This window comes from Triticum urartu, chromosome 7, assembly GCF_003073215.2.
Source record: "Triticum urartu cultivar G1812 chromosome 7, Tu2.1, whole genome shotgun sequence".
NCBI classification, from domain to species: domain Eukaryota; kingdom Viridiplantae; phylum Streptophyta; class Magnoliopsida; order Poales; family Poaceae; genus Triticum; species Triticum urartu.
In genome coordinates this window covers 213,216,197-213,287,995 of record NC_053028.1, presented here as the reverse complement: position 1 = coordinate 213,287,995, position 71,799 = coordinate 213,216,197, and the positions used below count along the sequence as shown (strand labels likewise).

At 43.4% G+C, this 71,799-nt stretch overlaps 4 protein-coding genes and 2 pseudogenes across 4 annotated transcripts; 1 reads left to right on the top strand and 5 right to left on the bottom strand.

Annotated features, from left to right (window-relative positions):
* Window positions 1-2,017: 2,017 nt before the first annotated feature.
* Window positions 2,018-3,214, bottom strand: LOC125524096 (ATP synthase subunit a-like). The gene has a single exon (XM_048689177.1). It carries the CDS (start codon window positions 3,079-3,081, stop codon window positions 2,179-2,181), a length of 903 nt encoding a protein of 300 aa, XP_048545134.1. The 5' UTR covers window positions 3,082-3,214; the 3' UTR covers window positions 2,018-2,178.
* Window positions 3,215-3,602: 388 nt separating this feature from the next.
* LOC125518688 lies at window positions 3,603-6,516 on the bottom strand. The gene is made up of 2 exons (XM_048683509.1): window positions 6,072-6,516; window positions 3,603-3,608 (listed from the first exon to the last, which is right to left on the bottom strand). Exons 1-2 carry the CDS (start codon window positions 6,375-6,377, stop codon window positions 3,603-3,605), a joined length of 312 nt encoding a protein of 103 aa, XP_048539466.1. The 5' UTR covers window positions 6,378-6,516.
* A 196-nt stretch (window positions 6,517-6,712) lies between these two features.
* LOC125518687 lies at window positions 6,713-7,290 on the top strand (annotated as a pseudogene).
* Window positions 7,291-29,869: 22,579 nt separating this feature from the next.
* Window positions 29,870-36,990, bottom strand: LOC125523560 (annotated as a pseudogene).
* A 79-nt stretch (window positions 36,991-37,069) lies between these two features.
* On the bottom strand, window positions 37,070-39,736 carry LOC125523559 (chlorophyll a-b binding protein 3C, chloroplastic). The gene has a single exon (XM_048688588.1). It carries the CDS (start codon window positions 39,398-39,400, stop codon window positions 38,918-38,920), a length of 483 nt encoding a protein of 160 aa, XP_048544545.1. The 5' UTR covers window positions 39,401-39,736; the 3' UTR covers window positions 37,070-38,917.
* A 10,347-nt stretch (window positions 39,737-50,083) lies between these two features.
* Window positions 50,084-56,773, bottom strand: LOC125525525 (alanine--tRNA ligase, chloroplastic/mitochondrial). The gene is made up of 11 exons (XM_048690533.1): window positions 56,248-56,773; window positions 55,400-55,578; window positions 54,551-54,629; window positions 53,985-54,119; window positions 53,729-53,878; window positions 53,536-53,646; window positions 52,540-53,454; window positions 51,738-52,010; window positions 51,416-51,625; window positions 50,769-50,923; window positions 50,084-50,620 (listed from the first exon to the last, which is right to left on the bottom strand). The coding sequence occupies exons 1-11, from the start codon at window positions 56,644-56,646 to the stop codon at window positions 50,284-50,286; spliced, it is 2,943 nt and encodes a 980-aa protein (XP_048546490.1). The 5' UTR covers window positions 56,647-56,773; the 3' UTR covers window positions 50,084-50,283.
* Between the last annotated feature and the right edge of the window lie 15,026 nt (window positions 56,774-71,799).

The following is a 71,799-nucleotide window of genomic DNA, read 5'->3' as shown; positions in this document are numbered from 1 at the left end:
GTCCATTCGTCGGGTGATCCCTTGCTCTCATGTTCGAGTGTTTGCTCATCGTTTAGGCCGGTGAGTTACATTTTTGCTCAATGTAGTCGCCTCTGGGGTTCTTCGCACCTGGGTAGTACCAGGACCCTTGTGCCCCGGACTGCACTGCCCGCCCTATGACCCAAAACTCAAAATGAGCTTTGCGACGAGACGTGGACATTCCTCATGCTGCGGTTCCCTCCGGTCCGTTCCCGGGTTGGGTTAGGGGAAGATCCGAGCGATTGCCTTCGCGGATCCAAACGTGCTCACAAGGCGCACAATAAGAATAAGACCAATAGAGACTTCATAAGGGACCATTTGAGCTACAGATCATAATGCTCCTAGAAAGGCATATTTCGAATATAGAGGACGTTCCCAACAATCCATGAGAATATCATACCCAACTATGAACCGTACGAGCACATCCTCTGTCACCCCCACCGCGCTTACGGCTCTATACCCCAACCCAACTTGCTCTGGACCTGGGTCCTCCCGCATCTCTTCCTCGGTAAGCGGACCGTGGAAGCTGGGGAGTATCCGCTTGGGACTGATAGAAAACAACATATCTTTTCCCTCCTGACCCCTATAAAAATCTAGTGGAAGTCCGGTCGCGTCGGAGACATCTTTATCTAATTTTGAGGCTTCGTCGTCCGGCTCCTCCAAAATTATGTTAGGATCGGCTGGCTCATCCTCATCATCCGAAAAGAAAACAGAGACAAAACAGATTTGTTTCAATGACATATCTAATCAGACTGAAATTGATGTCGAAGACACGATCATTCACATCAATTGAAGCAGGCAGGAAGGGCGCGGAAGCTACCGTTTAACGAATGCAATGCAAGCAAGGTAGCTTGCTTACTCTCCATCTAGCGTGCGTTGGCGGCAAGGAAGGAGGCATTGGAAAGACTAGACCATACACATTAATTAGTACAAGAAAGAGGCATTCAGGAAGCGAGTAGTCGCTTCTGGCGAAGCTTAACAAAGGCCGACTACTACATAGAGACAACTACTACCAGTCATGAGCGATAGTAAAGATGTCAGAGGCAGAAGCTGTCGCTTGACGGACGAAGCCGAGCCGATACGATAGGCGGGCGAAGTGAGCGAGACCAAGACGGGCCAGACGTGGAGTGGCGAAGGGGGCCTACTATACGTATACATGATTAGTAAGCGATTCAAGACATCGAACGAAAAATCAAGTGAACTAATGAACAATGTGATTGCTCAGACAAGTACCAAGGAGCAAGAAAACGTATGCGCTTTAGCAAGGGATGAGCGCGAAATCCGTTGCTTGTTCTTTCGGTAGCCTTCTTTCATTTCTGAATTTGCTTGCGAGCAGTCCTTGCATTAGTATGAGTTTGTTGACCGCGTAAGGGCGATCCATCTTGATGACAAATTCCACGATAACGAGAAATAGAAATTAATCGTTCGATGTCTGCTTGTTCTCCCCTCTTCAATTACCAATGAACAACATGATCTTGAGCTATCATTTGTTCAATTTGGTCGATCTGATACTTAGTTAACTCATTCATCTTGATGTTCCCACTGATACCTAATCGATAACGAAGTTGAATGGCTTTTTTCGGTCCAATTCCATCCATTTTTGTTGAGGAAATTCTGACTTGTTCATCGGGAAGTGATCTAGCTCCTGAGATATATGACATTCTTTATCCTTATCTTTTCCTGGTCTTCTCGGCTGGAATCTACAATCTACACCTCTCCAAACACAAACGCAATATCTTGAGTACCCGGAACCATGTTCAGTGCTGCAAAAGTGCAGCTGTATCCCCCTAGAATCTTCAGCTCCTCGTTTTTATTCAATTATCAAATGACTCATTTTGATGGATATTTGTAGCATCATTCAAGTAAATACAAATTGAGATCGTAGAAACATGAGCTTGTGATATAGATACACCTAATTCCAGACCGGTTAATGCTAGAATTATAAATAAGGGACCAAGATCTCCTATGAAATAGAAAATATTATTCAGAAATAGCATAGTCCAAGCAAACCCACTTAAAATCTTTACTAAACTATGACCGGCCATCATATTAGCAAATAAACGTATTCCTAAGCTTAATGCACGAAAACAATAAGAGATTAGCTCAAGGAGTACTAAGAAAGGTGCTAACGGCAGTGGGACTCCCATAGGTAATAAGAAGCTAAAAAAAATGAAGCCCATGTCTTTGAAATCCAATGATCGTAATGCCTATAAAAATGGAAAATGAAAGAGCCAAAGTAATGAGAAAATGACTTGTCACTGTGAAGCTAAAGGGTATCATACCCCGGGGATTATGAAATAACGAAAAAGTAAAAGTGACCGAGATGCGAGGGAAGAACTTTTGTTTCACATTTCCGGAAAGACCACCTATTTGTTCGTTTACCAGGTTCAGCACGAAATCATAAATAAGCTCGACCAAGGATTGCCATGCATTTGGCACTGACTTTCCACCTCCCTTTTTTGTAACAACAAAAATAAGAAAAACGACCAAAACGACAGTGAGCAGCATATACAAGACTGAAATTGTAAATGTAACATAAAAGTTGCCCACATGAAGATCAATTATTGGGTAAATGACAAATTGATCCAATGGGGTTTCCAAAAAAAGCTGATTCGAAGCACTTACAACGCTACCCAGCGGGGAGTCTTCGGCGCTCCATATTTCGTTATAAAAATTAACAAAGCCCGCGTTCCAAGTGAAGCTTTCGCGCCCCTTGAAATGTAAATCTGCGAAAGTCTCCCTTAGAGACGGAAAAGAATCCACGCCCAGAAACTGGTTACCAAACCAGGTAACATCGTATGCAGGTGGCAAAGCCAATTCTGCCTGCTGCATGTATGATTCTACCATTTTTGTGATTTCAAAAAGCAAAGCCTGTGTATTTCCGGGCGCAATTCCATACATTTTTAAAAGGAGGTTCATGTCTTTCAAGGTAGGTGCCTCCACCCCTTCCAAAAGCCGGTTCACAAGCTGCGGATCCAACGCAGGTTGGGAAAAATTAAAAATAAAAGAATGGACGTGAGAGACTCTTTGTGCTGTTTGTGTTATGAAATCGAATTTGTTCATCTCCAGGTAACTCCATCTTTTTCAGCTCTGCTCGCTCACTTTTGAAAGGAAAGGAGACTGATCTTGACGTCGGCGTTGGTTTTTCTAATGAAACGAATATTTTTTGGATTGAGATTTCAAATAAGCATTGCACAATGATCCGCATTAGGCGGGGAGCAGCAATGATACCACTGGCCAGGAATAAGTACCTATCCCTCTACTACTTATGATGTTTTTCGTTCAATTGAAATCCTGCGTCGAGCCGATGTTTCATTGATCGATACCGGGCACATCCATCACATCAACTATTTCACTTTTCATACGCATTTATTGACGGACCGGTAAACTAGACCCGAAAAACTCCTATTTTTAAAACGAAAGACCCATCACAAAATTATGGCGCAACGCTATGACGAGCGTTCTCACAGGCCGGCACCTCGATGCATCCGTCTCAAGAGTTGTACACCTTACATGTGCTTCACGCCACAATCTCTCACTTTCTGCTCCTCCATCTGTCTCCATCATATAATCGATCTCACCTCTCATGTCTGAGTGAAAAAACCATATTTGTTAGTATATATCAAAGCCGAGAGGACACGTTCCTCTCATGTCGAGATTAGTATTAGGGACCCTTAGTATTATTAACCGGTTACTATACGTACATGCAGTGAGACAATCAATCTATGCTCTCATTCACATTTCATTCTAGCACCGACGAATCCAGCCCTATCTATCCCTAGAAGCAAATGGACCCTAGAAGCAAATGGAGTAAGTCCGATGGAACACTCGGATTGGAAAAGATAATTATACTTATAGGCATGGATGAAAAAAACCCGGAAGTCTTGGCTGTATGACAAATGCTCAAATAATTGAGCTGCGTATTCAGATCCAAACGATCAAGAAAGGATCCCAGACTGCTCAAGATTATCTGCGCAGGATCAAATTCCAGTCTGATCAACTTGCAGCAGCAGGAGAACCTGTGACAGACAAAGATCTTGTCTTGTACACACTTGGTGGATTAGGCAGAGACAGCCACTGATCAGATTCAGCTGACCTCAGAGGGGACTGAGATGGTGGAGAATAGCCACCAAGGAGAGTGGCAGAAGACATCATATCCAAGGACCAAGAGAGCAGCAAATAAGATGAAATGTAAGTCACCAGTCAAAGCCATGAGGAAGAGCTCAAGGATTCAGGACACTGGGCTGACCATCCAGGAGAAGGCGACACAGAGGGTATCACAAAAGAATCTGGAAGGTAATCCCTCTTGCTCCAAAAAAGCTTTTGCTATCCTAAATGCTGTCCCTAATACATAATTATTATGAGATTGCTTCCAAAAAGTAATATGAAACTAAAAGGATCCAATGAAGAACCGGGGAATAGCTTATATCCAGTCCTTCTCTATGACTTGCCGAATAGACTTATTCGCAGCCATACACTGTCTTATTTAAAAGAGTCCCCTGTCTCGTGAACGATCGAACTTGGTAAACTTTGAAATAATCGTTTAGATAGCATTAGCCGCTTTTCTTCCTTTTCTCTGCCAGTCTTTCAAGTTCTCACCCTCCCAGAAAAGAAGGGAAAGTCTTCTTACTAGCTAGCTTTTATATCTCGCGAATAGGGAGTTAAGGAGTGTAACTATAACCTATTTGTCACAAAGTTCAATACTCTCTAGAGGAGGTAAATCAATGGATACGGGTACGCCTGGTTGAAGCAGCCCCTACACTTCTATGGGTTGTTCCAGCCTCTGCTAGTGGGTGGTTTTTCATTTCTACAACAGGTGCTTGGTTCAAAAAAAGCTTATGAGTTGAGTTCGTCCTCAGCTACGGATTGGGGGCAGCATTCTCAGATTACTTGACTTGCTGCTAGCTTAGAGGAGAGAAAAAAAATCCCGCTTTCATTTACCTTTAAGTCTGAGAGAAGGCTTTTTCTTTCTATTAAAAGATCACAAATCAGAGGGGTGATCAGTCCTCTTTCAATCCTTCATCTTCTTATGAGTAGCCGCCACAGGGGGTCCTCAGTCTGAATCCTCCACTAGCATTGGACCAACAGTCAGTCTAGCTCTCGCTCTTATCCAATTTCCTTATCCTTTCAGGGCAAGGTCGGAGTAGTAGGAAAATACAATTTCTTTTGTTGCATGCGGACCCGCTTGTGAGACTGAAGAAATTGAAGCTAAATGACAATCTTAACCTACTTGCTTACAGGATCCTTAAGAAACTGTGGACTTTTGCACCTTTCTGTCTAGCTTGAGTTATCTTTTAGTTCTCTCCCCTCGGCAAAGTGGATAGGAAAGAGTCTTGCTTCCATTCCACTAGCCAAGAATAAGGAGAGTGACTTTCTCTTTTGAACCTCTTAACTGACTTGAAAAAAAAAGTGGTACACCCCTCAGAGATATAGGGACCGCCATGCTCGTCCACTTTCTTGATAAATGACTCGATGCATTTTCTCTTCCTTGCCGCTGAGACTGAGACATATCAAAAAGATCTATTACTAAAAGGAGATTGGGATCATCCTGTGGTTACCGGATGATGGGAATAACTAAGGCATAAATTTGGAAATGAGCACGAAATGTCTATAAATGAATTTTCTCATTATTCGTTATTTCCGGGTCTTTTCATTGCATTCACTTACAACAAGAAACAACCACCAGCGTTTGGTGCAGCACTTGCATTTTGGTGCATTCTTCTTCCTTTCCTTGGTCTTTCGTTCCGTCATATTCCAAATAACTTATCTAATTACAATGTATTAACCGCTAATGCACCTTTTTTTATCAAATCTCAGGGACATAGTCTAATCATGAGGGTAGTATTTTATCATGGTGTTGGATCCCAAGTTTTTATGGATTCCTTTTTTGTTACCGGGGTCGACCCCAAAGCCATAATGTCTCAAAATGAAGAGGCTATAGAGAAACTTTGATTTTTTTCCTTTGTCTCGAACTTCCTGAAGAACTCCATTCTATCTCTCCAACAAAAAAGTCGGGCTGCGCCCCAGTTGTACACTCCCTTCGTTCGGACAACCCTTGTTGATTCTGAACTTCGTTGGAGAATGAGCTTTGCTCTTCTGGGCGCTGGGCGCTCCCGTGGTTCGCGAGAAGGAAAAAGGACTAATCTTTTGTTACATCTGGCACGAGATGAAAAAGAGAGAGCTTCGTCTATCGATGAACAGCAGATTGACGGAGCTCTTGGCATTGCTTTGTTTTTCTCTCCTTTCCTATCAGCGAGTTCCGAACCTTTTGTTCGAAATTTCTTCGTTCGTACCGAACCGCTTGCAGAATCAAATCCAGTTCCACAAGATCCTATATCAGCTATACATCCTCCTTGCATTTATGCCGGAGATGTCGCCAGTGCTATGGGCTTTGGGTTATGTAGATCAAAAATGATGAATGGGATTGTGGCACTCCACTCGCCGCCAATGCGGAAGGATGCCGCCGAAAAGAATGGAACGCTGCTTCGCTCTGCTGGATGCGTCAGATCCCATATAAGAAGCTCCCTCTTTACCCGATCATTCAAACATTTTGTGGGCGGCGCGCCTACTCTATTGTTGCGTAGCAATAGAAGCCTGCTCATGCTGCTTCGGCGGCGCTTTTTCGCCTTCTCTTCGCTCTGGACAGGAGCGCTAATGGACACGGGGAGGGAGCAGGCGAAACGTGTCGTTCGTAATGGAAAGAAAGACACCACTACTTCACCTCTTTGTTGGACCGCCGGCGCGAACATGATGGTCTCTGACCAGGACCAGGAACCAATTCAAATTTGGATCTTGACATGTCGGTTGTTTTTAACCGTAGGCATCTCGCCAGGAAGTTGGTGGGCTCATCATGAATTAGGTCGGGGTGGCTGGTGGTTTCGGGATCCCGTAGAAAATGCATCTTTTATGCCTCGGGTATTAGCCACAACTCGTATTAATTCAGTAATTCTACCCCTTCTTCATTCTTGGGCATCGCTTCTGAATATTTTGACTCTTCCATGCTGTGTCTTAGGAACCTTTTCAATACGGTCCAGATTGCTAGCTCCCGTTCATAGTTCCGCTACAGACGATACATGAGGAAGATTTTTATGGCGGTTCTTCCTTCTAATTACAGGCATATCTATGACTCTTTTTTACCAGATGAAGCAGGAGGCATCGGTCCGTAGAACCTATAAAAAAGAGATGGTTGTGGCGCGAAGTACTCTTGTGCACCTACGTCACTCGGCTTGCACACAACCCCGCCCCGTTATGTTATGTTATGGAAGAATTTAGCTTCTTGCTGGGCTGGTTATTCAGAGCCAGCAACTGGCTGCCGGATTGGGTGAGCCAAATTTCATAAAAGAAATACATTATTTATGAAATTGGGGTATCTACTGATACAAACAAGGTAGAGGGCATGACAGCTTGGCCAGAACCAGCCAATGTCAGAGAACTCCGAGGGTTGCAGGGGTTATTACAGGAGGTTTGTATTGGGGTATGGAGCTACCAGCAGGCCTTTAACTGAGTTGTTAAAGAAAGGTGTGGAGAAGAAGCCAGAAAAGCATTTCTCAAGCTCAAAAGTGCTAAGGTATGGTGATGCCTTTGAACGTTTACTGGGAGAGCGGCTCGAAAGAGTTGGACAGACTAGAAGCTTTGAAGTTTATGTTCTTTAAAAAGATAATAGCAACCTTGACTTACATCCGGTCAAGATCCCCGTGAAGGAATGCTGATTGAACATCGAGCTGATAAAGAGGGAGTACCATACCCAAGATACTCCATTAAAGGAAAGGTATGCTTGTTTGGTTTCTTTGGTCCGAGAACAAACACCACAAACTCTCGCAGTCGATGAGGAAACGTTAGTAAAACTACATTTCAGTAATCCATCTAGCCTTAACCTCTACGCAAGGAGATCTTACGTATAGACCCATGATTAGGTAACTACTTCTTCTTTTATTCGGAGTATCCAATGGAAAGTGGGCCTCTATCTACAGGTCATGGATACCTGGGCGCTAGAAAGGTTACCGAACCAGGGTTAAGTGAGGCCGTTCAAACTTCACGGCCTTCACTATCGGATGTATATGAGTAAAATCAGACAATACTATCACAACCTAGCGTTATCCAGATCTTTCATTTATCCAGGCGATTTTGGGAAGGACTCAGCATTCTCCCACAAAAGGCCAGGCCTTGAGTTTCTAGCCACTCATATAAGTCAGGGTGTCAATTTTTTTAGGTGACGTATCTTTCTCTCTGATGTTCTTCGTGGTCTCAAAGGATGATCAGTCGGATAGCGAAATTGGTAAATAAAAAGAAGAAGTTTACACGCCGGGTGCATACTTCAGTGCCACTAATTAGCGACTTTTTTTGCCCTTTACCTACACCATGTAGACCGGAGGATTACACAGAATCCCATTGGCGAGTTTCAGACAGCTAGGTTATTCAAGAAACTTGGAATACCAACTCCAATGCTTGGCTTGCTGAATCAGCATATGGATTACTTCATTGAATTTCTCGGCCCGAGCTCTTGTGATTGGTCCACTTGGCAGGTGGAGTGGATCCTTAGCAGGTTCATGTGTTCCTTGTTTACGTAGCTCTTCTGTTGGATCACGTAGCCCCTCCGTTGGATTACGTTTCTCTGCCCTTGGATTACTTGAGTCATTTCTGGGTTTACTTGGCTGCTCCGCAACATGTTGGTTACTTGATCCTTCGTTTTGTTTACTTGGGAGCCCAATACTTATTGGTTGGGAAAATTACCTTCCAAGGAAAATGATCCTCCCACTGGGACCGAAAAACCCATATATTCCCATGGGAATGGGTGGTGCTGAACAAGCAGGCAGGCCCAACGTTGTTTATCTTTACTGCAATCCTGGTTAGGTAAAAGGAATTCCGCAGCAGCGGGTACGTGATTAGTTACAACCAACGGAAAGACTTATTGAAATAATAGGGAATTTCCTCATCCAGTCTACTCCTAGGACTACATCATATGCTCCCAACTCCATGGCCAACAAATCAAACTTCAATCGATATCCTTGCATCTCCCACTGTACACCAGAACACATCCCATACAATCGGCCCGAAGAGCATCAATGAGCAGGCCTACTAAATAGGCATAGAGATACATTAGCCGAGTTTGCTTACAACAACTGCTATCACTCTAGCATCGGAATGGCACCTTTCGAAGCACTCTACGGGAACCTTTGTCGTACCCCGATTTGTTGGGGTTGGCACGTACCGACCGACGGGGCCACAGAAGATGAAGGAGAGTGCTGAGAAGATTCCACTTATTCTAGATTAAAAGCAGTTCAGGACCAGGTACGCCGACCACGATATTTGGAGTTTGCAGTAGGTGATCATGCTTGACTTCGGCTTGAACCTACAAAGGGTGTGATGCATTTTGAGTGAAGGATTAGGTATAGCTGACCGATACATCGGACCTTTCTTGGCCCATATCCCCCTAGCCCTTACTCCCTTGTTTCGGTGGTTGGTCTCTACCTTTTTCTGTCTCTTGGCTAGTTTGTCTTCCTCTTCTTTTTGAGGGTAACGTAGTAAAAATCCTTTATTTCAGGGGATTTCCCTTTTCTTTCCAAATGAATTTATGCTTAGTCTAAAATTGGTAAATACCAAATAATAATAATATATATATTATTATTTGAAATATGTACCAGTTTCCTGAAACTAACAAATAGAGTTATAGCTTTGATTGACTTACTAGCTTACGGGAACGCTTTGAATCTCAACTTACTTTGAACGAGTGCTTCCCACATAGATTGCTGGAAAGAGGAGTGAGCTAGGGCAGAACTTGAAGCATGGGAGAAGGAAAAAGAAGTATACAAGGGGTGCGTAGTTGGTATATGTACGGTATAGACCTTTCTTTGTGAATAGCTGGTTCAGTTACAAGGGTGTAATACAATGGTCTGCTTATAGGTTGAAAAAGCCTGTAGAGATAGCCTAGATAGCCAAGAAGATATACGTATTTCATAGAGCTAGCTAATAAAGAAGAAGAAAGTGCCAGAGCTAAGAGCTAATAGATTCCCAGTCTATGCATGGATAAAGGAATGATAAGAGCTATGAGCAGTTTATTAAACTACACTACGGCTAATATATATAAGGACAAATCAACTAGAAAAAACCGTTGCCAAAGAAACCATTTGTTTAAGCTTATTCGTTCGCGCTAGGCTAAAAAACTAGATAGAAGAACTAGAGGCCGCCAAGGTGTTCAACCATTAGCAGGTAGGATCCTTTGCTTACTACTTGAAGCAGAAACCTAGAAGAGGAATTCTTTCTATTCCAAAATCCATCTTCTTTCCGGTCCGCTTCATTCATTCCCTTACTAATAAATCCAATTCATCGCTAATGGCAAAACCAGCCTGTATGTACACCGCGCAACTAACCGTTGCTTGGTAGGTTCGATCAGCTCTTCTCACCTTTCCGTCGACATCTACTAAGGCTTCAGCTTAAGTGGGTTCAGCCGCCCCAAATCTGACTCGATCCAGGGTTATATATCATAAAGGGCTTCGACAAGGGGTTTGATTCGTTCTTTGAGCAAAAAGATAAGGTCGGAATACCGGAGTTCTTTCTTTGCTTCCAAGAACATAGATTCCTTCTTCAACCCAGGTCATGACCGAGGGCGGGTATCTCACTCGCATATCTAGAGCCCAACATCTCTCCTGAACAACACCTTCTGCAGACTCTACTGGTGGTATTTCCCGAGGCGAGGGTAAATATGTGCATTCATATCGGTCAGGAAACGACAATGACTCTTCTTCTTTCCGGGAAGCTATGGGCACCTCACAATTCTTATACGACATTAGTGGAAGCAAACATTCGTAGCATTCATTGTCACCGATCATTGACAAAAGAAGAAAAAGAAGCCATACGACAACTTAAGGAATCTTTAGATTTGGCGGCTATAGACTCAAAGGGCACAGACAGGCTGCTGGTACTTTTTTTAGCTAACTAAAGTCCAATTTCCTTTGCCGAAATAGGATGAAACGGATCAGCCGATTCAACTTAGCATTACCTGACTCGTAACTTCAAGCACAACCATCCATCTCAATCCAAAATCTCCGATCGTCTATGATCCAAACCCAAACTCTCCTCCGGTTTTGGATATATAGATAGTGCCTGCTCTCAAACCAACCAAGACAGCAGCAAGTTCCTATCGAGAACAAGACGACAGATCAATATGACCAATTTCTATAATATCTCGGGTGAATACGTGAAAAAGTGTTGCTTAGCTCAGTGAAATGGAATAAGGAAGAGAAAGTGTAGTGTGATAAGGGAAGATGCAAGTCAATTTTGAGGTTTTCAAGCAAGGGCTGAGATAGATATACAAACCAGAAGAATTCACATCAGAACCCTTTCCTGCTTCCCCTTTTTACCCATCGGACTCGACTCACATTTTGATCTCCTACGCTTGCTTTCACAGTCCCCCTACGAGCATCCGGAATCAATGAAGGAGTTCATTCAGCACCGAGCCGAGCGAGCGTAGATTCAATATGTTGATTGTACCGTACGAAGGATTTGCCTTATCACGAAAGCCACATTCGTTTCGTTTGAGGAAGTCACACGTCCTGTTCCCTATAAATAAGGAGATTCATTCTTTTTTTCAGAAATCCCCTCTTCTTCCTCCTCAAGCCCCTATCACAAGACCAAGTGGATCTCATCCTGCAGAAGATTCAGAGCGGATCTATCTAATGGCATGGCTGGCTGCCGGATTCCCTTTCACTTAAAGCCATTCCAACAATCTATTCGTCGTAAGCCCTTCTAGCAGCAATCCAAACGTCCCTCCATCTGCATCTCCCTAACAGTCTCTGCACGTGGATCTCTTCTACTAGTGATTCAATTGGGGCCAATCCTGCCGCATCCACTTCCTTCTATCAATTAGTGGAATCCCCAAAAGCGGAAGAAGTTCTTTGCGCTAAATACCTTCTTTGCAAGCCGTGGTCCCACAGTGGACCGAAATGGCCATCAGAAAGCAGATACTCCATCTTTGGAAAAGCTCGTTTGCACCTTGCATCGAATTAAACCACTCCTTTCACCGCGGATAAAGACTTGGTGGGTGGGGATGAGATGCTAAGGTAGGGTTCGGTCTGGATGAAACTATCTTTAACACGAGCTTCTTCCTTGTGCGAAGTACCAATTTATTGGAATTCAGCATTGCATATTCACTACCGAGATCTCTTATAAGTTTTGGGACCAGAATGAATTCTTCCTACAGACGCCGTAAAGGGTGCGGTTTATCAACCAAGCGTACAATGACCGAAATCAACAGCTCCATCATTTCTGAGAACTTCTCTCTCGCATAGAGGAGATCTTGGCACTACTTTATGTGTTCAATCCAGGGAGCCGCCCTCTTCTTCATATCTTGCTTGATATTGGTTTCATAATGAAAAGAGGAAGGAGTGTCTAAGCGATGTCGCTTCTCTGCTCTCAGCTCTTTGCTCGAGATGATGTGATCTGATCGATCAGTCTAGAATCTGTAACCAATTGGCTAAGTCGCTAAGTCATTGCGGACACTTGCCATCCTCTCATATCGAAAGACGAACAACGACTTCCGGGGTAAAACGGAGGGCTAAAACCTGAGCCTCTTTTTCCATCCCAGGGGGTAGCGATTTCAAGAGTACTTGGTTTAAAACTTCCAGTTTATTCAAGTAGTTTCACTCTATGAAAAATGCATGCAAAATGCATTCTATTGCTGATTCTCTGTCAGGCATTACACCTCTGTCCCAAGCTGTTCGTGTTAAGGTGGCCGATGGCGCTGAGTTAACTTCCTTGTTTCTTCTGCTTGATTTGATCTTTGCAAGTATCTGCTGATACCGCTCCATCACATCATCCAAGGAGCCCCACATTCCAGAGTGCAATGAATGCAACTCAGAAGCCATTCTTATATGTCTATGCCCCATATCTTGGATCCGGGTCTGCGTATGAATAGTATTCGTATCACAGCCGAGCAAGAGAATTGACTTACTCATTTCAAGCAGAAGTGGGGACTGAACCCAGTAGATACCTAGCAGCTAAAAGAGGTCCAAAGCACCGGATATGGCTCAAATAGTCCTTATAGAAATGATCTACGAACTATAAGCTTTCGATAAGAAAGATTAGTTACACAAGATATATTATTCTTTCTCACTTCCTCTAGAAACCAAAGGGAGAAGGAGTGGGAGTTGAAAGCGACAGAGATAAAGTACTAGCAGCTGAAGTCGTAGGTGGAAGCCTTTCTTTCTTCTTGCACATATTGAGCTTGGCGCTCCTTGATATCTCGGAATAGCTCCGAACCAGCGACCTTGAGCGGGTCTCCTCAAAACCACCGTAACTACCCGCTGCGAGCCATGGTCCTTGTATGCTAAGGCAGAGATTAATTAATTGCTGCCACAGCAGGCGCCTATCTGTAGACAAATTGGATCAATAAATATAAAAAAACTTGTCAAGCTTTGCAAGGTCCCCTTCTTAGAACAGCAGCAAGTCAGCACCAGGTCAAATTCTCCAATTACGGTAATATACCATAAACAATCATCCTTTAGGAGCTATATTATCCCTCTAGGGGAGCTAGTATAGTTGGCCATAAGGTCACACCCCTTCTTCATTCCATTTTCTATTTTAGAACTTCGGGTTTCAAAGACTTTTCCCACAATAGAGGCTTTGTTCTTTTTGAGCAGAAAGAATGAATCTAGTATGGACAGAATGGTATCTATCTTCTTAATATTCGTTTTCCAGGGGAATGAGCCAACCCACACAAGAGTGCCTACTAGCTTGTCACGAACGCAGAGGAAAAGAAGTAAGATACCCCCGCCCCCGAGCCGGGACCCCTTCTTCTTGTACCGCTAGTGGTCTTGGATGAAGAACCACAAGAGCAACCTGAGGTAGTCGAGGAGGAGCCACAAGAGCAAGATGGAGGTTAAAATGAGACAGGTGGTAATACTTCTTTGGAATTGCCGCTTGCACTACGCAGAGAGACTAGGACTAATGCTGGAAAGCCTCCGGTCCGATATGGCTATGATCATGACATTGCAAATTGAGTTTCAGACTCTTATGTCTCACCCGCACACAAAGCATTCATTGCATCTCTACAATCGGTGTCTATTCCAAAGGATTGGAAGGTTGCAAAGCTGGATCCCTGGTGGAAAGAAAGACGTAATGAAGGAGGAGCTTGGTGCACTTCAGAAGAACAAGACGTGGGATCTTCTTCCACTCCCAGTAGGAAAAAGAGCAGTTGGATGCAAATGGGTGTTCACCGTAAAACAAACTCCAGAGGGTAAGGTGGATAGATAGAAGGCAAGGCTAATTGCAAAAGGTTATAGGAAGACGGGAGATAGACTATGATGAGACCAAAGCAACAGTGGCGAAGATGGACACGGTGAGAACCTTAATCTCATGCGCAGTCAACTTACTTTGGGTGGCCTTTACATCAGCTAGATGTGAAGAATGCTTTTCTTCATGGTGGTTATTTACAAGAAGAGATCCATATGGACATTCCTCCAGGTTTTGGAACAAACAGACTGATGGGAAGGTGTGTAGGCTCAAGAAATCTTTGTATGGCTTGAAACAGTCGCCACGGGTGTGGACAGGTTCAGGAGAGTTGTTTGTGGCATGGGCTACTCTCAGTGTAATGGAGATCATACAGTACCGGCATAGACGAATCCATATCACCATTTTGGTGGTGTATGTGGATGATATTGTGATTACTGGAGATGATGTTGAAGAAATCCAATGTTTGAAGGCAAGACTAGGAGAAGCATTTGAGGTAAAGGATCTTGGACCTCTTCGATACTTCCTTCGGATTGAGATTGTTCGGTCGAAGAAGGGGGTAACATTAAGTATAGTGAACAGGTAGCTGATTGTTTTACTAAACGAGTAGGTCCTTGTGAGGGTTTAGCAATTTGTAACAAGATAGGCATGTTAGATATCTTTAGCCGGGGGAGTGTTGAGTATTGGGCTGGGCTGTATAGTGTGTGTTAGGCCCCATGGCCCATGTACCTTGTATGTATAGCAGCACATAGGAGCAATGGAAGAGATTGATGATCACTCATCAAATAATACCCATGAAACGAATCCAGACTCAGTGAGTGGTGAAGACCACTGACCCCAATAGGAATACGGAAGACCTAATTATTGAAGAGAATAGTATAATTAACAACTAAACCTAAAGGGATCCACTTGTCACAGAAGCAGTCTATAACTAATAGGAAGCGCCTATCTCTTACTTGATATCTGATTGATCTTGCAGAGCCGAATTGTTTGAACTTGATCGACCTTAAACGCTAGTTCAATTCCAGGACGACATCATATAATATACGTGAGGCTCAACCAATGATTTTGATTAGACACTTCTCCTTGTTGAATGAGAATGAAGGAAGAGTGCCGAACGACTAAAGCTAACAGCCAGCCCGGATACCTAAACTGAAGAGGATGTCCCACCATAGCAAGATATGATACAGACCAATTAACTGGTAAGCCAACCTTCCCCATTGCTTTTCTTTCAACTAACTAGAAAAATAAGGGGGCTCTTACGCGACTAGGCCGAGGAAACCTCCACTACTGGCTGAACTGAAACACATCATCCCATCCATTCCATCAAGTAAGTACGGGTCCCCAGTGACATATTAAAGAATGCCAACTTTCTCCCAACCGGTCTGTGAGAAGAAATGCCTAGATACTCGGTATGAGGAGAGCTCGGTAAGCAGGCAAAGAGCAGGGTTTGGTAGGCTGAGCCTCTTCTGGGGCAGGAAATTGGTCTATACCCATAGTTGCTTTTGTTTTTTCGTATGGCACTCTTAGGGTGATTTGCGAAGTTGTTGTTTCTGACTGTAGCCTGTTAGAAAAGAAGTGTGTCTGCATAGACCGCATCAAGATTAATCTATGTTATTTTTCATACGCATTTCATTTCACTGGGCTGCGGTTGGCCTTAGCTTTAGTAGCAGGGTTGGCGCTTTCTTTTCAATGAGGGAATGGCTGGCACTATCACCCATGGCACCTTCATCCTCAGCAAGAAGTGAGTAGTTGGCATTTCCGGTTTCCGAACAAATGGATACAAATTGACCTTCGGGGATACCTAGAAAGGAAAGGTAGGCTCTGGGTACTTCCTGGATAAAATGAAGTTGATGGAGCTCGGTTAGATAGTTCCGGTATTGCGAAGGAGGGCAACACATTGGGATCGTCCAATCCCTTATGATCGGTTGTCATATTGAATTGCAAATTCTCATATAGTAAGAGTTCCTTCGGTTTCCTACCTAGCACATTCTCTGTTGTCTACGCCAATATTTGACCTGCGAGTAGAGTGTGGCTGGCTACATACGGTCTACATACTCCTTCCCCGGTCCATTGCTCGGGTGTGATACAAATACTTCTTTGAAGTTGTAGGATGCGGGTCATCGATCTTCCTATCGGTCCAAAGGTTATGCGCCAGCTTGCGAAAGCAAAAGTAAGATTTGTTTGTCATATCACGATCGGAACTCACATGTAACTCTTCTTCTTGAGTAGGGGGAAAAGGACACCTATCACGCGGTCATGCCTTGAACGCAGTAAATAAATTAATAAGCTTCGAATAATAGCTACGCGAGTCTCCAATAGCGTCTTAAGCATTGTATTTCTTTGCTGGCATCGTAGTACGCAGATTTGAATCCTTTTTTCTATTTTACTACTTTTTTTTCGATCGACAAGGACGGAAAGAGGTTCTTTTCCCTAGTTCCTATATATCTAAAGCCTTACCGAGATGTCATGCAAGAACAAGAAGAAAGAGCCCGCCCCTGTTCTGTGGCGGATAGGCTGAGATGGAATCAGAGGGAGGAATGAACTTCAACTTTTCACCTTCCCCCGATCCCCCTTTACCCCCTTCCTGACCTTAGTAAATAGAAAGGCTAGGAATCAGTCTTCTCCTATGCCTACACTACTACAACCAAAAACCTACTTGAACGACAACAGATGCGGATGAACTCGCTTAGCTGCTCGCTCGGTGAAAGGCTTTCCTGGAAGAAAGTGGAAGACAAGGAACGTATCTCTCATCTTCCTTCTCACCTGGTAGAGGACGGGGATGAACTCCAAGGCCACAAGTTTGGAAAAAGAGTGAACTTTCTGATTACTGCAAAAAAGAAATCAAACCAGTTGGGTGATTCTTTAAAGAGCCTAAATCGAATCTGTACTATTGGTACAGAGCCATAAAGAATGGTCGTAACCATAGATCCATCATCTTCGAGGAGGAGGAAACATAAGTCCAATACGCGTTATGGAAGACTAGGGATTGCTAATCCGTCCACGCAGGAAGCCTTCTCCCTCTCAGGCTCAAGAGTCAAGATAGCCTGCCCTAAACAAGAAGCTGCTTTTTCTTTCAAGGATAAAGCTAACCAAAACAAGCTACGGATTGAGCGTACACACTTGGTAATTATTTCCTGCTACATCTGATGAATTCCACAAGTAAAGAAACAAGAGAAGCTAGCTAATAGTCCCTCTTCACTTCCAACTAGTGCTTTGCCTAAGATGAATGAGTAGTTTAAAGCTTGGATCCATGGATGGGAACATGAGGTGGGCTAGCTTCGGATCCACAACAGGTGGAGAGTACCGGGTGAATCATAGGAACGAGAGTCGCTTGTTTGACCCGATGGAAAGCTTTGAACGAATCCGGTGGAAGTGCCTCACTTGGTTGGGCTTCGATAGGTGGAAATGGGAATGGGATCGCCCGAGAAACCATTGGATCCAGGAAATTGATTCATTGTTCTGCCTCTCCCACTGGTGGTGGGTGGCAACCAAAGGACTTGAATCTAGCGTTTGTTCCGGTTGAGCTTTCATTCCTTCGAATAGACGGATAGCTCTTGGAGGAAGGGATGAGCTTTTAACGGAAGGACCTGGCCGATGCAATCGAGAGACTGAGAGGAACTGGACTTGGCAGAGGAATGCATAGAAATATCTGCCTTTGCCAGGAGAATCCAAACCTGCCTAATAGCCTATGAATGTGGAATCCCGTTCGTATTCTTCCTCAAAGCCATATTTGCCTTTATGTGATTTCAACCTATTGATCTTTACTGTGCATGGATATCTTTACTCATGATTCAACAGTTCACATCCCCAGCGAACTCCCTCACACCAACTGGCATTAAAGAGGAGCTGTGTAAAAAAAAGTGCCATAGCATATATTATTGCTTGCGCAAAGATCGGAATCATACCTCTAGCAGGCATTGTCTTTTGTTACCTAAACAGATGTCATTTCTACTTTACTGAAATAGAGACTTTCATTGATACTTGAACTATTGACCTGGCTAGCGCTAATGCTTTGCAAGGTAATTGGAGACTGGTCCGCTTGAAATCGCTAGAGTTGAGAAGGGTCTGCTAATCATGGTACAAATTATCTGTTTAGGTAGGTATACTACCGAAGCTGTTATGCCGACAACAGCTGAAATAGCGGAGGTGATTGCCGACACTATCTATCTATAGGAGAAGTAGCTAGATTGATTTCCTAACAGGAGAGTGACTTAGCGTAACAGCAAAACATTGAATTGGACCGCTTCGCCCCTTGGCGGATCTTCCTCCAAGAGAGTCAATGGGACTTGGTCTCGATGTCAACTAAAGAATTGACTGAGTCAGGTATTCCCTTATGAAGGGCTAATGCAGTCGATTTCTTCACATCTTCGGTCAATCGGACTTTTTTCTAGTCTTGCCTTCCTAAAAGGTAGTCCCATATCGGGTGAATGACCAGATCGAGATAAGTTGGCCTCCTTTGAATCTATCCGAATCCTGAATCTATCAATAGAAGGAGGACGATACTCAAAGACTTTCCACTTTCAGCCCTAAGAGGGAACAACTCTCAAACGTGATAAAAGCCCTATTTTCGGCACCTTCATGCTCCTTCTTGAAAAAATAGGGTCCAACCCTATAATCTAATCGTTGGGGTTTTGCTTCGTCTTTCTCCTTAGGGACAGACCTCGACTCACTACATGATGGAGTAGACCAAGGCGAAGAACTGATATAGATAGTCATATTGGCCTCTCGCACTGCCAGCCTTTTCTTTTGCTTTATTGATTCAAGGAATAGATCCCTGACGAAATTCCTTTAAAGAAGGACATCTCCTTCCCTGCCTGCTTCTTGGCCACAACCACAACTACGGCTAGTAGTATTCATAGGGTCCTTTGATCGCATTCTTTCCCGCTGAAGAGTCTGATCCATCTCCTATCCTTCTTGGGAAAGCTATGGTACTAATGGCTGGCCTAGCTGGCACTTTCTTTATGCTAATCAAACTAGAAGTTCTTTTAGTTGAATAGACGATGACTGGACACAACGGAACTCTTCCTCTCTCATAGGGTCACTGACTCAATTTCATTTCTTTAAGGGAGGGTTCTAGCTGAAGGGCGGTCCTTTTCATCTCTAACTCGAATGTTCGAGCTAATGTTTCCGGTAGTTGGAGTTGCGGGGAAGCTTCCCGGATGAAAAGAGATTGAATGAGAACTAGCAGAATATATGCATGGAGATTGACTTGGTGCGAAGGAAAATAGTAGATCTTCCATAGGCGCTTTTCGGACTACACGCCAGTCTTTTTCACCAAGAGCTTGTTCCGAAATGGAGAAGTACTTTGGAATGATTTTATTGGGATGCTAGTGAGTTAATGAGCACTCTTTGCATGGTTCCATCAACCCTTTTCTTGCGTGTTCTGAATCGACTTCTCATCTATAAAGAAGAGATGCCCCGTAGAAGACTCCAAGCCACCGAAGCTAACAAAAAGCTAAGGAGACCCATTTAGTTCTTTGTTCTTATGCCGACTAAAGCTAGCGGAGCCACAGCTTGAATCTCCCTAGAAATCCCCACTCTTAGCCCGACGGCTGGGTTTGTTAAGCATATTCGATTGGAAGCACGGGAGAACGCTCTTCTGCTTATATTATTACCAGTATTTGATATTGGGTTATTCATAGCATTACTATACCTTCCTTATTCATTGCGAGTTGGTTATTCGTCAGCCCGGCTTTCACTTGGAAAAATAGGAGATTTAGTTCCACGCTTTGATTGGTAGCAGAAGGGAGGGCGCGTTGCCAGCCTTCATTTTTCTTGGATATTAAACACTAAATGAAATGCAAATGCATATGAGAGAACTTCAAACTACTTTACTTATTTGCAACAGCAAGCTGAATAATAGAATAAATAAGCAAGGAAGGAAAGAAAGAATAGGGTTGTCGCTGATATGCTGTTTGGATTAGATGTCGCAATATCGGTTGTAGTATTTCCGCTCTTTCTATAAGCTAAGAGAGATGTCGCATAATCAGTTGTTCATGATCTTATAATTCATGGACCAAAGTCGCAAATCGCTTGTTCTCATTCAAGCATGAGTTCGTTCAAAGTCGGCAAGGGGAATCAGAGAAAGGGCTGTTTAGTCAACAATCATGACCATGGGAACATTTGTTCGCTTTCTAGGTACCCCCGGATCTACTAGTCATCGCCTTTGAGCTGGGAAAAGCATTTACCCTGAGTCGGCTATTCCTGATTCAGAAAGGAAAGGTATGTGGGTAGACATTGAGTTAGAGATTGAATGAAGGGGCATGCTAGAGAAAAGCAAGGAGAAGTAGCTAGTTGACTAACGCTTTTGAGCACGTACACTGGCGCTCTTTGATAGAGCATTATCTACAACCCTGAAGCGAACTATGAAAAAGAAATCTAGCAGTCTCTTCCAGCAATGAATTGTAGCAGGGCTTGGTCTCGAAAGGTATAGATACCACCAGAAGCTTGGAAAGAAGAAGGAATGTCGACCTACCGCTCCGTGGGCTTTGAACCTTGCTTTTCTGTAAAATTCTCAGACGCTATAGCTGTGTAAAAACAGTACTCGATTTCTCACTAGAAAAAACAACAGTCTTTATTGTTGTGTGCATATTAGTCACTGATTATAGCTTTGAATAGGACAAACTACTTTAGTAACTCTGGACTATTGCTTGAAACAAGCGTTGAAGCAATGGAAAGAAGCGAACGGTTAAGCTAATGCAGCAAGAAAAGGGATGCAGCAAGTGTCCAAAAATCGGATATGCCCGGTGAAAATTATAAACAAGGCTGAGGAAGGATTTCGTACTGCCACAATGCTCTTGATAGAAGGAAGCATGAATACCGAAGGCCTACCTAGTTGAAATAGGAACAGTTATGGAAGTCCTCGGCCAAACGAATATTTCACGGAAAGCCGACAAGGGATTTTCTTAATAACTGGGCGCTTTGATTCTTTGGAACAACTCGATGAATTTAGTAGATCTTTTTAGGAGGCCTTCGATGACCATAGATCGAACCTATCCCATTTTGACAGTACGATGGTTAGCTGTTCACGGATTAGCTGTACTGGAATGACAACACATATGAGAATCTGTACACGATACAGAATAATGACACGACACGCAATCTTATGACTATAGTATGGCCTTCATCTTTGACAGCAATCATGACAGGCCGCGGTATTAGCGTTAGAGAAAGGAAAGGACTTGAGGTCCGTCCACCTACAACTAATAAAGCTCCGCCTTTGGGGACTACTACAACAGATAGGCATTTGAAGGACCAAACCACCTACTGAGGACTTTGACACCCAGCCCTTAAGAAGCAGAATCTACAACTTTGGGATACGTATTTACAGACTGCAAAAGATAGATACAATGTTGTTACCCACCATGCATGCAAATCTTAGTTCTATGGACTACTAGTACCAGGAACGTCATCTACTACTGCGAAACTCTCGGGGGACGCTTTTCTAACTGGTTTAGCCTCTAGAGTGGGGAGGAAGAATACCCTCTAGACCAGGATAACTTACTAATTCAATTGACAAAGCGTCCTATTTGCTAGATTTCTAGTCGTTAGCTCTTAGTGAAGACGGATTGTTATCATCTGCGGGCGGCCCTCATTATTGAATTTATCCGCCTTCGATGCAACCAAATTCACTATTGACTTACGAGTTTATGCATGCTTCATTCCTATATCGGCATGTATTATCTGTAGGCTGGTTGTGAGACATCTTCCTCTTAGTGCTACAAATGGCTTCTTCCTTATTTCTTTATAGCTCTTTCACCTCTTTTAGAATCTTTGCAATGTTTAGTGCGGGGAACTCTACACTATTGTACTCAGATGCTATTCCTTCAAGAAAGTATCGGAAAGCAAAAAGGGACTCGTTCACCGTATCGCATCCAATACAGCTATGCCACAAGTTGACCTAACCAACTGGTAAACAAAACCCAAGTTAATGGATCGACCTAGGAATAGGATGAATAGAACCATTGAATCGTCACCCAATGGAGCAGAGAGCCTTCCTTTAAGAAAGAAATAACTCCCTACAACAACCGTGTTTCGAAACTCGATTCATTATCATACGATAAATTGCATGACAAGAACCTTCATTCCTACAGAGAGGTTGAAGCTAAGTTTCAAGACCTAGTACGGGCAAAGCGCAGTTCAAAACCGAAAGGATCAAAGAAAAGGGAATATCACGAAGGTAAGCACATTCTATTTTTCTTAATTGACAAAGCAAAGGGAGTTATCAACCCTTTTTCCGAAACCCTATAACGGCTAGTTCCCAATGCTCGGCTTCCTACCTCCTCTAACAAAATCAAAGGTAATATCCTCCGTTTTCCAAGAAGATAAGTTCTACGGCAAAGGATGTCAATGGAATAGTTTCGGCAAAGGCAAAGCCCGGGAGAAATCCAATAGCGTATGGCGATAATGTCATCCCCACCAAATCCTCATCTTCAAAGCATTTTCTTGCAAGGGCCTATCGCGAAAGAACTCAAGCCAATACTTTTTCATTTTCATGTAGTAGATTATAGGAAACATACGCACGAGATATTTACAGCCCTTCTTCGGCAAGGGTATCCGGTAATAGGAGGATGGTTCCTAATCTTTTGATCGGCAAAGGGTTCGATGCATTAGTTTTCGACTATGAACGAGTCAATCAGCTAGATCTACTTGCGGCAAATGGCACCTTCCTTTCCCAGCCAATGGTACGTAAGGCAATGGTTGTTATTGAAGTTCAGATCAGGGAATACCCTAGGTTTCGGCTTTTTCCACGGTTCCATAACGGTAGGTTTCGGCTCCTCGCTACATCCCTTCTGCTCCTACTAAGGACGCCGCTGAACCGATAGAATTTGCCGAGCGAGCACTACCATAACTTATGGTATCTGACCAGTGTGAAGCATTAGCCATCCAGGGAATGAAACTATGCGACTACCTGCGCTGTCACACAGCTCCATTTATCAAAGAAAGGGATAAGACTGCTGCCATTAAGGCAATGAAATTGACGAGGAAGAGTCAGGAGTTTGGCTGCGCCAAAGCAAAGGAACGGAGGGAAGCAGCCACCGCTGCACGGGTCCTGCACATTACCAAAACCAGGCAATGTAGTCAATGAACAAAAGTTTCGTTTACCACTGGGGTTCTTCATATGCACAGTCAGCTCAGGTAACGTCCAGAGGTGTTAATACAAAGCAAGAATTGGATTCTAAGTATTGCCATTTCGTGTTCAGAAGTCTGAAGCACATTATTTGCAGGAAGCAGCGAGGAAGAAAAGCGTACCGTATTGACGGTAGTGCAGAATGATCTCCGTCACGATATCATACGTATATCCAAGGCCATTTAGAATGTGCTTTGACTTCCCCAGGTTGTACAATAGCACTATTTTCTGGACCCAAGTTCGAAAGGATTAGGGCACTGGATTGAAGAATAGCTCAGTCCGATAGAAACTTAGGTTGGGCTAGCGGAGGGATGAGTGGAGCTTCTGTATGACATGTACTGGTGTTTCATTAGTCCCTTGATCGGGTACCCGAAGCTCGCTTTGAGGAAGCAGTGCCATTTGGTTCTTCCTTCTTTCACGTCCATCCGCGAATGATTTGAGAATTCCTTTTTATCACTGTCTAGGTAGAGGAAGTCATAAATCAAGTATCTAGTATTGTTATAAATATCGTATATAGTAGTTGCCAAACTCACAAGCATCACACACTTCGATCTACTTTATTGAATAACTTAGCCTAGATAGAACCGGACTCACAAGCTTTTAAATGAAAGGAAGCAATAATGGCATAATTTTCTGTCTCAAGACCTCTTGCAGCTTACAGCCAATGCAGCAGCACCTCCCTGGATCAACATACCAAGCACAGCATTACGCTTGCTCCAATCGCAGGTAATAAAAGAGAGACCTAGAACCTACCCGGGGAGCCCCTCGGCAGAGGTCCCCTATCGTTGTTGCAACAATTACACACAGAAGTTCGGATTTCACATTTGTGAGAAGAAAGGGTATGTGTTGGTTTTGAAAGGAGGTGGTGCAAGAACGTATTCTGAGCCTCAGTCAACACAACTTGTTTCGCCTTTTCCAAACAAATTCTTATCAAGGACTCCTTTATATAAACACCGTAGAATTAATATACCTTGCCTGTGGCCAGATGAATACATCGATAGATAAGAAGGGAAATGCATCATCTAGAAAGGCTTACTGAGGTTTAGGGACGTTTGTGTGATGGTGAGTAAGCGTATGATCCATCACACAAACCGTCACCCCTTGAAACGATTGTCCGAAAATGCAGTGGATATTATCTCAGGTATTTTGAAACATGACGTCGAGGCTTTTAGGTCATATCATGGTCAGGGCGCAACAGATCTTTTTTGAGAGTACTAACAAAGTTGACATAGTTTGATTAAAACTACCATTGCGGCTATGGGCCTTTACCATATATGGCCGAATGAGGTATCATGACGATAAGAGATGGAAGTTGTATACATTCCAACTAAAGGAAGAAGACGCATTCATTAGGCGGGCATACTATGGTGGGCATGTAGATGTGTACAAGCCTTACGGGGAGAATTTGTATTATTACGATGCCAATTCGTTATATCCGTATATAATGAAAACATGTAAAATGCCCGGCGGGAAGGGGGTGTGGCATGACAATTTCTGTAACAAGAAATTGGACGATTTGTTTGGCTTTATACAAGCGTTGGTGTATATACCTAAGCATGTAAAGCGTCCTTTTCTCCCATTTAGAGACCTTGATGGGAAGGCTCTGAAATTCGGAGTTGGGTACGTGTATGGTGTTACTTTAGTGAAGAATTAAAGCATGCTGTCAAATTAGGGTATGATGTTACGCCATGCTGTGGGTACTTGTTTGAGCCTATTGATAGTCCATTTGCGGAATTCATAGATGATATGTATTCAAGGAGATTAGATGCTAGAGATAAACAATTAGGAGCCAAAAGCTATATACACAAGTTGAGCATGAACAGTGTGTACGGTCGTTTGGGTATAAAGACCGAAAGCACTAAGGCTGTCCTTTGCTCTAAGGTTACAAGTCAAGTGTTTATGCATAAGAAAAAGGGTAAAGTGATCGATGTACTCGAACTGGGAGAGTATAATTTAATCACTTATAAAGAGGACGTATACGATGAGAGCGATGGATGGAAACCGCCGGTGAACACGTGTCCTCAGATATCAGCATGCATTACGAGTTACGCCCGTATATATATGGACCAATTTGTGTCACGGGATGACTGCCTCTATACGGACACAGACTCTGTAGTTTTAGAGAATCCTCTTCCCGAATCTATGATATCAGATAGAGAGCTTGGTAAGTTTAAGCTAGAACACGGCCTTATTAGGCGTGCGATTTTTACTACTCCTAAAAGCTACTTCTTGGAGGTCGAAGGGGGTAAAGATGTCAAAAAGTATAAGGGTGCACCGTCTGGTGTGGTTGAAAAAAGTCACTTCGTGAACTTGTTAAATAATGTTCACTCTGAATGGGTGATCAATTATGAAAAGAACTTTTCAGTGGATTGGAAAAATCTAGTCATACGGAAACGTATGAGCCAAATAACAATGAGATTGGGAGGGGCTAAAAGGGTACTCGTCTTTAAAAAGGGTGTGTGGGTCGACACAAAGCCATACGTATTTACGAGTGAAGACTTGTTCAAAATGTTGAAAGATCAGCCTACTAGCAGTCTAATATTACAGCTGTGGGAAGATAATAAAAGGCTGAAGGATGCGGCTGAACTAAGTAGGGTAATCCGAGAAGGATTGAATAAGGGTAAGACTTGCGAGGATGATCGTGTTGATGAGAGTGATTCTATAGAAGTGAAAGATCTGGGGGAAAAGAAGGGAACTAATAAGAAAGGAACTAATAAGAAAGGAACTAATAAGAAAGGAACTAATAAGAAAGGAAGTGATAAGAAGAATGGAAGTGATAAGAAGAAAGGAAGTAATAATGATTTGGAAGTGACAGATCCGGGGGAAAAGAAAGGAGCTAATAAGAAAGGGAGTGATAAGAAGAAAGGAGGTAATAACGATGTGCAATCTTCTAATAAGAAAGGAGGTCGATCTGCTAAGAATGATGGAAGTAGGAGTAGTAATAAGAAAGAGGGTGATAAATAAGCGTTGGATGATAAACATCCTTCAGATTCGGAACCTATCGAATCGTATATGAATTCATGATCATTGTTCGAAGCCCACTCACTGGTGAGATAATGGGATGTGAGTTTGGGGAGTAGATCCGGATAGTTATCCAACCCTGTTTCCATTCCATTTGTATGTTAGAATGGTGATGGCTGCAGGTTGCCTCCTCACTGGATTGGATAAGAGTTTCGATTTGGAGGTGGTTGCATTTAGGTTTGCTATAGGTTGGATGCCTTCGAATAAACGCAATAGATTCCCTACCTCACAACATAGGGTATTTGCTTCATATAACAGTAGTAGATGTTATGGATCCTATAACAGGTGGGTTTACTGCTTTCAGTGTTGGCACTGGGTTTCCATGGCCTAAAACGAGGGTTACAATATGAGCTAGGGATTACTATCACATGCGTGGTACTATCTCAACATTAGTGTAGGTTGGTCACCAACTATACCACCTCTAGAATACACTGGAGCCTAGTAGTAGTCGTACTCTGTTTGCTAATTGCAGCACCCGTCTATCAACGGAACATTGAGAAATTCATTCTCTTTTCATTTCATATACGTCTATTCATTTGGCAGAACATGCTTCTTAGGTGCTATATGTAGGTCGTGGTGTAAATATCCTATTTGTAGGAAAATGTGAAAGGTTATCCTGATCTATAAAGGTTATCCACCTTTCTCCTCTTCAAGCTTTGTAAACCCGTTCACATTCTCTATCTACCTATATAGAGGCGGTGTAGTTTGTTCTCTAAGCCCACGGTTATCATGTCTCTAGATACGAATATTCACTAGAGGTGGGAAATCTCTTTCCTACAACCATGGTGTTGATAACTAGGATATCAGTGTTTTGAACTAGGTCCTGATATCAGGAAAATCCTCCAATTGAAATCCTAGAATGGATGAAATCCATATTTCTATGAATAGTAGATATATTATGAGATCCTATCTAACTGCATTTCTGAATTGAGTTTACGACGAGTTCAACGACATTTTCTCATGTAACAGTTCTGATTCGCTTCCCAGAGACCCTAAAGATTCGTCGAAGAATAAGTTCCCATCGTCTAATCCTCCTACTCAATCTGATCAAGATAAAGTCAAAGGAAATCAAGAGAATGTTGAAGTCAATAAAGGTTCCGGAAAGAAAGGAAAAGTCGATAAAGGTTCTGGAAAGAAAGGAAAAGTGAATAAAGAAAAGAAAGTCAATAAAGGTTCTGAAAGTGGATCTAGTGATAGTAATTATGACGGTTCGATTCCTCCGAGTGGAGGAGGCGGCCCCAATGGTAGTGATAATAGTCCTCCTGGAGGTGCACCTTCTAACGCATCAAATCGTTTTCACATTCTTAACAATTTGAGAGAGAACCTAGTGTATTCTATGTCTATACTCAATACTCAAATCCAGTATGATAGAGATAGATACAAGTTCTTGATAACTCATCGAACTCGACCAAGTGATTATGTGGTGCCTGTTTCTGTACAAGAACCTACTTCAAGGTTGACGTTCCTAACTGGAATTGGTTGGCCCCATCTGCCCCGTATTTCAAGGTTTTCATTCCCCAATCCTATTGGCTTTCACTATAAGCGTACTATTTCACTATATGATAAGTTGGTAGATCTACCAGATTCTCTTGGCTTGGTAGGTATGGCTTCCCTGACTAGAGAAGTGATCTTTGCAAACTTTAGGGAGTTCGGTGCTGGATTCAAATCTACGGTTAGTAAACCGAGCTATACTGCACCGCAAATGGAGATCACTACAATCTTTTATCACCCACTTCTGCGTTCATATGTATATATAGTGTTTATCACGTTAATACATACAGGCATGATGTGCACGGTTTGGTATAAGCTAGAGGTTGGGGGCAATGACCCCCTGCTGATACCGGTTGTCATCGATTCTATATCTGTCAACCAATTCAATGATCCTGACTTGATTTTCGATGGGTTTCATAAGAAGACATATCTTCTTACTAAGGACGTGCAGGAAATCGTATTGGACGCGTTTCGTAACGATCCAACATTTCGCGATGTAGCAGATATTACTAATTACAATCCTGAAGGTGAGATAGCTAAAGCGAGGTTAGCGGGTGCTTTGATGGGTATCATGGTTTGTATGAGTTTCACCACACAAATTATGATTAGTACAGTCGGTACAACATAAACACAGGTAAGGTAAAGTAAGGAAAGATGGCATATTAGGAACGAAAATAGGTAGATACATGAATGATGATGAGAGATAGTGCACTGACTCGATACTCCTGAAATCCCGGAATTGGTCGTTGGATGGAGTCGTAAATGAGATGTATTCTTTTACAGATAAGAATCCCTCTTATGAGTAGGAATGATACTGAGACGGATTGAGGAACAATAACAAAGGCATCAGGTTGAGCTTGCGGGTCTTCGGCCTACTGGTATAGTAGAGTGTTTTCCTCTCCCTAAATAGGAAGAGGCTAACTAATGTTCTAGACGTCAAGCGGATAGTAACATATCCAATTGATTCCAAATCATGAACGCAAACCAAGAAACCGACCAACTTACCAAGAGTAAGTATAGATGAATACCATAAATTATGAACAGTTACCAACTTATTTTCTCTCTCTCTCGAATTGGATCTAGTAGTAATCACAACGCAACTTTTCTTAGGAGATTTCATAATGGTGGTTTTAGGAAACTTCAATTGATTAATGAGGTCAGGAGACTCTATAATTCGAATGATATGTGGAGAGAGCGGGGCGTCTTACCCGCATCAGTCGATACCATGGTGTCGCATATACATGAAGGTTATTCTTCATTTCATCCCAAATTGGTATACGAAACCGATAAATATGGTAGGGGTGGTATGACTTTGCAGGAACATTTCACTCTTGAAAGGCAAGATGAGCTTGGGTATTGTTGTGCCAGGCGCCCACTCATCAATGCTGGTGATTGGCCTTGTATGGCTGCCCCATCCCTTTCAGCAGATGTACTACTTTTGAAAGCATTAGCGAATATCTTAATGCGGGAGTTTCTAGTGATAAGAAACAATCTTCCACCTAGATTAACTCATTATAATGAAATGTTGGGTTTCCACGAGAGGTTCTGGGATGGTCAAAGTGGTGTAGATAAAATAGTCTGTGTGGATTTGAGTCACAGTATCCGGTATGTTTCTACGGAACGTCTATGGAATACATTAAAGTGTCTACACAATCTGGGAGTGATTTCCCACATCTTGAGGGAATTTATACCTCTCCCAATATATAATGCCGACACTAACCTCCAAATTCCTCGTTATAATTGTATACCATTGATAGGTGAATTGAGTGACGTGCTCCTACATCTCTTTTTTCAACATCAATTCAATAGGGAGGTCCTGAGCCGGTATTAAGGCATTCTTTATACAAGATGGGACACCAATGTCCTTCTAGCTTCAACACGGTATGATTCATATCATCTTGACCGCCCTCAAATTCTAGACATCTTAAGGCACGTAAATCTAAGTGGATGTATTTCCGTGATCGAACGTGGTGGCGGGGAAACAGGAAATCCTTGTGGTAATGCCGTGGGAATAGGAGTTGTTAGAGCGAGGTATTGCAATGAAATAGATTGTTCAATAGATTTATTCATTGCTAAGGGTAAATGGCATTTTCATGGTCAAAATTCCAGAGAGGAGTTCCGAGCTTCAAGGATGCCGGATCGCACCATTCATAAGATAAACCCTTGGGTGCCCGATGAGGCACAAAACAGATAACCATACTGTGCCCTGGGCAAGGAAATAACCATGGCAAGCCACGAAAGGAATGAATAAGCTCCCTCCGGGCTCTCCCTTCGGAGTTTCACGCCAGTGGAACTCACAAAAGCAGCGCAGCTAATGAATCAATGAATCAGTGGGCAAATCGTTGTGTCCATACATTTGATGTGCCTTTTGAAAGTCGCATTTGTTTTCAACAATCGGAAATGGGAATATTCCATTCCATGGCATAGTTCTCAATGTTAGTAAACGGAGTGCGTTATCAACTCAATAATAAATCTCCCCTACACCGTAACCAGATTACATTCATTCAAGTTGGCAATCCCCTGATCTTTGCTTCCGGTGTGCGATCCGAATTGACATATAATGACCGTAGTTAGCAGGCAATGGCCAAGGTCAGTGCATCTCGAACTAGTGGGTCACTATATCTAAACTATCTAATACAACTATTGAATGCGCTTTGAATTGCACTTCTGCTCGTAACCACTACGAACCGGAAAGGAAGGAAGCTGATTTAGAGGAGGGATGCCGTCAAACAAAGGATTTTTTATATGCTAAAGATACTGGTTCAATATGTCATTTCCGAAACCGAGGACCACACCGCTGGGAGGACAACTCAAGCACCAAAGACAAAGGTATCGCTCGTAAAAGTGATTTTCATCGTAGTACTCGCTCTAGCGTTAGGTTCAATGCAGCGTGTAAATACCTCTAGCCCTAGGGAAGGGGGCGTGCCGTTCCCAATGGTGGAATTGCTTCTTGTCTGCTTTGCCGAGGAGAGGGCTCGCTAACCGATCCCCCTAAGCTAATGTAATTCCCAGGTTGCCTACTAGATACCGTTTACGGCTATATCCGTGTAGGAAGCCGAGGAAAGAGATAATTGATAGTTGCCAAAACCACGTAAAAGAAATGAGATTGAACATATTTCAATTCAACAAATTCTGATTGTTTCATTATCAAATGCAAGGGATGTGGGACCAGGTTCTATTATTGGAGTTAAGCGGTGTAGGAGCCGTGTCATTCCTGTGTATTAGCTCGTTGTTAGCAGCCCCGAAGGGCGTAAAGGGGGTAAAAGATTTCTCAGAAGCAGCTCTTCGCCTCTGGGAACTTGCTCTTTTCTTTTGTTTTAAAATGCAAACTATGCTGAAACAGCCGAATAAAAACCAAAAGGTAAAGAGGTGGATCAGTTGATCCTTTTCTCGATTGAATGCGCTTTCTATCTATCTATACCGGTACCAGGAAAAGCAGAATAAGCAGTTGAGCACCAAGAAATTCCTGTTTCAAGTAAGTACGAAGGGGCAAGAGAGACTGTCATAATATTACTATGGGAGACGGATCCTGTTAAGTCAGTACGAATGTGATACGAAAAATCCTCTTCCATTCTTTCCGGCTGGGCAACATGACTGATGGGAATGTTCGCTACTGCTTCGGCGTCCATCTCATACATATGTTCTCTGACCACCTCCATATTCCATGGCCCGGTTGCAGCATGGATAAGATCCGACACAAACATAGGTGGATCATTGGACCACGGGCACAGTGGCGTCATAACATCTTGTTTCTCAAGAGTACGTAGCAATCGGTCCTTCTTGGAGTTCAACAAAATGAACAGTAGCTAAATTGGAACTAAGGTGACCGATCATCCACCGGTGGGTAGAAATATGAATGTTGACTAGGGTCCCCTGTGCTCATTTGATTCTGAGTTGGCAGCATATCAAGCTCCTAGCCCCGCCTTAACAACCCTCATAGTGTTATGTCCCCCGATCGATAGCTTAACACATTTCAGTATTTGGCCTGCTTTCTTCATTTTCCATGCGTAGGTAGAAACCTTTCTAGGTGTGTCAGCACACCAAATTATATGACTATATTCAATATGCCCTGATGTCCATAGTACCGTACTCAGACGACCTTGCCCTTAAAGAATAGTAGGATTACATTCATCGTTCTAGCTGTAAACACAGTTTCTAGTTTGACTGAATGAGAGTCATGCAATAGGCATCAGTAGGGAGTGCGAAAGCAACAGCTAAGTGATCGGACTAACACAGAGTGCATTTCTCCCGGGTAAGCTTATGTTCCTGATATCTGATACCTATGTTTGCTCCTTATTTTTTTAATAGTTGATCCAATTTATAAAAAAAATATGTAGGTTGAAGAAGTTATCAAGAAAAATGATTGGGATCTTTCAATATGCTATTCTTGATATCATGTTTTTTATTCTTGATCCTATCAAGTATGGATTCTAGATTGTTAGTTGGAGCATCTTGACCAGTCTAGTTTATTGTGATATGATCCTGAGGGACTCTTCAAATACATGTAGGGAGTCACACAGGTCTCCGACATATCAAATTGTATCTGGATTTGAGTCAGAGCATTTCCTCTGATTCCTAGCTCAGAAATATTTGCTTTATTTACTAAAGATTGGAGCACACAAGCGCACACGCAGTAATCTGATTGAGAAAATGGATAGTTGCTGCCATCGATATTAAAGAGTCTGTCTAGTGCCAAAAAGGTCCTTCCAAGGCCTGAGCTATCAAATTCATGTGATACACACTTTGCTCTCTGCGGATCACACTCAGCTTACTACAACTGAGGGTAGGATTGGTTGCACAACGCATGCTATCCATTTGTTATTGGTGATAGGAAGATGGCTCAATCATTGAACTAGCATTGAACAACCTACTTCAGAAAAAACTTAGAGTTAACCATCTAGTGCGAAAGTGCTAGTTTCCCCCTCCCAGAGGTGAGAAGGGAGATATGAGCGTGGCGGTATCTTTTCCTCTTTTGATAGAAGACCACATGCCCACTCTTCTATCCCACCTATCCACATGGGGTATCAATGGCCTCGTGATCTCCATGAACAGAGATCACTACACAAAAACAACTATATGAAAAACTTGCTTGCTTCTTCGAATCTCGAAATAACAAAACATATAGAAAGTGTTTTTGTGATGAGACCATTCTCTTCGGGGAACCTATAGAAAGATTATCAGACGGCTTTCATGATATTATGCTTCCTTGCCCGTGTGGAACATGTGTGAGCATTATGTTTTTCCAACAAGTGATCCGACTGGAGGAAGTGTTATATGAGGACTTCGAGATCAAATAGAGAATCTGTCTCTCCATTCCTCGTGAGCCACTTATTTCTCCGAAATCAGAGATCAGAGTGATTTTCCTCCTTTTTCCCAAATAGTTGACGGTCTTACACCATTGGGATACTTCGGATAAACTGGAGTACATATATGAGAGACCGGTGCTAAAACCTTTTCTCGAGATATCTTCCAGATTCTTAGGGTCCTTGCTCCGGATCTCGACCCCCGGTGCGAAAGCAGTTGGTTCCGTAGTTTGAGAATTCTACTAATTCCAAGTATTCCATTATTATTATTAAATAAGAGAATATAAAAAGTAAAGAGGAGAAGACATAACCAGAAGAATTGTGAGAAATAAGTTAATTTATCAAGTTGAGGCATTTCGATTTAGATTTCAAATAAGAAAGAAAAAAAGGACTCCGAACCGTACTTTTGCTATTTTACATCTATACAAAAAGAGATTTACTTTCCGAAATGGAATCTTTGCCATTTCTGATGTGAATGAGGGAGGTTGTCTGCCCGGGTAGGGGTGACCGGAACCCTCCCAAGTCATCGCTCAAGAAAGCACCACAGTCACACGAGAAAGAGTTTGGACTATGATGAAGACGAGCAAGCCTTTGTTGGGGAGTGATCGGGGAAGAGTCGAGTACAAGAAGAAGGTGGAAGTAAGAAAGCGCCAGAAGCGCCAGGTGCGAAGATAGACCATCAAAGAACTCCACAGCAGAGCAAAAAAGAGAAAGGCAAGGCTCGCAAAGAACAAAGGCTCAACCATCAGATCCAACACAAAGCCCTCAAGATATTTAGAGGCTTGGACTACTCTCTCTAGTAAAAGAAAGGAAGCACAATGGGTGTTGCTCTATTTCTTATTAGTGAGGTATTCTTCTTCATTTCAGTATTATGGGCATTCTTCCATTCTAGTCTGGCACCAACAATCAAACTAGGAGCTCAACGGCCACCTGTTACTACGAACTTGTTTTCATCTGGCAGATAAGCTTTTGAGAAGAGACCACTTTGATAACGAGCTTTCGGGTTGCCGTATTGATACCGCCCTTCGGGGGAACAGGAGAATAGCATGCACGGGAGAAGGATTTAGGGAAAGGTACCCACCTTTTAACGGGAGAAAGGCAGCTTATGTGAAAACTTCCCTTGTGGTTTAAAGTTCAAATAGATCAGGTGCCTATGTTGTTGATACACCGAAAGATACTAACGCTATGCTCCAATGCGGGATGAGGGCCAACGATTGTGATGAGTGGGGACCTTAGAGCTGAAAACCTACATACAGTGACCCTTATGGGCAGCGCCCTGGGCTGGCTATGTACGAGACATCAAACCGTCTCCCGGGTCCAAAGTTTCCATTTCCAGGCCTGATAGTCTTCAACTGAAAAAAGTAGGGCGGAGAACTAGTAAGAATTGTGCCTTCCATTCAATTCGTGACGTGGATGATCCGCCGACGGAATCGATTAGGTGAAACGGCTCTGCAAAGTTTGTTTGTTCATAAAGGCTGCATGCAGCCATGCAATTCGTACTGCATGGCGATATTACTCTACCACTCTATAAATGGTATATAGATATCTTCACTTCATCACAAAGAAATTGAGTACTATCACGCATTGCTATGGATGCTGCAACCGCAAACAGGCTTTCTGCAATTGCTACCGAAACGGATACTGAAAAAAGAGATTGAAGGGCACCGTAGAGTGCTAAACAACCAGTTGAGAAGTGTTAGAACAATGGATCCTGCAAAGAAAGAAGCGCGCATTCGCGCTACCAGAGAGCGCATAGAGGGTTTGGAGGAGAGGCAGGAAGCGTTGCGGGTGGAGCAGCAAGTGCTCTTTATTCTTCTAGCATCTCGCTAGAATAGAAGAGTCCGTAGACTCTTTTTAGTTTTCTAAGGTTGGTTTAAATTCAATAAGTGTCTGGAGACATTTGTTTTCATGTCAGGTGTTCTTTGTCTTAGTTTGATTCCGATCTACTCCTATGCTAAGTGTCTTTGTTTGGTTTGATTTCTTGTGTTTGCATGTATGGGCTAGCCGTCAGTGTTCAATGCTTATGTTAATATAATAACGCCAAAATGTGCTGCAAATTCATGTTCAAGTTGAAATAAGGCCGAAGGGCTAAGTGTACTACTGGAGATTATATATTCCAGCTCTGAAGTTTCCTTTTGAGCCCCCGTTCTACTATGGTTTGGATTCTAGTTGAAGCGTGCGACCATCTATTCAGATGAGGAGACCGAGTAAGAAACCACTAAGCGGAGAGCAAACAGATCAATCTCTATCTATGAGTTTCTCAACCAAGATCCACTATTCAACCAAGACCCGCTAACTAATACTTTTACGCGAGCTTAGTTATTGGAAGTTGCAGCCGAGGAACTCTTATCCCTAGCCACAGTTGTTGCAGCACAAGGCTTTGTCGCGATTGGGTCATATGTCAGTACTCTCACATTCCCCGTGGTCTCCCTAGTATGCTGAGCTGAACTGAAGTGAAGTGAAGCTGCGGGCGATGATGGACTGATCCCATGTTATTCAGGCGCCTGACAACGCTGGCTCCGACGGTGGCTCGGATGTTTCTCTTCCTGATCCTTCAAGGCCCCCCGTTCCTGACATCGTCCAAAGGCCGTTGGCGCTCTCCCATCTGACAGTGCGGGCTCTGCATGTCGCCTATGGCAACACTACCCGAGTGGTCTATTGCATAGTGGATCCACGGGTACCCCGTCGCTGCTTCGTTTTTATCAACATCCGGTAAGCAGAACGGACAGAGAACTGTCCCGATTTCTCGTAATGCCAGGCCCAAAAGTCCTCCATCCGCATAGCAGCAAAAGTAGGCATTTCTTTGATACTTACTCACCTGTGGCTAGATTTACCACCATTCGAGTACTACTATCACGGGCTGCCTCGCACGGTCTTCTCGTTCATCAGATGGGCAGACGGCTTTCCTTAATGGGGAGTTGGATGAGGAAATTTACATGGAGTAGGCAGATCAAGAGTACCCGCGCATTCGCCTAACCCCGGGTTTTTTCGATCAAAATGAAGATTTTTTAGAAAATAAGCCCAAAAAGCATCTGACTATGGGACGAAGAGCCTACCTTTCCTTCAGGGAATGCCCAGCGGACCTGAAAGATGGTATCGGCAGTTTGATAATTGCAGCCCCAATGGTGCTCTGAGCTCTTTGAACTCAGTCAATGTGGGACCCTTTTGACAGGAAGTATGGGAAATATTTCGTTGTTGCTGTAGTTGACCTATGCTAAAATTCCGGTGTTAATAACCATGTAAGTGTGTATTTCATTTCTTTTTCTGCAAAGTCATTCGTTGTCACTACTGCATGTATTTTATGCTCACTACTGAAATCGATGATGTCCTTCTGAAGCTAATTGAGAAGTTGTCGGTCAATATGTCGCCTAAGCAATTTAAGTTGGAAGTTCTTAAGGATATAGAAAAGGAGGATCAGGGAAACTATGTTAAAGGGTCAAGTTAGGATATTTACTAATTAGTTGGAAAACTCTCAAGGGTCAAGGGAACAATTAACATAGTTTCGTGCTAACTCGATCGATAGATCCTTGGTTCGAACCCCCGAAAGCACACCATTTTTTCGCTCGCTTCAGATTGAACGGGGAAAAAAGAAAGACGGGCCGGCCCAGCACCGCGCAGGGATGTGCGCCTGTTTGTTAGAATTGAAGAAACGGGCGCAGCGGGCGCCGGCTTTTAGATGCGGCTTTTTGGGTTTTTGATTTTTGTCTAGTTTTTCCTAGGTCTACAAGAAACTATTTATTTTTTGAAGCACAATGCCTTTGAAAAAACAAATATTTACTTTCATAAGAATCACAATTGTATTTCTCGTGATAGCATAGATTTGCTTCCGCGAGAAGCACAACCCATGCCTCCGCCAGAAGCACAACCTGTGCGTGGAAGAAAAGCACAAGTGTGCCTCCACTAGAAGCAAATATGTGCTTGTACGATAAACACAGATATGTTCGATGAGAAAAAGACACAACCATGAGCTTCTACGAGAAGCACAGTCTTACCACCTCGAAAAATGAATAAGACACAATTTGTGCGTAAAAAACCGTGAAACCACAACCCTGCTTTTGTTTTTTTTCTTCTGCCTTTTCTTTCAGTATTCAATGTTTTCCGGTTGTCGATTTTTTTGGGATTTTTTTGTTTTCTTTTTTTAACTAATCTATAGTAGAACAAAATTGAATTTCATCATCCTAGACAGAACCAAAATTAACAAGATACTGTTGTTTAAAATTTATTAAAAGATCTGTTGTTAGGAACCATCCTTTGGAATCAGAATATTTAGACTAATAACACCAAGATGTAGAGAGCAACTTAGCAAAATTATTGTTAGCAAAGAATAATTTTGTACAATGGAAACTCGTGAGGGTCTGGATCCTCTTTTATCGGGCGACCATTAGAAAAGGTAGATCCTCTTTTAGTTGACAACTATTAACAAAACATGAGCAAATTGTTTAAACAATTAAGCTGATTTAATAATTGTATAACTCAGTCCGAACACATGCCCCACCTGCAAAAGAAAGATACAGTTGCTGCAGCTAACTGTTGCAACTGCGTCTATAGAAATCAGAGGAAGCTTATTTAATCAGCCAATTGACAGGTTCAATTATTGTTAGTGCTAGCCTGCTAGGACCAATTGCACGTGTCAATTCATGCCAATAGCTGTAAATCAAAAGAAAGAAAAAAATAGACTCACCAGCTGCAAATACTCCAGGAATAAAGGTGCAAGCATGGCACTGGGCATGATTTATGTAGTACAACGATTGGGTGAGAGGGTTTAATTTTCATATTTCTTTCAGACAAACAGATGGAGATTACATGGTGATGTACGTATATGACAAACCCTTATTTTCTGTAAAGTGGTAGTGCAGATGACCAATGTGGTGTGGATTCCACTTCTGCAGATATCTTGTTGATGGCACTATTTTCTGTCACTATAAATACATCGTTGTATACTATTGTTACACATGATTTCATAGTTTGCCAAGTATCATAGAATTTGTGGTTGAGTACTTATATCCAAAAGCATCGTGTTAGTACTGAAGCTAATTTATGCATTGTTATTGGAGTTGCCTTAATGTTTCCCGTGCTATCAAGATCTACCTATGCTCTGTTTTTCACCATCTAAAATCATGAATAACCTGAGCCATTATCGTCTATCGAATCGCTTATGTAACCTCTAGTACTGCAGCTTGTTGCTTTCCCCAAGCAATTCAATTGGATATTTCTAGGGATCAATTCCAGGAAATCACATAGGTACCCTCAGTTTATCTCATTTTGCGGTTATTTGAATGACTATGTATTGTTGTATTGCCGTGCTCCGCGGGTTGGCGTTGGCCGCCAACAACGACGAGGCTGGCGGCTCGGGCGCGGGCGTCATCAACCTTAATCTATGTCCTATTTTTTCTTTGGTTTTTAGTTTTTGTTATGATCAGTGTCCTGTTTTTTCTTTAATAAATTGCAATGAACGATCGAAGCTCGACGAAGATGTTCTAATCTCATTGTATTTGAGTGTCATTTATTTAGCTCTTCCAAAATTTATAGTGTGGCTTCTTGTAACATGCCATTTTCATGTGTTTATGAAGATTGCAAAAAAGCAACTGGAATGAGCGACTGCCAACTTGGCACCGCCCCAACTTCCTTTGAGGAGGCGCCACAAGGTGGCGCCCCAACCCCTAGTTTACATGATGGTAGTACAAATCAGAGCACCTCGCCAGCTCACAACTCAGCTCTAGTACGTGCCTTACTTGCCAGGCACAAAGTTGGTGGCAAATGCCCAGGCATTGTTGTTGGCAGGATCAATGATATGGTCAGCGAGGTTCTCTAGCGGGCCCTTGCCGGTGACAATGGCCTGCACAAAGGAGCCAAACATGGAGAACATGGCAAGGCGACCGTTCTTGATCTCCTTCACCTTAAGCTCTGTGAATGCCTCGGGGTCGTCAGCTAGGCCAAGCGGGTCAAAGCTGCCTCCAGGGTAAAGCGGGTCAACAATCTCGCCGAGTGGGCCACCGGCAATGCGAAACCCCTCGACAGTGCCCATGAGCACAACTTGGCAAGCCCAAATGGCTAGGATGCTTTGCGCGTGGACGAGGCTGGGGTTGCCAAGATAGTCGAGGCCACCCTCGCTGAAGATTTGGGAGCCAGCCTTGAACCAAACAGCCTCGCCAAACTTAACGCCATTGCGGGCGAGCAACTCAGGGAAGACACAACCTAGGGCACCAAGCATGGCCCATCGGCAGTGGATCACCTCCAGCTCACGGTTCTTCGCGAAGGTCTCGGGATCACACTACTAGGAAAAGGGCTAAAGATAGGATTGACACTAATGGCGCACCAGAGATGTGGTGCGCCACTACTATATACTAATGGTACACCAGGTGGAGGTGCGTCATTAGTGTGGAAGACACTAATGGCGCACCAGACAAAAGGTGCGCCACTAGTAACAAAAAAAAATTTCCATTTTTTCAAACATACTAATGACGCATCCTGGTAAAGTGCGCCATTAGTAGTTAGAACTAATGGCGCACCGGCGACAAAGTGCGCCAGTAATTTGTTTTTTTTTACTTTTTGGCAAAACTACTAATGGCGCACCGTTGCACAGTGCGCCATTACTAGTTTAAACTAGTAATGGCGCACTATGCAACGGTGCGCCATTAGTATAAAAATTATTTTTTTTACTTTTTTGCAAAACTACTAATGGCGCACTGCATTAGAAAATCGTGTGTCCTCTGGATTTACCGCACGTGAAATACCATGTGTGCATATGAACAATTGCATCATTTATCGGGACGAGCACGCGAAGTCTACCATATGTCCGGTGTGCGGCGTCACTCGATACAAGAAGAGGAAGAAAGCTCCTCGAAAATCGGTGTGGTACTTTCCGATCACTCCTCGTCTGCAGCGGTATTTTGCGGACCCTAAGGTAGCAAAGCTCCTGCGTTGGCATGCGGATAGGAAGGAGAAGAAGCGGGAAGATGACGGAAATGATCCGGAGATAAATAAAAAAGACAAGATGCTGAGTCACCCTAAGGATGCGAGCCAGTGGTGAGGACACTCGATCTCGATCCCCCTCCACCACCGCCGACGAGCACCCGGCCCCCCCCCCCCCCCCCCCCCCCCCCCCCCCCCACGGGCACCCCCCGCACCCTCCCCCGCTCCACCGCCGCCGCCGATGATATTTTCAAGTAACAAATTTGAACATATTTTTTAAAAAATTATTACTGTTTTTATAAAAAAATATTACTGTTATGATTTAAACAAGTTTGAACATATTTAAACACAAATAAATATCAAACAGCATTTAAAATGCAAAAAAAATATTGCGGAGCCTGGGAATCAAAATCAAGACCTCCTAGTGTGTGTGCTGCGTGCTGACCAGTCGGGCTAGTGGGCGGGTTCTAATGTGGATTGGGTTAGGTGCAATATAACTTGTGCTCGAACTGTAATAAAAAAACATTCTAATGGCGCACCGCTGCGGGGTGCGCCATTGCTATCTAAAAAAAGATCTCTAATGGCGCACCGAGGAGTGGTGCGCCATTAGTAAGCTATCCTCCCTCTTCCTCGCCAGATCCCCTTCGACCCTCTCTCCCTCGCCACCAGATCCACCCGCGCGCTACCCCGACCCACGACGCCGCCGCCCCGACCCTCACCGGACTCCACCCCCGCCGCCCCCGCACCCCCACCCCCGCCGCCCCGACCCTCGTGCTAGGGTTCCTCGCCCCACCGCCCACTCCTCTCCTCCACCTCGGATGAGCGAGCGCCTCTTCCGACCCCTGCAGCAGCCGGCGACCTCGGCCCCGACGCACGCGCCCACCCCGCCGGCCCCTGCCGTCCTCCGCCTCCAGTCTCCCCAGCAGCAGCCGGCGAACCAAGGACGGTGCCGTGACCATCATCGCCACCTCCCGTCGTCTCTCCCTGCGCGTGGCCGGCGGCTGCTCTCCTTCGACGCGCTGCCCGTGGTGAGCCCCTCTTCCCTACTCACCTCCATGTTCCTTGTTCATCTCTCTGTTCCCTGTTCCTCTCTTGTCCATGCTGCTATTTACATGGATCAATGGATGTTGGATAGATGGATGTGTGTTGATGTTAGGTAGTAGATGGTTTGCTTGATGGTTGGCTGAATTGTGCTAGTTGCTTGCTAGATGGATGGACGAATGGTGCGAGTATGTAGACATCTTTTGCTACTGTGAAGGGTCAGTGCTAGTGTAAAGGGTAGTAGTAATTCGTTCCCTTTTGCTTCTGCCTGGTGCTAATTTGCTATTGTTAGCTTCGTGTGGCTTCTTATTATTCTCTAAATCGTTCTTCAAAGCAGGCTTTGCATCACTTTAGGTAGTTTTCTCCATGTTTTATCAAGTGACATGTTAACAGCTTGCCAGTTTAGGATACATAATTAATGCCTTTAAATGGTGCACTCTGTAAATGCCTTTAAATATAACCTTGCTAGTTTAGGATACATAATTCCAGAGAAATAATCACATCAATGCCTTTAAATGGTGCACTCTGTAAGAAATTAATAACCTAGCATCACAATTCAGAAATACTCCTGCTACTCATGTAGGTGCCGCATGAGTTTTTTTTTTGGTTTTGTTACTGCTAGGTAGGTTGATAAGGAGAACTGCATATTTGACAGGCACAATGTCCTGTTTTTTTAGTAGGAGCACATTTTACATACAGTTTGGAGTACTAGCTCAGATACTGGTTCAGATTTTGATGTGCTTGCTTGTTACTGTAAGTGATTTTATAATTTCACCCACTTGCTCGTCCTCATATTTTCTGTAGCCATGCAATTTATAATTGCACCCACTTGCAGCAACTAGCTGGAATAGATTATGGCAAGTGAAAGCAACAAATTCTCTACAATTCGAAAGCTCAATATCCTTGCAGTAGGAAGAGCTTGCTTTAACTGAATTTGGACTTGGTGCACTAGCTTGGCAATTTTGCTTGCTTGCACCGCTTGAGTAGTTCTCCATCTAATGTAGTCAATAGATGTTGTCAAGTGATTGTGTCATGGTTTTGGTTCTGTTTTTAAAAAAGGAAAGCCACTTGTTCAGGCTTCAAAAAAACATTTTCTCAGAATATTACTGCTAAGCCCAAGCTTGTTAATCAGCATATACATTTCTGTCATATATTGCTAATGTCTGCTCAGATGTGTGCTTGCTATTGTCACCTATCTTTTTTTCTTCTACATGATATGGAACCTTATGATACTGCACCAATAGCCTTTGTGCATCCAAGTTATCAAACTATGTGAACTAGAAACAGAAATAGAGAGAATTGATCATTACTTTTCTGAACTGTCGCAGAAGCCTCAGTAGTTCTTTCAAGTTCGTACATTGAAAGGCTTGTTTCACAATTTCTGAATTACTTGTGATGCCTCTGAATTACTTGTGATGCCTGTTATCATGCATGTTTTATGATCTGTTGTAAGGGTACTAATTGGTCTCTTCTGCTGCTTATCAGAGATGGCGGGAAGCAGCCACCGCCGCTCTGCGACATCGCAGTACGAGTTGGATGCTTCCGAGTTCTTCACTATCATACTTGGGACTTCAGTATCATCCATGACGCAAGTATATAAAACGAGAGATCTCCCCTTCAACCATCTCATTATGATATTTTTTGTTTGCTACAGCACTCATTGTCCCAAACTGCAGAGGCTGCCTGACAGTTTTATGAATATGCTGATGGGTGAAGATTCGCCAAATAATGTGAAGCTGCGACAGGCCGGCAGCGGGTTTCGCAGGCTGTGGGATGTGGAGTTGGTGATCAAGGAGGGCCACATGTACTTGTCTCGTGGGTGGGAGAAGTTCTACCGTGCCTACGACCTGCGGCTGGGGTACTTCCTTCTCTTCAGGTACGACGACGACGCCACCATGCTCATCGTGAAGGTGTTAAACGCGACTATGTGTCGCATGCGCTACGCTGAAGATTATGATGCCGGTACGTTCTGCCTCTTCTTATTCCTCTACATTTGGTTTTGTCTCACATCGATTGTTAACGGTCATTGTTGCATTTGGACAGGTAATGGGAGCAGCAGCAGTGACAATGGCTACAGCCAAAGCAGCAGCAACTATGGCTGTAGCGAAAGCAGCAGCGATTCTAGCTGTAGCGAAAGCAGCAGCGATTCTGGCAGCAGCATAGACAACAAGAAGGATGATCCGGACTGGAGTGCGGGAGAAGAGGAGCAGAGTGGGGATGAGGAGCTGCAGGATGACGATGGGCATCAGGCTGAGGATGACCTAGCGCTGGTGGTGGCTGACCAAGGGCAAGAGATGGTGGTGGCTGACCGTGGGCAAGAGATGGTGGTGGCTGACCATGGGCAAGAGATGGAGGTGGCTGAGGATGACCTAGCGATGGTCGTGCCTGAAGGTGGCCTCGCGATGGTGGTGGTGCCTGACAATGACCACGCACCGGTGGTGGCACCGGCGATCCCACAGCTGGGCGACATGACCATGCCAATTGAGGTAGAAGACTACATCTGAAAGTGCAACTATCCCTAGGTGGTTTTGGTAATTCATAACAACATATAGCTCATTGAGCTAATGCTATTCCAAGATGATTATTTCAGGAAAAGCTCAATGATTGGCATGGCATGGATATGAAAGTGGAACCCTCAAAATGCTAAGGACAATGGATTGGCTCAAGCTCAAAAGCTCAAGACTCTTCATTTTATATTTTAGTGATCCAAGATCACATTGAGTCCATAGGAAAAGCCAATACTATTAAGGAGGGATGAGGTGTTGCTTAATGAGCCTCTTGCTTCATGTGCTTAGTGATATGCTCCAAAACCCTCAACTACTTCCCCATATCCACATATGACCTAAACTCTAAGCCAAACTCGGTCCTACCGATTCTTCCTACCCGGCGCCACCGAGTTTCACTTGTCATTAGCCACTGCCAAACCCTAGCAATTCGGTTCTACCGATAAGGATCTCGGTCCCACCGAGATGGGGTTGCAAACTCTCTGTTTCCCTTTCGTAACTTTTCGGTCCCACCAAAAGAGCGAATCGGTCCCACCGAGATTGCAATGTAAACTCAGTGTTTCCCCTTTGTAACTTTTCGGTCTCACCGAAAGAGCAAATCGGTCCCACCGAGTTTGCCTGACCAACTCTCTGGTTAGCTAATTACCAAATTCGGTCTCACCGAGTTTGTGTAATCGGTCTCACCGAGATTACGTTATGCCCAAACCCTAACCGAATCGGTCCTACCGAGTTGCATGTCAGTCCCACCGAAATTCCTAACGGTCACTAGGTTTACATTTTCGGTCCGACCGAGTTTTCTGATTCGGTCCCACCGAGATTGGAAAACTGTGTAACGGTTGGATTTTGTGTGGAGGCTATATATACCCCTCCACCTCTTTCTCATTAAGTGAGAGAGCCATCAGAACACACACATCATTCCAACTCATTTGTTCTGAGAGAGAACCACCTACTCATGTGTTGAGACCAAGACATTCCATTCCTACCATATGAATCTTGATCTCTAGCCTTCCCAAGTTGCTTTCCACTCAAATCTTCTTTCCACCAAATCCAAATCCTATGAGAGAGAGTTGAGTGTTGGGGAGACTATCATTTGAAGCACAAGAGCAAGGAGTTCATTACCTACACACCATTTGTTACTTCTTGGAGAGTGGTGTCTCCTAGATTGGCTAGGTGTCACTTGGGAGCCTCCGACAAGATTGTGGAGTTGAACCAAGGAGTTTGTAAGGGCAAGGAGATCGCCTACTTCGTGAAGATCTACCGCTAGTGAGGCAAGTCCTTCGTGGGCGATGGCCATGGTGGGATAGACAAGGTTGCTTCTTCGTGGACCCTTTGTGGGTGGTTGCTTCTTCGTGGACCCTTCGTGGGTGGAGCCCTTCGTGGACTCGCGCAACCGTTGCCCTTGGGTGGAGCCCTGTGTGGACTCGCGCAACCGTTACCCTTCGTGGGTTGAAGTCTCCATCAACGTGGATGTAGGATAGCACCACCTATCCGAACCACGGGAAAAACATCCGTGTCTCCAATAGCGTTTGAATTCTCCAAACCCTTCCCTTTACATTCTTGCAAGTTGCATGCTTTACTTTCCGCTGCCAATATACTCTTTGCATGCTTGCTTGAATTATGTGATGATTGCTTGACTTGTCCTAAAATAGCTAAAATCTGCCAAGAACTAAAATTGGGAAAAGGTTAAGTTTTTATTTGGTCAAGTAGTCTAATCACCCCCCCTCTAGACATACTTTCGATCCTACAACATCCCACTGCCTCCACCGCCTCCACCGCCTCCACCGCCTCGCCGCTCTTGGCGCATCAGGCTGAGGAAGGAGAAGGAGAAGAACAATGAATGAGAACTAAACTTTGTCAGGTATGTCAGATCTCCAAAATGATATATATATATATATACTTAGTTACCTATGTTATCTCTAATATGCTTAGTTTCCTATAGGTTAGCTTCATTTTACCTAAGTTGGCTCTAATATGCTAACTTAGAGCTTATATGCTTAGTTTCCTATAGGTTAGCTCCAAAATAACTTATGTTAGCATAAAATGATCAAGTTTACATAATAAGCTTATAGTCTTTTTCTTATTCTTCTTCTTTTCCAAAATGACATAGGTTAGCTTCATTTTACCTAAATTGGCTCTAATATACTAACTTAGAGCTTATATGCTTAGTTTCCTATAGGTTAGCTCCAAAATAACTTATGTTAGCACAAAATGATCAAGTTTACATAATAAGCTTATAGTCTTCTTCTTATTCTTCTTCTTTTCCAAAATTCTTCTTATTCTTCTTCTAGTGTTCTTCTTCTTCTAGTATTCTTCTAGTATTCTTCTAGTCTTCTTCTTTTTCTTCTTCTAACTTCTTGTTTATCATTTTGCAGATTTGATTTAATTCACGGAAGCTTGCATGGATGGAGTGCTCCTTTTCCATTTGTGTTTTTATTTTGTATCAATGTGAAACTTTTGTGAATTGATGGATAACGGTGTTGGATGAACAATGTGAAACTTTTGTAATATGTAACGGTGGAACTATGTGTTGGCTATGTATGTATATATGATGGAACTTGTGTGTTGGCTATGATTGTTATATGGATGTTTGTTGTATATATATGTGTTGGATATCTCATAGATGAAATAGTGACCTGAGATTAAGAAAAAAAATTAAAAAAATTGTTACTAATGGCGCACTACCATGTGGTGCGCCATTAGTATAGCAAACACTAGTGGCGCCACGTGAGTAAAACTAATGGCGCACCAGTGATGCACCATTAGTAAAAATTACTAGTGACGTGCTACTAATAGCGCACCGGTGATGCGCCATTAGTAGGCAAAACCGGTGCGCCATTAGTAGGTCTTTTCCTAGTAGTGTCAGCTGAGAGTCCAGCTGTGTCCCACCCATAGTCACCGGGGAACTCGCCGGTCAAATAGCTCGGCGGCTCACCTGATAGTGGGCCAAGGTAGAGCACACGATCGGCACCGTACCACGGGCTGCTTGAAGCAACTTGCTTTGCCTTTGCCACAGTCTTGCGCATGGTGACACGTGCCTCGCCGAAGAGGGCCGACAACGACACATTCTTCACCGCCTTGCCGGCGAAGGCCGGGGAGGAGAGGGACATAGTGGCCGCCGCCATTGGGCTGCTAAGACGGGGGTTGTCCCTTAGGTTCTCCGATGTAGTGAGGGAGATGCTTAGTGTGAGATGGCTTGAGAGCACAGAATAGAATGAGGGGGCTATTTAACGCAGTGTAGCGAGCAGAGGCCACCGGGGGCCTAGAAAGATCTGTAGCTGTGATGCCATTGGTGCGGCGGGAGTCTCAATAGGATCAGATACACTTGTGGCTATGGATAGCTGGCAATCTCCCTAGAGAGAGGTGATTGGGTTGTGTTGATGCAGTTAAGATCAGTCTACAAATTTGTGCAAAAAGAGTGCATCTGTGCTTTGTGACTAAACTATGTTAACCTGATCCTAAGTGCTTGATTAATTATTTCCGTGGGTAAGAAAAGGGTGTCATGGCAAAACAAGTGTATAATTCAAACGTGCGACAGATGTTATGTGCATGGTCTGGACATACAAAGGAAAGGCGTGCATTAAAAAAGTGAGGGTTGACTTTGAACATTTGTGTTCATGCTCATGAAAACAATATAAACCTTTGTCATGAAAACTTCTCAGAAAAATAGTTATCTCTTTATATAAACCATGGTGCCATAAAAACAAAGTGCCAAGAATTAGTGCAATGTGAAAACGTGACACAATAGTGTTCAAAAGTGCAATTTGTTCTGTAATCCGACTAACTTACTAAGAGCATCTTCAACAGCCGTGTCAAACTAGCGCCGCGCCGTAAAATTGCCCATTTTAGCACGCACGCAACCGGTATAGTGGCCCCAGCGGGCGCGCAAAAATCGCGTGCGTGGTATATCTAGTTCAGCGCGCGGGCCGAAACTGTATCGCGCGCCGCTTATTTGCTGCGCCCGCTCCCGCGCGTTGTACTCTCGCGCGCTCGCTCGCAACTCACCCCCTCCCCCCTCTCCAGCCGCGGCGCCGCCGCCGCCCGCGCCATCCGACGACCGTTCCGGCGCTTCCCCGGCCTATCCCCGCGCCGCGGCGGCTTCCTCCGCCCCCTCTAGTCACCGCCGCCCTTCGCGCGCGTTCGTCCTCCGACGAACAGTGCCCGGGCGCTCGCTGCCGCTCGGCGCCCGCAAGGTGTTCGACAAAACGCCTGCAAGGTATGTATTACTCAAACTTCATGAATTTGGTGCATGTTGATTGTAGTTTTTATAGCATAGTATTGAACATTGTAGATGAGTCCGTCGTATGATTCTTCCGAAGAAGAATTTGATATGGAAGAGGAGAAGGATCTTACAATGATCCTAGCTATGCACATCAATAAAAACCGAAGCACGGTGGTTCGGTTATGGGTCGGCAAAATTTTTGGAGGGATAGGATTGATGCCCATAACAGATTGAAGAGGCACTATTTCATGGAGAATCCCACATACCCGGAGTCGTACTTTCGTCGCCGGTTTAGGATGAGCACCGAGTTGTTCAGGCGCATTGCAGAGAAACTAGCGAGCCATGACCGATTTTTTCAGCAAAGGAGGAATGCTGCCAGAGAGCTCGGGCACAGCACCTTTCATAAGGTGACAGCCGCTTTGCATATGTTGGCATACGGTATCCCGACTGATTTAGTTGATGATCACTTGGCTATGGGTGAGAGCCAAGCCATCATGTGTGTCAAGCGCTTCGCAGTCGGAATTGTGCAAGTATTTGGCCAGGAGTATTTGAGATCTCCCAATGCTGAAGACGCCACAAGGCTATTGGAGATGAACAAAGCCCACGGCTTTGCTGGTATGCTTGGCTCAATAGATTGTATGCATTGGAGTTGGAAGAATTGTCCAAAAGCATGGCATGGCCACGACCAAAAAAAGGGTTCCATTATAATCCTTGAAGCGGTGGCCGATCAAGAGACTTGGATTTGGCATGCATTCTTTGGAATGTCTGGATCTTTGAATGACATCAATGTTGTCAACCGGTCACCACTGATGAGTAAGATTGCAAATGGTGATTTGCCACCGGTGCAGTTTGTAGCAAATGGTCGTACATACAACTATGGCTATTATCTAGCGGATGGCATCTATCCAAAGTGGCAAACCTTTGTGAAGCCGTTGAAAAAGCCGGATAGTAAGAAAAATCTTGATTTCCACAATGCTCAGGCGATGGCTAGAAAAGATGTGAAGAGAGCTTTTGGAATTTTACAAGCCCAATTTGCTATTGTGAGAGGACCGACTAGATTTTGGGATCAGAAAATGCTTTGGTACATCATGCACGTTTGTGTGATCATGCATAACATGATCATCGAGAATGAGCGTGGCCAAGATGTAGACTACTCTCAGTATGAGCTCTTGGGACATCCCGTGCGAGTGCGACGGAGGGCTGAAAGGGTGGCCTGTTTTGTTGCCTCCTATCATGCCATTCAACGTCCCGCAGCGCATAATGATCTTCAGAAGTATCTCATTGAGGAGTGATGGGCATAGAATGGACGACAAAGAGCATCATGATTTGTGCATTCGATATTGTATTGTTGAACTATTTGTTCTGTTTATTGCACTATTTGTTGTATTGCACGATAAACTGTTTGTTTGAGTTGTAATAATGAAATTAAACTATTTATTTTGATTTATTTTTGTTTGTTTTTGATTTTTTTGCTTCTGTTTTGGAATGCATATGTTGTTTGTATGAGAGTCGTGCGTGCTGCATTTTGGCGTACTGCTGGAGCTGCGCACGCGTTGCATTTTAGCACGGCTGCTGGAGCCAGCGCTGCACGCCGCGCCAAATCAGACGATGGACACGCGGCAAAGTAGTTTTTAGCGCGCGGCGCGTTCGGCGGCTGTTGGAGATGCTCTAATACACTAAAAGCGTTGTTGGAGATGCTCTAATACACTAAAAGCGAAATACTACTACCACACACTCTTTGGATATCTCATCATTTTTCTATGTTTGAAAAAGAATACGATTTTAACCTCATAAACAAGTAGCCAAATGGCAAAATACAAGATAATGATCAATTAACAAGGATTGTTCTTTTAGGCAGACACAACCCTTATTACAGAGGAAAAAGAAACAGGTGGTCTAGCACCATAACTTTGTCCCTTTCGTTCATTAGCTAAAGATGGCAAATCAAATCCCCCTAAATTCATGTATTTTACTCCCTCCGTCCCATTAATGTAAAAGACGGTTTTTTTTACACTACACTGGAGTCAAAAAACATCTTACATTATGGGACAGAAGGAGTAGTTGCAAAGCTTCCAAACAGCCTACGGCAACAACAAACATGAGATGTTTATCTCATGGTTTCTGTATTCCTGTATTTCCCAATTTGTTTGTTGCAAACTGGACCCAAATCTATGTACTCCAGCATATATGTGCAACTGTTGTCCCACCAGCTACAAAATGATTGAAATGAACCTTCACTTGCCACGGTGCGTATACCACTTGGAAGAAGTCAAGGAGAGATCCCAAAAAAAAAATGTCTGCTTGCACTCTTGGTGGCCAGAAGGAACGATTTACATAAACCCAGAAAGGGGCAACAATTTACATATGCTTGTGAATATATGCTCTATTTCCTATGTATGTAAATGGCTCTATCGAAGATCAGCTGGCTTTTGAAGATACCACTGCAACAATTTCAGCTCTAGCCTTCTCTAGGGCATCTGGTAAGTTCTCTGGCTTCCGACCGCCAGCCTGAGCAAAGTTCGGTTTGCCGCCACCACCTCCACCGCAAAGTTTCGCTATTCCACCCACAAACTTGCCCGCTTGCACTCCCAATTTCACGACTCCAGGACTGAAGGCAGCGACCAGGCTCACCTTACCGTCTCCTGGACTTGAACCTAAAATCACCGCGGCTGGGTCTTGGAGGGTTCCCACGAGATGCTCGGCTGCGCTTTTCAGCGCATCAGCATCCACGTCCCCCATGTTCTCAACTAGGATCCTACACAACACAGATTTTTTGGAGAGGTTGCAAATGTGAGGTGATGGTTTAATAATAAATAGCACAAAATACTGTATACTTTTGTGAAGGCCAGATAGACAGTACAGTAAGTAGGGTGCATACGAGTGGCAACAGTTGCAGCAATTACCTGACATTATGAGGTTCAACGAGTACAGCTTTACTTGCCAGGGATGCTGCTTTAAGCACTGCGATTTTGCTGCGTAGAGATGATGCTTCATTTCTCGCTGTTCTTAGTTCTTCAACAATTGTTTCTACTCTGCTGTTGACATCTTCTGCTTTGACCTGAAAAATAAGTTAATAGTTAAAATATCATGCTCCATGAGAAATACTTGAAATGTCTATGGCAGACACAAGGAAAATTTGAATGGCACGGTCAACAGACCTCTCTCTTGCACTCTCTAATCACACTACCCACATGGGACAAGGTATTGCTTGTAACAAGCATGAAGTGTTTAGTCAAGTGATTTCTAAATAACTCTTTCTGTTTGGCACAAGCGTGTGTACAATTAAGTAGGCTTGTGCCTGCCTATTTTACATTTAAGTTTCCACAAATTTGCACATGTAACAAATGTAGTATGTGCATCTGTAACAGATCAACTAGTACCTGATGTAGCATATAGGTGGGTTTCAATGCACTTCAAAAGGGAAATGCCAAATTCATTTGAACAAGTATGAAGATCATCAGATGCACAGATTTCAGCTACTCAAGTCATCGAGAAAAATATGATATGCCAGGGGAAAAGGGCAAATTCGCTACGATGAGTAGGACCATACCTTAAGCGAAGAGCATAAGTGTCGCATGTAGTTGTCCCGTGAACAAACATACTCAACAAACGCATCACCTGCAACTGCCTCGATCCTTCTGACTCCAGAAGCTATTCCCTGTTCTGAGATTATCTTGAATCCACGGATCTCCGCAGTATTACTGACATGAGTTCCACCACACAGTTCCATCGACACCCCAGGGACCTCGACAACTCTAACCTAGCAGAATTCACAAAAATTTAAACATCGCATGCTGTGATATGACTTTGCAGAAATGTTGCTGTAATATCTTAATTTCGAATGCCATTTGTTTTGTTTTATAAATACCAACCTGTTCACCATATTTTTCTCCGAACATTGCAGTGGCACCAGCATTTTTCGCATCTTGCAATGCCATCACATTTGTCTCAAGATGTGTTGCGTCGCTAATCCATTGGTTCACCAGTGATTCAATTTCCAGTAACTCCTTTTCTGTAAGGGGCCGATGGAAACTGAAGTCAAATCGGAGGCGGTCAAAAGCCACAAGGGATCCAGCCTGTGATGTCTCTGAACCAATGACACTTTTAAGAGCGGACTGTAGTAGATGTGTAGCAGTATGATGAGCCTAGACGGGGAAACAGAAAGAAGTTAAAGAAGAAATGGAAATAGATAGGTGCTGTAGCAAAAGATGCAATCGGTAACTTCCTGGATGAGCATTTGTTAGAGGCAAACATTTTGTTTCAAGGCAACAGTAATATCATCATGTTCTAGCATATGCTGAGAAGACACTAGATAATTGAGGTCACAAAGAGCTCATTTCCTTTTACTGATATTCATGCCAGTTACCAGTAATATCTTTGCAGACAATCAGACATTTTATGTGAATGTATGCTAAGCTATCAGAGGACACCAGCAAAACGAAATAACTATCTTGAGCAATATTTGTATCTTGTTTAAAGCCAGTAAAGGCGCCTAAATGATATTTGTCTAAAGCTCACAAAATTATTACAAATGTCTAAAATGCCAGCCAGCAAAAGCACACAGATGACCCAACAATTAATTATTCATAAAATGCATGAAAACAGAAGTAAAATTTAATTATTCATAAAATTCATGAAGACGGAAGAAAGAAAAAATATTCATAGTTTTCATACCTTGGCTCCCTGCCTCAGTTTTCCATCAACTGCAGCGTCGATTTTCTTTCCAACCTCGACTGACCCCTGTTTAATTGTGCCTTTGTGAACAAAGATGTTTCCCAGGGATTTTTGGACATCTTTGATTTCTATGACTGCATTTTGTTTCCCACCTTCCTCTCCATACACATATAAGAAACCATTGTCTCCAACTTGACCACCTGATTCAGCATAGAACGGTGTTCGGTCTAATAGTATTTCCACATCAGTACCTTCTGAAACATTTTCTACTGGGTTTCCATTAATTAAGAGAGCTTTAACAACAGCTGTTGCAAAAAGGGACTCATACCCTAAAAATTCAGTATCAGGGATACTTTTGACAATCTCAGTCTCATTTCCCACAGAAAGTTTGATAACATTGTGAGCAGCCTGAGATTGTTTTCTTTGGTTTTCCATTTCAATATCAAACCCCTTCATATCAATAGTAACACCCCGTTCACTAGCTATTTCAGCTGTAATCTCAATGGGGAAACCATATGTATCATATAAAAGAAATACATCTTTTCCAGATAGGCAAGGCTTGTCCCCGCCAGCACTACCTAATGCCTCATCCAAAAGTTCATCTAATAACTTTTCACCTCTTCCCAGAGTCTGTACAAATCGCAGCTCTTCCCTTAGAAGTTCTCCAAGAATCGATTTCCGCCTTGATTCAACATCTGGATCTATCTCACTGCTAAGGCTAATTACTGTCTCAGCTAGAGAAGGTAAAAATGCACCTTCAGAGTTCTCATGCCCATCACCTCTCATACCTATCAATCTACCAGTCCGGACGACCCTTCTTATAAGCCTTCGAACAACATATCCTCTCCCAATATTCGAGGGGATGACCCCATCTGATATGAGATAAACAACTGCCCTCATGTGATCACCAATTACCTAGCAAGAGAGAAAATGCCAATGGTTATGTCCATACAACTAATTTATCATGAAACAAGTAATAGATCCAGATTGATTTACTTTAAGATTTGTCCTCATAGCATCATCAGCTTTACCGTAGGAAACTAGCGCCATGCTTGCTGCCTTTTCCATTATTGGGAAAATCAAGTCTGTCTCGTAATTGTTTGGAACCTATATAATAGACAACTGTGCAAAGTTAGATTGTAGCTAAAAAAAAATGTTATGGACCATTTGAAGGATTGCCAAGCATTACATTTTGAAGAATGCGCGCCATACGCTCAAGCCCCATTCCTGTATCAATGTTCTTTTGTTTCAATGGTTCTAGAGATCCATCATCATTTTTGTTGTATTGCATGAAGACAAGATTATAGAATTCGATAAATCGGCTATCATCATTCAAATCCTGCACACAACTATATGAACATCACTAATTTCAGTTACTGGAGAACTCCATACAGAATAGAAAATACTGAACATTTAACCATCGATGCCATAGAATCTTTACATACCGCATTCAAGGATCCTCTCTCAGGATGGAAATCATAATACATTTCAGAACATGGTCCGCAAGGTCCAGTTGCACCACTAGTCCAAAAATTATCATCCTCGCCCATCCTCTTTATCCGTTCCTTTGGTACACCAACCTGGATAGAATAAGCAGGAAGAAATTCGTTGCTATAAGCTTAACAAAATACCAAATGAAGAACATTATATCTTTCGAGTGTCATGTACCATGATACCAAACACGATCCCTACACCTCTCACATGAAAGTTTGACATTTCAAATAACTAGTGAAGAATCACAAATTCATTACACGGAATCTCTACTCTCTTTTTACTAAAACTGAGTTGTTATGGAAAACTTGCATATTTTTCTGGGGATTTTAAAGGTTTTTTGTCTACAGATATATCTCGTGAATTCTTAACCATGCACAGGGTTAAATTAATGAGAATTAGCAGTGATATGTGGTTAAATGTACTATATATTTATCACAGCAGTAACAAACAAACAAACAAACAAACAAACAGAGAAGGTATGCAAAATTGCAGAAATATGCAGTTTTACATAACTGACCTCATTGAGCCAAATAGAGAATGCCTCGTCGTCATCTTCAAATACACTAATCCACAATCTTTCTGGGGGTAATCCATACCTAAACAAAGTTCACAAACAAAATGAATGGCAGCACTAGCAGAACATGAAAAGGAATTGCAGGAATGCTGTTGCGTGGCACTTCATAGTATGTTCTAAAGATTCCACAGAGTCAAAGAAAAAGTCCACTTTCCTCCTCAAGTAACACAAATTTGCACAACCCCCCCCCCCCCCCTGTCTTAAACTATTGTAATTCTAATAGCAGATCATTTCACACACCCTCCCCCCAGGCTGGTTTTGGAGTGACTTTTCCAACACATGCATGTTGACATCATTTTCTACAACATGGTGGGCCTGGCCGACTAATCAACACATATTGAGCACGAAGCAGGTAGAAGATGGCATTACCATCCACATGTGATGTCAGGGAGTGAACAGTGAAGTGACCCATTATTATAAGTTCCAGGAGTTAAGTAGACCAAAAAGAAGTTCAGGAGGTTAAGTGGACCCAAAAGGTTCAGGGGACTATAACTACCCATTAAAACCCAGTGGAGTAAAGTGGATTCCTTTGCCTAGTCTGATAGTTAAAATGCAAGTAACATCATTGAGGTAATATAAGATCAGTTTAAGAACAGCTGAAGCTTGACATAATAATGTATTTGCATAGCACAAAGTGACAAAGATCACATCCGGCATAATAATGGATTTGAAACGTGTGAACAACATCTCTATGATAACAAGCGGAGACATGGCAATCTTTTCCAGATAAACAGCTTAAAGTTTACCATCATGGATATCATGATGCATGCGGAATAAAGGAATTGTTCATACTCCTTGGTTGTCAGCTCCCATGCCCATTTGATTGCGTCCTTCTTGAAGTAATCGCCAAAGCTGAAGTTCCCAAGCATCTCAAAGAAGGTTTGATGTCGGGATGTGCGTCCCACATTCTCAATGTCATTTGTCCGTATACATTTCTGGGAGGTGGTGGCACATGGTACACGCCTAGGTTCCTAAAGTAACAATACACGGACTTCATCATGTAGTAAAATCAAACAGGCACAGACTGTAATATAGTGTGTGTATCTAGGAACAACGATGAAATTCCTTCCCTGTTACTACGAATGCAATGACTCAGAAATTGAATTGAACTGTAGACAGCACTATTGTTGTTATGGACAACAAATAACGATAAGAATTGTGCTAATGGACTGAAACATAAGGGCATCTTTGATTAGTAGGAATTTTGGAGAATTCTATTCCTTAGGAATTTTTCATGTAAAGCTTGTTTGATTTGAGGGACTGGAAACGACAAGAAATTTTCCTACCCGCTAGTTTGGATGCAAGTACAAAGCACAACCTTTTCTAAAAAAAAGTACAAAGCACAAATTTCATTGAAATTTTGCTTTGTGTCTATGACAATGTCACACACCCCATGCTCCAAGGAAATTCCTACATTTCTCATGTGGTGCAACCAAACAACTTGTATTACATATTCCTGTGATTTTAGTTCATGTAGGGTTCAATATGCCATGACATGGAATTTGTTAAGTGTTTTCTATTCCTGTTTTTTCTGGAGTACTATAAACGAAAAGTGAAAACTATCCTTGTTCGCCACATTCCCCAATTTCTCAGAAACCACTAAAACTTCGGGAATTGATGGTCTGATAATGCGGACGCACCTTGCCAAGAAATATAGGCTTGAACTGAAGCATCCCAGCTATGGTGAGGAACACGGTGGGGTCATCGGGCACGAGAGACGAGCTCGGAAGTATCTTGTGGCCACGGGCGGCGTAGAAATCAAGGAAACGCCGGCGTATCGCGTCCCCGCTCCACTCCGATGGTCTCTCTGTGCCCGCCACCGTCACCGGATTCGCTCCGGTCATTGTCGATTGGCTCGACTGACTGGCCACGGGCAGGGAACCCAAGCAGCATACCACAGGCGTCGCTGACGTCCTCCTTGCCGACGCCCCTCGACCATGTTGTCGCCGGAGCCCAAGGGAGCGCCGCGCAGGGGAGATGTGCGGGTAGATGGCTGGGAGGGAAGGAGAAGAGGCGAGGCGGCGCATTGGGAGGAGCATGAGGGCGGCGGGGTGGGAGGAGATGGCGACGCCGGCGAGGTGAGGCGGAGGGGAGGCGAGCTGAGCTCGGGGGCGAGGGAGAGGCTGTGGCTGGGCTGGCCCAAACCTTATCTCTCCTTCGGTTTTCTGTTTCACCCGGCAGATTAATGGCTGTTCTCAAAAAATAAAAAAGATCAGGACTCCTTTTTTAAGAAAAAAATGGTGTTTCATTCATCAAGAGTTGTCATTACAATCTGATATATTTTTTGAGAAAAGTCATTACAATCTGATGATCTGCACAGCTGATCAATCTCATCTGAGCCGTGCCTCAGCTAGACGACTGTGCCAGACGATGTCTTTCCCATTTGGACAAGTGTATGAATTACAGAAATTTTGATTTCTACGTACATGCAAAAGTAGATGTTCTCAGCCTGAACATAACTGTTTTTTATTCCTCTCATCCGGGCCGTTCCTTACCTAGACGGTCGTGCAAGACGATGTCTTTCTCATCTGGGCAAGTGCATGAACTACAGAATTTTGATTTCTATATACATGCAAAAGTAGATGTTCTCAACTTGAATGTAACAGTTTTTTCAATTCCTTAACAAGTGCAGCCATCGGGGACCGACTCAAGTCACAGTGGCGTAACATATCAATGGCGACACTGCAGTCTGAGTCAAAGATAAAAGGCCATGTCCACTCCACTCTAGCGCAACGGCAATGCCCTTTGCACATGTCGTCGTTTCAGCTTCCTGGGCACTTGAACAAATATGAAGGAATCCGCAAGATGGAAGATGATGCTACCTCATTATTCCTCAAAATCATGCCCGCTCCTCTCGTTCCATCCTTCTCACAAAATGCTCAATCAATGTTTAGTTTGTTCCATCCTCACAGAGGCCGGCTCCAGTGAGTAGGGGAAGTCACTACTAGGAAAAATCGTATACACAGAATATTAGCAGTAGCGCGGGATAAAAACACACGCTGGTGCTAATTAGCAGCAACGCGGTATTTAAAAGCGCGCTACAGATACAGTTATAGCAGTAGCGCGCCCGAGTACAAAAGCGCTACTATTAAAATTCCCACGGTGTAGCCGATAGGCTACACATAGTAATAGCGATCTATGTGGAACCGCGCTACCGCTACTTGTTTTGTAGCAGCGCGTTTATGGACAAAGGCGCTACTGCTAATGAAAATAAAATTAAATGGAAAGCAAATAAAAAAGAGAAGGAATACCAGTAGCGCTTGTTAGGAAACACGCTATAGCTACCGTAGCAGCAGCGCACTTCCTGAAACGTACTACTGCTACTTTTAACTTAATTAACCGTGCGGTTCGTTCTTCCCCACGACCACTTCCCCCAAATCCCTACTCCTCCGCTGTCGCCGCCCTGCATCGTCGTCGGCCGCCGCGCGCGACCCGTCGCTCTCCGCACACCTTCGACGCCGCCCCCGCCCCTGACCGCGACCTCGACGCCGCCCCCGACCCCGACCTCGACACCCCCACCTACATCGCCGCCCTCCGCCGTGCGCCCGCCGCCCCGACCCCGTCCCCAACCTCGACGCCGCGTGCCCCTCTCCCTAACTCCGCCGGCGCCAGAGGTGAGCACGCCCTCCTCCTCCTCCCCCCCTACCTCTGCCTAGTTAGGGTTCTTAGGGTTAAATTTTAGAGTTCATCTAATTAGTTAGGGTTCATCAAATTAGATGCTAATTATGGCAGTAGTTGTTAAGTAGAATTAGTTTTAGAGTTCATCGAATTAGTTAGGATTAAATTTTAGAGTCCATCAAATTAGTTAGGGTTAAATTTTAGTAAGTGTTTAATAAAATTAGTAAGAAAATTAATATAACTCGTTGAACTAGCTTATTTTTATTCATCGTAAGTGCTTAATTGAACTAGTTGAGTTAATACAACTATTTTATTTTTAGTACGAAAATTAATAGAACTAGTTTATTTTTTTAGTTAAAGCAACTATTTTATTTTTAGTAAGTAAATTAATAAACTAGTTGAACTACTTTAGTTGTAGTTGAACTAGTTTAGTAAGTAAATTAATAAACTAGTTGAATTAATAGAACTAATGTATTTCTAGTAAGATAATTAATATAACTAACTGAACTACTTTATTTTTAGAAAGAACTAGTTTTTTCTATTTATAGTAAGTTTATATTTAGTAAGAACTAGTTGAATTAATAAAACTAGTTGAACATGTCATATTTGCTCAAATAGGATATGTTGTTGCCTAAGTGGCCGTTCATGTTCAGTTTACACCTCCGAGTGGCCTATGCGGAGTGTTGATTAATTTTCGTTCCGGCAAATTTCAGGCGCTCGATATGTCCTTTTTTAGCAAAGGTCATGCCGGATTTTTCCATAAATTCTGGCATGACTTGTGCTAGAATATGTAGGAAATATCGAGTGGTCTGGATTTTCTCAAAAAATAATGATCTAATTTAGGTTTTTTAGTACATATATTTAGTTGTACAAGTTTAATCTTTGAATTATGAACGTAGGAAATGTCGTACTCGGACAACGACAGTCTCCCGGGGGAGTGCAGCTGGTGCCACGACGATCGAGGTATGTGCGACATGTTCGTTGAGCTGGACGAAGATCGACGCTTCAGCATTAAGCTCGAGGAGACCTTCGATGTTGAAACGGTATGCAACAACGACAAGTGTTTTTTTTCATAATTAAGCACGACTTCAACTATTTCAACGTCTAATTTTCATCTTTTACAATTCGACTAGCTTATCCCATGCCATGCAAGACGCTATGTCTTGGAGAGGATGGATTTTGAAGACCATGAAAATTTTGAAACAAAGAAAATACACCTAAGGACCCATCATGATATGGATTTTGAAGTAAATCTGTACAATTCTCAGAGCGTAACCCATTTTGGTTGTCAAAATTGGGAAGCACTTTGCAAAATGTATGGTTTTTATGAGGGTATGATTGTCACCATGGATCTTGATGATCCTGACATCGAGCAAAACAATATGGACATTTGGGTCCTTGTTGATACGCTTCCGATTCTACCGCTATGTGAGTTTCTCGAACATAGTTATTAACTAATTTATATTGTTTATTTCAAAATAGTTGACAGCTTATTTCCATTGACAGCTTATTTTCATTCTTCAAAGAATGTGCGGAAGATGGTAGACAAAACCCACTACATCGATGGCTCCGAATTAACTCATAAGGAGAAAAATCATCGGATCGCATTTTGTACTTTCTTTAAGAATTACAATACCTATTATCGAACTCCTCCAAATTATGGTGAATACGTGCCACTAGTGCACGTGTTGAACCACGATAACTTCTATGGAGATACCCTGGTAAGATTTTTTTACTATTACGACATCCGTTCATCTTTTGCATACTTCTAAAACTAGTACATCATTGCTAACTACGAAGTTATTACTATGTTTTTCAACAGAAAATCCCGATGGATTGTGTGCCTCATCTGATGTATTACAATGGTCGCCTTGAAGTTCTGAACATACAACCAGGTCATCCTACGGATCTCACCTGTGCATATCGGATTTCTGAAACCGGTGAACACATACTAATCAAAGAGTGGAAAAAATATTTGGACATTCGTAAGGAGGTTCTTGGAAGCAACATTAAGCGAAAGGCAAGAATTGGAGACAGGATAATCTGCATTCTCCATAATGGAGAGCCAGGGGCTATCTTGTTTTTTGCTATTTTACCTTAGAGAATATAGTAGGTCCTAAGAGAACGTAGTAGGTCCTATGAGGTACAATAGGTTTATTATTTGATACAATGTGTTAGAGTTGATGATGATGAGTAGTTGTGATTATGACTAGGGACCAACTTGCTATGTGATGTCCCATCGATCAAAACGATGATCATGAGGAGGTGTTATATGAAAATGATGTATTATGATGATAAGTTATTAATGATATGATGATGATGATGATATTTATTATATCATTGCGTGAAAGAACCGCAGATTAGTTTCAAGTGGCACGGTTCTTTCACCCAATGATGTAATAACTCATTATGATGTAAAAACAATCTTTAAATTGCTGCTGTATGAAAACTTGTATAGAGGTGTATGAATACAGCATGAAATAAAAAGAAATAAAATACGGAATAATAGTAGTAGCGCGGGCTGGGAGAAGCGCTACTAGTAATTACCAGTAGCGCTCCTCCGCGAAGTCTCTACTACTAAGTCGATTTAGCAGTAGCATGGACGGAGGCACGCTACTGCTATACGTTAGCTGTAGCGCTTTATCAGTAGCGCATCGCCCCGCGCTACTGATAGGCATAAAACTCGCGCTGCTGCTAGGCTTTTTCCTAGTAGTGAGTAGCTGGCGATCATGTCGTTCCCGGGGCACACAACATCGAGGATATTGTTTATATTGCACCACCATCTTGTCCTTCTTCAAGTTAGTTTCAGGGTGTTGCTTGATACATAATAGTGAGTCGATGTAGCTCAATGTAGCTATTAAGAAACCTTCTAGAAGCAACGATGGGAGGGGCTGGTTTGTTGTGAGTAACTTCATTACGCAATTCCAAGCAGAAACAGAGCGGCGAGTTTGATCCAGTAGTTCGCATGTTGTTTTCTCAAAGAAATGTGGACCACTCTAGCGATTTTTCAAAAGCCTGGACCACTCTAGCGATTTTTAAAGGTTTTTATCATTTATGTCACCAATTGTTCCCACTACTCATTTTTGCCACTAGGAATTTCAACCGCTGAAAAATGGCATCGCTTCGTTAGACACATGCTCAAAAATGCCACTGGGCGCCATTATTGTGATCTCAAATCTCTTTTGCCATGTTATAATGACATAAATACGTATGCACCAACATGCCAGCTTTCCCTCTATCTCACTGCAAAAAAGTGTGGGGCCTATTTGATCCCAACAACATTCTTATTTTCCTATAAAATTATTCGCTTGATTACTCTTAACAAGTGGGGCCACACTTATCATTGTGAGATAGAGAGAATCGACATGTGGGTCTATGCTTATTTTTTCATATAACATGGTCAACAGGTTTGACGTGAAAAATAACAATGTCTAATGGCATTTTTGAGCAAACATCTAATGGAACGATGGCATTTTTTAGATATCTAATGGCATTCTTGAGCAAGCATCTCACGGATCGATCGCATTTTTGAGTAGTTGTAACTTCTAATGGCAAAACTGAGTAGTGAGACACAACTAGTGGCATAAATGATAAAAAAACCATTTTTAAACCTTTGTGATAGTCTAGGTTGTGCAAGTTTGGTTTACACATTCATCGAAGTCTCGAAGGATTGTTGAGGTGCAAAAAGAAAAGCCAGAGTCAATGACTTAGAAGATCTTCGGTGTAACATTTAATTTTAGTGGTCTTTGTTGTTCATGTGTGTTAGTTTATTAAATATAACGTCATTTGATTAGTTAAAATTTGATCAACTTCTCAAAATAGTATTCTGGAATTTAAGTACACGATAATTTCCTGTAGTGTATGAAAATACTTTGAATCCAGGCATGAGACAATTGTAATTCCGTAGATTGGTTTCCTACAACCTAATTTCTCAAAAACATGTAAAAAATGGTTTCTACATAGATTTTTACAGTGACCTTGTTTTCATCTCATATGTTATCTTCCAACGGATAGTGAGATTGGTGGCCCTTAACGAAATAAAACCAATTTAGCTCAAATAAAACTAAATATGTTTGAAAATCGAGAAAAAATAGAAGGGGGGAGGAGAGACATAAATAAGATAAACAATCAGTTGGAACACACTTTTCGAGGATCAAGTTGATAAGACAAATTTACATTCTAGGGCAATGAAAGACATGCTCCTTGATCTAAAGACCAAAAGGTACATTGCCCCTAAACTTTTTACTCACTTGCTTTTTCCTGGATGGTTGTAAAATACATCTAAACCTAATATATTCTTGTATCACATAACCACGACTCTTTTATAAAAGAGTGGTAGAGTCTAGGTCTAGATGCATGGCGACAAAATTACCATGTCACTGCGGGACATGATCTCTCACACACACCTTTGCCCCATGGGAGACATGTGCAAGAAGCTAAGTCATAAAGAACTAAATGTATGCTTTTAGGCCGCCACAGAGGCAGAGGCATGTTGCTCAGTATGGTCGTCTACCAAACATGGGTTAACCACTAACGCCAATGAATAGAAACTCAGGGTCGCCACCAGCAAGCAGGGTCGTACCTCAGAAATCCGGGCCTCGGTGCGAAATCACAATTTAGGCCCCATTTACATGCCAAAAGAAAAGAGTTATTACTTTAAACTAGTAATCTATCGTGTACTCTTAGAACCGTGCCTATGTCTAAAAGACATCTCAAAAAATTATAATGCCAGCCGGATGAATAAATTCATGAAAGAGCAGCAAATTAACTTAAGAACGGGGGTGTACAAAACAAAAAGGGACAAATAACCTATGGTTCTTGATTGTTGATGGATGCACACCATGAAGAAACGATGGCGCATAGGACTCCGATTGCTCTGCACCTCCACCAAGAGAAAGAAAAGAAAGTCTGGTTGCTCTGTTCTCGAGGGATTAAACTTTGAAAGAGAGAACGCGTAAGTAATAAAAATCCACCCAACTCATAGCCATCAATGGCCCTATTTCCAAAAAAATGTGAATCCACTGGAGAAGAATCAAGGCAGGAGCCAAGGAGACGAAGGATTGCTGCGTATGCAGACTGCTTCGAGTCCCGTGAAGGTGAGGTCGTGACATGACTGGTTTGTGGGCTCACGTCAGCAAGTTGGGCCATGACTTGCTTAGTCTCTTATTAATACCTGATTAGTAGCAATAACATAGTACTACTTTAAAAAGTTGGGCCCCCAAGATTTTGGGGGCCCTGTGCAGCTGCTCGTGTTGCACCTGCCCACATACAGGCCTGCCACCAAGGTCGTGGAGCGGCAGCACCAAAGTCCTCTAGAAAACCCTTCCACATGGGATTTTGAGGAGGAAGTTGTTCTTCGCACCGATGAACTTGGATTGACACCATCTCCAAACACCCCTATGAAGGGCGGAGAATGCCTAAACCACTGGCTCTCCACATGACAGGCTTCCTCCAAATCCCAAAACTCTTGAAGGGGCCTCCGAGGTTGAGTAGGAGCTGGAGGGGATCCCGCCTCTCACATCATGAAAAGTTGACCTCTCTCCGGTGTAGAAGAGAGAAGAGGAAACCATCGTCGGGCATAGATGAGGGGAACACCTAATATTAGGCAAGAACACACATATCCTTCCCAAATCAACTTGCTTCAACTTCCAGATGACCTGAATTAAAACCATATCTGAAGCATACACCAAGAACCACCAGATTCTCAAGATGAGAGGAAAGAACACTAGTTAAGAGGGAACCAACAAGAGACTCAGGTGTTTTATCAGAACAACGATAACTACAAGAAATGGCTCCCACCTCCACCCCGTCGCCACCTTAACCCTAGCCACCCACCCCACCGATGATCAGCCCACCTGACCATGGGTTTTCACATCTGATCGCACCATTCTCTCCGACGCTTGTTGCTCTCTCCGTTGGTGGTCTTCTCCATGGCGGTACACGCTTCCATATCCTTGGGTTTGGACTTTAGCCCGGGGATGGCCTTGGCGGCCGAGATCAAGCGCACGATCAATAGATCTGTGCACCCGACCCCTGACTCGGGTCATTCCATGATGGTGGTCTCTTTTGCCCGGCACTCCTTTTGCCTGGATGAGGATAATGTTGGCCTCACTCTTGAATCTGCCATTGGTGGTTATTGCTCTCATCTCAAGGTATCACACCTCAATGATCGGGGTTTTTCATTCACGGTTTCTTGCAAGCAAGTGGGGTTTTTCATTCTGCATCAACGTAGCTTTGTTTGCAATCAATTCAAGTGTTATTTTCATCTCTGGGGCCATGGCAGCCCCGACCGGGAAAAGGAATTTCGTCTCTGGCAGGTTGAATGTCAGCAGGAATGGACCTTAGTTAGTCCAACCAAACATAGGGTTATGCTTGGGATGCAGGCCATGAAACATGCCCCTAGTAAATCTTCATTGCGTTCTAGCTCTACCTCTGGCCACCCAAAGAAAAAAATCTATGTTTTGCTACGTTCATCAACTATCCTGCTCGTAAGGAGTATAGTTATCTCCCCACGCCATCTGACGTGTTGACTGTCTGTGAGGCTGGTTATCATGTGTCATCTCAAGAAGCCTCGGGCACCTCGTCTCCAGTGAAGGACACGGCAACCTCGCCGCCTCCGACAATCCTTTTTGGTTCATTTCAATCATCCCCAGAATCTCCGTTGTTTGTTGGCGGCAACCCCGGATCTCCTGCTGGTTTGAAATTTGTTAGACCGGATTTTGTGGACATTCCGGACTCTCCACAGTCGGACGGTCTTGGGCCTGCATCTCAGCCCACTTCCTCATCCCTTCAACCCATTGTAATTTCTGATGATGAAGAGGACTGCCCAACCCATCGTGACTCCATAGTGCTCGAGCAACTATCTCCATTGCCACAAGATATTGTCAGGGATTTGTAGAGCTTTGATGAGATGATTGAAAATTTGGCTGCCAAGTTCTGGGACTGCAAAAATTTCTTGGGTATGGTCCACCTGACAAAGGCTTGTTCAAGCCGGATTCGGTGTAGGAATTGTTTCCGGTCTGGTCACATTAAACGGGACTGCACTGGCCAACCACCTGATTCTTCCTTCTAGGTGTCAAAAGTCCCATCCAAAGGCTTTGGAGCCCGCGCCAAGAAATACAACTCTCTGGCCTCTTCGGTTTCTCCAAACCAGATGCCTCCACCCCCCAAAAAAACCCAATCGTCCACCTCCTAACCATCGCCGCCAAGCTTACTGTGCCGGTAGAAGCATCGTCGCCGCCCCCAATGGCGGTCTATGTGATTGACCCGCATCGCTTTGTTCTGGTTGGATATGATATCGTCGACGGTGGGGAAGATTGCCTCCCAAGGACCTTCTAGATGCCAGTAATCCCACCTCCTCGCTCCCATGAGCAGTTTATGGTGGCCATCATCGAGCCTCTACCACCAGCTCACTTGGTTGCTATTCGTCGACAGCAGGTTCTTGATTTCCTTACACAAACCCTGCATATTCCGGTGCTCTCTGCTCGGACTTGGTTCCAGGGGGTAGGGCTATTTGAGATGGAAGATCCAGTAGTGCGTGGATCATTTACTCAGCATCCTCCTTTTCCCCTTGGAGTGGATGAAGATGGAGAGAAATTTTTTGTCAGGTTTATTCCGCACAACCAAGGTGAGGGTTTCAGGGCCATTCATGGCCATCAAACTGGCTGGCTTATGTTTTTCGGAGTGCCTCTCGACTATCGCAACACCCAGTGCTTGGCGGAGGTTGTTGGAACTTTTGGCCAGTTCCACTACTGGAATCAAACAGATCGTCGCCGTGTTAGATCTCTGGTCAGAGCCTCTTTTCCAGACAATGCTCTGGTGCCGCGCTCTGTTGTCTTTCGTGACTTTGCAAACTGGGGAGGTGCTGTTGTATCTTGGATAGCTGGTTGTTTCATTCTGACTGGAGAATTTGCGGATGCTATGATACCTGTCGATGAAGATCCAATGCCGTTAGACGGTAATCCACATCCAATGCCAGGAGTAAACCCACCGCAGCCCTTTTGGGCTATGCCACCATACCCTGCGCTTGGTTGGAATGCTGTGCCACCTCACCATAACCTGAACCATGGTAACAATGTGGGTGGCTGGGGTGAGAATGTCAACAATGACAATGATGTTGGATGGGGCCCATGGGGGGAGCAGGTTCAGCAGCCCCCACATCAGCAGGCGGATGCACCTGATCTGCAGCAGGATATTGTTCAAGAGCAGAATTCCATGGTCCTCAACCCCTCTTTGGACTCTGACAATGACATGGATTTGGAGGAAGTTCAGCAGCCCATCAACCACATTGTTGCACAACACCCAGCGGCTCCATTGGACCCAATTCAGCTTGGAATTGTTCGTGTAGTCTATGGCCCCGTGCTTCTTGCTCATCTCATCTGGGAGAGGTCTTTCCGGTCCTTAATGCCTGAATTTTTCATCAGGAAGGTACCTGCTCCCCTGCCAGTACATCAGCAATGGGCGTCTAAACTCACCACTTGTGTCTGGCTTGAGCACTATGGGATCAAATTTGGATTACTGATGTAGCCCAGCATTCCACCCACGCCCCACTCTTCTGTTGTCATTGAGGAGATCTTTCCCGACCAGGTGGAGCTTGAAGTGTCTGACCATGTGCAGCCTGACCGTGTGCAGTCTGCCGATGAAGGTCTGTCACAGAACCATGATGAAGAGTTTCAGTTGACATCTGCTGTTCCTGCAGTTCTTGGGAAGCACGGGCGGGTGGCCAGGCGTGCCACAGGTCATTGGTTGCAGTAGCTCCAACCCCGAACTTCTCCATCAGGCGCATGACATGCAGCGCGACCAAGGCCTCTGGTTATAAACCTACTTCAGCCATTCCCGTCAAGTGTTCTGCATTGAGGCGCCCGAGGGCCAAGAAGGCCAAGGTGACATCTGACGAACCCGACGAGCCTGAAGAAGCAGCGCAGGCGATACCTCCACCAACACCAGTCTCTGAATTGTAGGCCGTCGGCGCTCGTCTGGGTATTTCTGCAAATCAATTGACACTGGAGAAGCTTATGGCTCCTCCTAAGAAATCTCCCTTTGATCCAGTGTCTGATGAGTAAGCCTAGGCTTCAGGATTGGTGCCAGAGGGGTTTTGCCTGGCCTAGTTTTTGCTTTGTTAGTGACTATATTTTATCTGAACTTGTTGCACTGTATGCTCTTTTGGGACGTGTGGCTGTGGATTATGATACTGCTATGTTACGCTTAACAGTCCTCGTTTTATTGCTGCGAGTTTACTATGGATAGTACAATTTATCGTAATTGGCGTCTGTCGTGCTGGAATGTCCGTGGACTGAATTCAGATGCTCGCCAGCGTGATGTGAGAGCGAAGATTGAGGAGAGCTAGTGCTCCATTGTTTGTCTGCAAGAGACAAAGTGTGCGGACTTTGATATTAGAAAAATTAGAGCTTTCTGTCCTCGGCACTTTGATACTTTTGTGTTTGGCCCAGCCGTTGGTGCTTCTAGTGGCATCCTAGTAGTATGGAATTCGTCCATTTTAAATGGGACTCTGGTGCAAGTTCAGATCTTTGGCATTGTGGTTTCTTTTCATTCAGTCCATAATGCTGAGAAGTGGACCCTAGTGTACGTTTATGGGCCCTGTGATGGCCCCCTTCGGGACAACTTTGTTAGTTGGCTTTATCATCTCAATATCCCAACGGATGAAAATTGGTTGCTTTTAGGAGATTTCAATTTCATCCGTTCTATTGATAACAAAAACAGACCAAGAGGTGATGTAAATGACATATTTCTCTTTAATGAGATCGTTGGACATTTGGGTTTGCTGGAATTGCCTTTAAATGGAAGGAGTTTCACTTGGTCCAATATGCAAGAGCAACCACTGCTAGAACAGATGGATTGGTTTTTTACCACAGTAGATTGGATCTCTGTCTATCCTAATATAGTTGTTCTACCCCTGGCAAAAACGTCTTCCGATCATGTCCCTTGTGTGGTTTCCATTGACACCAACATACCTAAGTCCAGAGTTTTCAGGTTTGAGAATTACTAGGTGGACATGCCAGGGTTTATGGACTGTGTCAAGCTTTCTTGGAACCAGCCGGTGTTTGCTGACTTGTCTGCTTCTGCAGTACTGACAACCAAGTTTAAACACCTGCGTTCTGCCCTCAAGGCCTGGAGCAAAAACCTGTCATTCATTAAATGACTAACAATGGATTGTTCTCAAGTAATTTTTTACTTTGATAACTTGGAGGAGTTGAGGCCTCTCACAACGCCTGAATTTAACTTTCGGAAGATTGTTAAATTACACCATGAGAACCTGCTTAGAATCCATTACATTTATTGGAAGCAGAGGTGTACCATCAGTTATATTAAGGTTGGGGATGAGAACTCCAAGTTCTTCCATGCAATGGCCTCTGAACGAGTGCGCAAGAATACGATTGCTAGCCTCTCAGTTGCAGGTGGTGACCCAGTTTCTGATCTCAAATGGCCAGAATCCTTTGGTCATCATTTAAAAACAGAATGGGCCAGGCCCAAGGAATTGATATGGGCTTTGATCTACATACTATCTTTCACCTAGTTGATGGATTGCATAGTCTGTCGGAACCGTTTTCTGTTGAGGAAATCAACACTTTCTTAAAGGATTTGCGAACTGATCGAGCTCCTGGGCCGAATGGTTTTAATGGCTTATTTGTTAAGAAGTGTTGGCCTATTATTGATAAGGACTTTTTGGCACTAATACATGATTTTTATGATGGGAGGCTATCTTTGGAGAATATTAATGGCTCCCTCATCACCTTAATACCAAAGATGTTGTCTCCTGAAGGCCCTGAGGATTTTAGACCAATCTCCCTTACTAACACATGTCTAAAGTTCCTCACTAAGCTCTTGGCAAATAGACTTCAAAAGGTCATTCTGCAATGCATCCACAAGAATCAATATGGGTTTTTGAAGAGCAGAGCCATTCAGGACTGCCTGGCATGGGCTTTTGAGTATATACATCAATGCAACCAATCAAAAAGGCCAATCATCATTTTGAAGCTGGATTTTGTAAAAGCATTTGACACCGTGGAGCATGATCTTATCTTACAAATCCTCCAGCACAAAGGTTTTGATGCAAAATGGATTGCTTGGGTTAAAGAGATGCTTTCCTTAGGATCATCATCTGTTCTTCTTAATGGAGTGCCTGGAAAACAGTTCAAATGCAAATGTGGGGTCAGGCAGGGGGATCCCCTCTCCCCACTCTTATTTGTCATAGCTGCTGATCTCCTTCAAACAATGGTTAATGATATGCTGGCTAGGGGAGTTCTAACACTCCCAATCCCATCTCATGACCCTGATTTTCCTATTATTCAGTATGTAGATGCCACAATAATCATCCTCTCTGCAGTGGAGGATCAGTTGGTGGTTCTCAAGAACATGCTCCATATTTTTCAGCAGTCAACTGGGCTAAAGGTAAATTTTGCCAAGTCTTCAATGGTGCCACTCAATATTGAGCTAGCAGAGGCACAAAAGTTGTCTAGCATACTGGGATGTAAGTTGGAACAGTTGCCTTTCACATATCTGGGTTTGCCTCTTGGTACCATAAGACCTAGAATCATTGATTTCATGCCTCTTGTGGACAGTGTTGAAAGAAGGTTGTCTGTTAGCTCTGCCATGCTTAATCAAGGATCCAGATTGCAATTGCTCACATCAGTACTTACTTCCATGCCCATATACTTCCTCTGTAGTTTGCATATTCCCCTTGGTATTATCAAACAGTTGGATAGGATTTTCAGGTAGTTTCTATGGAGGGGAAACTCTGATGTGCCAAAACAATATTTAGCTACCTAGGATTTAGTTTGCAGACCCAAGGATAAGGGAGGCCTTGGCATTCTCAACCTGATAATTCAGAACCAAGGTCTGCTTCTCAAACATTTGCATAAGTTTTACAATAAACAATAGGTACATGGGTCTAGCTAATTTGGGACAGCTATTATGATGGAGTTGTGCCTCATGCAAAAGTATTCACTGGCTCATTTTGGTGGAAGGACATACTCAAGCTTGCTGACCATTATAGGTCCATTGCTTCAGTGCAAGTTAATATGGGTGATTCTGCTCTTTTCTGTTGGATGCTTGGCATGTAGGTGGCTCTTCATGGCCCCTAAACCTGAGATTACCAAGGCTTTTCTCTTTTGTTTTGGATGATAAGGTTTCTGTCAGGGACTTTATGCAAAATCAGGATTTCTTCTCCATGTTTCACCTGCCAATCTCCCAGGAGGCAGCAGCTCAATTGGAAACCTTGGAAGGATGGTTGTTCAATCTTCAAAGAGACCCTACATTGCCTGATGTTTGGATTTGGCCTGGAAAGTCTAGACAATATACAACAAAGAGTTTCTATGCCATCATGCATACCCACCTCCCAACTATCCAACCTTGTAAGTGGCTTTGGCAGAGCAGATGTACCCTGAAAATTAAAGTCTTCAGCTGGCTACTCTTTTTTGACAGGCTCAACACAAAGTACATGCTGGTCCGAAGGCATTGGAGGTCCACTACGGCTGATAATCTATGTGTCATCTGTAATGCCTTTATTTTTGAAGATAGAGCTCATCTATTTTTTCAATGTAACTTCAATGCCAGGGTTTGGAATTACCTACAGGTCGATTGGACACATGGCTCAAATATTCAGCAATGTATATCTCAAGCAAGGCAGAGATTTGGTCATCCATTCTTCTTCGAAGTGATGCTCACAGCTTCTCGGAATATATGGATTCTGAGAAATGGGAGAACTTTTAGGGGGGACACGGCCTACTTTTGCTGCCTGGAGGGGTAGCTTTATACATGATATCCTTCTGCTGTCTCATAGGCTTAAAGATAGCATTAAGTCTAGGCTTGTTGATTGGGTTAACTCCCTCATGTAAATGTAAGTTTTCTTCTGCCTTAGGTTAGGCTTGTCACTTGTAATCTTCTCTGTACAGTTTGTTTTGTGGTTGCAATAAAGGGCTGTGGGGTTTTTACTCTACAGTAAATATTCAAAAAAAAACTATAACTACAAGAAAGATAAAGAACAACCAACATAGGTTCCTTCTCCTCTTCTGACAAAAAGCCACGGGGGGAGAAAATTGAATTAGACCCAACACACATTAAGATGGAAGGTTATTGAAAGGGAGAGATGTAGACCTGACCGGAAAAGACCTTTGCCAAGGATGGCTATATCTACCACTCCAAACCAGGAGATACACGGGACAGGACAAATACTCCAACTAACGAGCTCCACCCCACCCCCACGCGCACATACATAATTCATTTTTTCTTCGTCTTGCACCACACCTTGCATGCCGGCCTCCATGAAAAGGCTACCTCTTTAAAGAAGAATAAATATGAGATCCAAAGTTCATGACCCAATTCCAAGCTTCCATCAGAGTTTGTAACACAAGCATAAACATTGATTAAATTAGAGGAGCTAGATGGAGGGGTTGCCAAAAGTTTTTTGTGAGTTGTTTGAAGCTTCTTGTCATGGAGTTGACACGAAAGATGTCCTAGCGGAAGGACTTAGTCGTGGAGCCATCGCAACTATGTTAGCTTAAAGGGGTTAAACAGGACAAAGGACACGGGAAGTTTATACTGGTTCGGCCCCTTGC

What these genes read in the sequence shown, in the direction of transcription:
- LOC125524096 (XM_048689177.1), bottom strand. Translation starts at nt 3,081, where the DNA reads ATGAACAAATTCGATTTCATAACACAAACAGCACAAAGAGTCTCTCAC.
- LOC125525525 (XM_048690533.1), bottom strand. Translation starts at nt 56,646, where the DNA reads ATGCTCCTCCCAATGCGCCGCCTCGCCTCTTCTCCTTCCCTCCCAGCC. An exon ending in TGGCGCGCATTCTTCAAAAT is followed by an intron (nt 53,647 to 53,728) that starts GTAATGCTTGGC and finishes TCTATTATATAG; the next exon opens with GTTCCAAACAATTACGAGAC. An exon ending in GAGAAAAATATGGTGAACAG is followed by an intron (nt 51,626 to 51,737) that starts GTTGGTATTTAT and finishes GAATTCTGCTAG; the next exon opens with GTTAGAGTTGTCGAGGTCCC.
- LOC125518688 (XM_048683509.1), bottom strand. Translation starts at nt 6,377, where the DNA reads ATGCAAGGAGGATGTATAGCTGATATAGGATCTTGTGGAACTGGATTT.
- LOC125523559 (XM_048688588.1), bottom strand. Translation starts at nt 39,400, where the DNA reads ATGCTTGGTGCCCTAGGTTGTGTCTTCCCTGAGTTGCTCGCCCGCAAT.